This window comes from Narcine bancroftii, chromosome 9 (genome assembly GCF_036971445.1).
Source record: "Narcine bancroftii isolate sNarBan1 chromosome 9, sNarBan1.hap1, whole genome shotgun sequence".
Classification (NCBI taxonomy): domain Eukaryota; kingdom Metazoa; phylum Chordata; class Chondrichthyes; order Torpediniformes; family Narcinidae; genus Narcine; species Narcine bancroftii.
Window position 1 is genome coordinate 98393976 of NC_091477.1, and position 72089 is coordinate 98466064.

General features: G+C 40.7%; 1 long non-coding RNA gene across 1 annotated transcript; it reads right to left on the reverse strand.

Annotated features, from left to right (window-relative positions):
* Positions 1–36148: 36148 nt before the first annotated feature.
* LOC138742507 (uncharacterized) lies at positions 36149–44377 on the reverse strand. Its single transcript, XR_011344224.1, has 2 exons — positions 43751–44377; positions 36149–38692 (listed from the first exon to the last, which is right to left on the reverse strand). It is a non-coding gene; the product is annotated as an uncharacterized lncRNA (long non-coding RNA).
* Positions 44378–72089: the final 27712 nt, after the last annotated feature.

Here is a 72089-nt window from a genome sequence, read left to right on the forward strand (position 1 = left end):
ATTTTCTGTTCCCTTGGTGTGGTACTGAGGTTGGCTGCTCAGGCCAATTTCACAAAGTAATCTGAGTTTCTTCCTTCTGCTTTGGAAATAACTATACACTGCCTGAAGTCTTTGTAAAAAGCAGGGCATGCTTTAATGTGCATGTAGATTTTTGAGGTGTATTTGAATTAATTGCCTATTTTAGAAGCATGTTACCAACTTGCAAGCAGGTATTTGAATAACCACATCTGAGACAAACTTGTTGCCACATCAAGAATCAACATGAACATATCACAAGTGTAGACTGTCAACTATCTGAAAGGAAATAGATTTTATCTGAACTTTCATCTGGACAAAGGTCTTGGCGTGAATTCACAGCCACAGAAGAGGAAAAGCAAACATTTTGGGTAAAATTACACTAACCTGTCATTTTAAAAAAAATTCTTATCTGAAGTCTGAGTCCAACAGGGCTCTGATAAGAAGTGGTTAACATCCAAATAGAATATTGAGCTAAAAAATTTGATTTTATTCATCTGAGATCTAATGTTATGATATTTTACTATCATTCTGTAGAAACTGTTGGGATTGAGATTTTTTCTTGACTGTAAAGTGTGCACAAAACATACCACTTTAATAGTGAGATGTATTTGCATAGAATGGGTGCAATCTAAGTCCTATTGCAAACAAAATTGTTGGCACCGCCAGAGCTGCTGTAAAGACAATGCTACCTCTGCTGTGGACCCTGGAGAGTGGAGAGTGGGGAGTGTAATTTTGCTGACACCTCAGTTCAGGCTTTAAACGGCCTCTGTTAAAGGAGCCAACAGTGTTTTATTTAAAATCCTGCAACCACCGAGTCTGTGCTCAAGATGGTGGTGCCTGTGCTGGGTGGAATACCTGATAGACCATGGCATCAGAGCAATGAGGAGCTCAACGGCTGAAGGACCCAACTAAGCTGCAGGTGGCTGGTGATTTGCAGTCAAAGGACTCCCATGGGCCGCAGGCTGCTAGAGAATGGCTCGTGGGAACAGGGTTTCGGAACTGGGATTTGAGAGGGTGCTGGAGTAAGAAGGGCTCTCAAAAGGCCTCGGGCGCTGAAAGCTTCCTGATTTTTCTGATCAGATGTTTGGATCTGGAGTTTGGGTTACTGATGGTTTTGGACTGGAGTCTGTGTGACTGCAGAGGCGGTGGAAGCACTGGAAGCGAATCCACGGACACTTGGTGCCACTGTGTCCTTTGCTTGTTTTCTCCTATTGTTGGGGGGATCAGGCAATGTTCATGGTGAGTTTTCGTTTGCCTTATGGTGGACAAAGTTGAAGTATATCATGTATATTACATTTTTAATGTATCATTATGTGACAATAGAGGGAACCTTTGAAGATTTGACGGCCTAATTTTAGATGACCTGTCTGAAATGAGATTTAAGCCCCTCAAGTATGTTATTTCCTGAAGGATCACTTCTTAAAATTTGAAACTGATCAGGTAATTGCTGAGCCATTCCCATATACCACTTATACCTTTCCCCTCTGGACTTATCTGAAGGTTACTGCCAATCAAACTACATGACAAGCCACTGGGGCCTGATTTTCATCACTCTTCAACTGAGCTTGTGTATCAATTGTGGGCCTGATAATTGGTCTGGGACAATAGTACTGCATTTATTCCCATTCATTCCTTAAATAAGTGCAATTGTTATTCTTCTGAGTAAATGACGCAGCTCTGAAAATGTGGTTTATGCGTTACAATTGTGGTTATTTTCACTGGACAATGAAGATTTTGCTTCCTGAACACTTTGGTGTGTATTTTATGAATTTTGGGCTGCTGATCATGAAAATCACCTTAAAATGTTCCTATTACATGCCTTGCTTTTAGATATAACCTATTTTGTGATTTCCTATCATATTTTAAGTTTACTGATCTATTGCCCACAAAGCAAACTATTTTGGTCAGTCAAAGCCGGCCTGGGCATGCACTTTGTGCAAATGTTGTCTTAGTCCTGGGAATGCTTAGTCAGGATAGATGCAGCTATAAAAACAGCTCACATAAACGATGTTGTACATTACATTGATGTAGATTAAACACACGTTGATACATGTGTTCTTCAGGCAATAGCATTGTGAGTCTATTTAACGATAGCACTTATTGTCTTCGGGAAGATTCAATATAGCAGAAATGTCTTATCAATGTTGCAAAAGCTGTGATACCATCTGTTAAATTTGTGGCAAATATACGCTTAATGCTAAATTCAATAAAAGTTAATTTAATGTTTCTCCAACTTCCGATGTGATGCAGCAAATCTGGTTATCTTTGTGTTCAGCTTGATGTTGTCTATCATAATTCCCAATTTTCTTTCAGGAAGCAAACCTTTTGGGGGGGAAAAAATGTTTTCCAGAGAAATGTTGTCCACCTAAACATGGTGCCAACAATATGTTTTTAATTGCTGTACTTGAGGTATTGACCATGCTTAGAACTAGACTTGGTGTTAAATGGGAATAAAAACAGGAAGGCAGACAGTCACCATTCGTGTCACCTGGTGCCCATTACAGTATAAGAGAAAGAGAAGCGAAGGAGAGTCACTGAGTGTCCATGGATTCACCTCTCGAGCTCCCACAGCCTCTGCAGCTGCACAAATCTCTGCTTGATTTATTGGCAACCTAAGCTCCAGATCCAACCCTCTGACAGGATCAGGAACCTTCAGCACCCTAGGCCTTTGGGGAGCCTTTTCATGTTGTTGCCCTCAGCACCCTCTCAAATCTTAGCTCTGATACCTGTTTCTCACGAGCCAGCCTTCAGTAGCTCGTAACCTGTCTGGGTCTCCTGATTACAAGTTGCCCGCAGCCTGTATGGGTCCCTCAGCTACTGAGCCCTTTGCTGATCCACCACCATGGTCTCTGTCCTGTAGGATCACCGCCTCAATGAGGGATGTTCTCCCTGTTTCTGGGTCCTGCACCAGTCTGCTGCTCTCTGGAGTCTGCAATCCCTTGTGGCTATTGCTGCCACCTTGCAGGTATTTAGTTTAAAAACTCCACTGGCTCCTCTTTCTTTGGCTTGGCTTCGCGGACGAAGATTTATAGAGGGGGTAAATGTCCACGTCAGCTGCAGGCTCGTTTGTGGCTGACAAGTCCGATGCGGGACAGGCAGACACGGTTGAAGTGGTTGCAAGGGAAAATTGGTTGGTTGGGGTTGGGTGTTGGGTTTTTCCTCCTTTGTCTTTTGACAGTGAGGTGGGCTCTGTGGTCTTCTTCAAAGGAGGTTGCTGCCCGCCGAACTGTGAGGCGCCAAGATGCACGGTTTGAGGCGATATCAGCCCACTGGCGATGGTCAATGTGGCAGGCACCAAGGGCTTTCTTTAGGCAGTCCTTGTACCTCTTCTTCGGTGCACCTCTGTCTCGGTGGCCAGTGGAGAGCTCGCCATATAACACGATCTTGGGAAGGCGATGGTCCTCCATTCTGGAGACGTGACCTACCCAGCGCAGTTGGATCTTCAGCAGCGTGGATTCGATGCTGTCGGCCTCTGCCATCTGTTTAATGCCTGTTCTGAGTCATTGCCTTTAGGACTGGGTGGTTGAACTCTACGGAGCAATGCTATTTCTCCACTCTTCTGGGTCCACATCAGCAGCATTGCTGCTGTTACATCAGCGCTGTTTGAACGAAATGATGTAAAACATACTTTGTTAATGATGCAAAAATTATTCTTGTATTTATCTGCCTGAACACTGAGCCACAACAGACACGGGAGAAGATTCATGTCTGTGCTGCTCTCATGACTGCAAAGAACTCAGTGAGCATAACCAAAATAAAAATAGAGAATATTGGAAATGACAAGTTTGGGTCCATCAGTGGGGAAAGGAATGGTTAAAATTTCAGGCTGATAACTCCTCCATCAGAAGTTGGAAAAATTAAAGAAATAGAAAGATTTTCTTTTTAAAAATAATGAGTCTGTCCATGGGGCAGAGACTCGTACATCTGTAAATTGAACTTTGAACATCCTCAGTGCATTGCGTACAGTATTCAGTGTAAAGGCAAAAGTCCAGAGCATTTGAGATATTCAAGCTTTAAGAAATTAGTACAATGGTTTGCTCCCCTTTAAAAACCATTAAGAGGCAACGTGTATGTGACACAGATGAAGTTGCTTGCTGAACTGCCAGCAGCTACAGAGTTCTGGCATAGAGCCATGCAGAGTACATCTTTGCTTTTAAGGAAACTGTGCAGGATCAATATTGATCCAGGTTCTGAGGTGAGATCCAAATCAGCAATTTACTCTCCTGAGGAATGAAGGACTCAAACCTTTCTTTGGCCAGCAGCCTTTTTTGTTACACAGGCCTGTGGGAGGTCCGTCATCTCCGTAGAGGATCAAGGATTTCCCTGAACATACAAATGCATGAGTTTCAATTCTCAAATGCTATCTGCCATTAACCAGTCTCAAAATAGTAACCTCCTATGCAGCAAGCATCATCCTCTCAATATTAAACAATGCTATGTCCATATTGTGGACCAATCATACAGATGTGCCCCCTTCCTCATGGGTATTTTTACAGTTTTTGATTCCCTTAATTCCTATAAATCACATGACTTGAGAGGGAGAGAAAAATAGGATTGTGGGAAGTTATCAACCAGGATCAGCAACACACATTCCAAAGCCTCTCACGGTCCTTGATCAGGGGTAAAGGAATTTTGGCTTGGCTTGTCATTCCCACGCAACACACATCCTAGGACCCCCGCCCCCCCCTCACTATCTTTAGTTATTTGCGACTGTCCCAGCATAAGCATTAAGAAGTTGTATTTATGTACAGGGTATTAATATTTTGGTAAATTAATTAATGTGTTAATGTATTTGATATATTAATCAACACCAATCTAAACTAGTAAGACTCTTACTGACAGCCAATAGAACAAGGGAGAATGGGTTGGGAATCATGAAAAGCAGAATTAAGCAGGGATCATGCCACATGGATCTAAGGAGAGAGCTTGATGCCACCCCCATGGCTCAGGTGATCCCAACTGCAAATCAAGGCACCTGTACTTAACAGTTCATATATTATCACCTATTTCTGTCATTAGTTAATTAAAGTGAGCCAAGGGTGTTGAAACATGCTCCAAATATCAGGCACCAAAAGGTCTAATTTCTGGATTGTAGAATGGACATGTTCATTTATCCAGCAAAGTAAATCCATTTCTGCTCTTTTGGTTCCTCCTGAGAGTGAGAGATAAAATTGTGCAGCCCAGAAAGAGACTGCTTGAACCTACGACTCCACTGGCAATTGATTTGTGACTTGCTGATGGATTCAGTTTTCTCTATGTACTGCACCATCACCAGACAATCCGGCCCAACGAGCCTGTGGCCCATACAGCTGCAGCGATACTGTATGGGTTCTCACTGTCTTGAATGCATCTCCAAATCCATCATTATGTTATTCCTGCCCCTCACTGCAAGGTACTGATATTTTTGCTTGTTTCAGTGGCAGGACTGATGTCAAATTGTGTATTTGGTGCTCCCCTAGTGCCCAATATTCACTGACCTTTTTCCAGTCAGTGAGAAGAACATACAGAAAGTAAATATCACTGTGATGGACAGGCAACAAAGGCAAATCTAGCATTTTATTTCTGCAGAGTCTGTGATCCAGGCGTCTGATTTTACATAAAGCTCAGAACACTATTAGTTTAGCGACTTGTACTCCATGGGTCCTGCTCTGTCCACAGTGGTGCTCTGTTCAATTAAGTTTTGTATGTTGCTCTAAATATTTGTCAGTTCTCGCTGCCTGTGCCTCAAGATATCTTTTACTTTGCTTACTTAATTCTTCAGTGAAGGCTTCATCCACGAACCCTCGCATCAGTGTTGGAGCAGAATTAGGGTCATTCATCAGTTCTGCAATGACATAAGGCATGCTGCAAAAGTGACATTTTTATTCATATTTTGACAGTCACTATTTTGACAAGCTGACATCTACTTTTCTGCCTGTTACTGTTCACACTAGGGGAAGCTAAATAGGTTCAGAAGCCTTTTTGCTAATCCTTATTGATTGCCAACTGTCAGAGAACTGCCAAAAAAAATCCTGATGTTTATTTCATGTTGTCATTTAATGATTGCACCTATCTGCATTTATATCATTTAATGCACTAGTACAGTAATCAAAACCCATTCTCATGTTCTACAGATCATACAAATGTGTGCAGACATCATTCCAAGTCCGGCAAGTAATCTAAAAACTGATACCATGTCCGTCATCTGCCTCTGTTCTCTTCACTGCATCAACATCTTTGTGACAACACAAAGAATTGCATTGAATCATGACAGAATCCATCAGAGCTTGCATGGGTCTTCTGCCTTCTATGAGAAGCTCGGATACACTGCTGATTTGCACACTTCACAGCTGCACTGATAAACCTTTCACTTTCTAGTAATTTTAATGGGATATTTAGTGATTTGAGAAATGTGAAATATTCAGTGTTGCAGCTGTTTTCCCCCCCCCCCTCCCCATTCTTTGCCATAGCAGTGTGTTTGTCATGTTAAATTCCCATTTTGTAAAGAGGCACACCTACAGCACCTTGTTATCTGAACACCACCCAAAAATCTCAACAGATCTTCCTGACCCTATTTTGCTGAGAAAAGAGAGTTTAAAACAAATGATTGGGGGGACAAAAAGCATTAGCATCCAGGAATGAAGTGAAGAAATTTCCTAGCTTGTTCGTGATGTTTGTTTGAGCACAGAAGGGAGCATTGTGAAGCTGCTGGGTTGCCAAACACTTCTTGGCCTTTACAAAATTTCTAGATAGTAAATGAAAAATGAAACCTAAGGCATGGGTAAAATTCTTATTTGGTTCTGTGTACTCAGTGCATAAATTCTTTCAGTTATGTACAAAATTTTAATTGAGTCATAGTGCTGTAAAGCACAGAAATACTCCCTTCCATCCACTATATCAATGCCAATCGTTTTGCCCATCTACAATAATCCAATTTAATTGTATTAGGGCCATATCATGATGGTTTAAAAGGAAATGAAAACCGCAGTTAAACCATTGTATTGAATGGTCAGTTTCTGAGGAGCATCATATCTCCAACAGGTATATCTTCCCCTCACCTCCCCTCTCCACTTTCCATTGGGATTGCTTCACTTGTGGCCCTTTGGTACCTACCCCAAGACTTGCACTTACACCTCCTCATCACTATTCAAAGGCCCAAACAGTCCTTCCAAGTAAAGCAACACTGGGAGATCACTTTGTTTAGCACCTTGACTTTGTCCACTGCAACAGCAAGGACCTCCTCGTGGCCAATTATTTCAATGCCACACTAACATTTCTATCCATGGCCTCATGTACTGCAAATTGGAGGAACAACACCTTACATTCAGCGGTCTCCAAGCAGACAGTATCACTATAAACATCTTCAATTTGTATTAACCTCCTCCCCAACGATTTCTCTCTTTCCCTATCCTGTCCTGCTTTGTCCAGCTCCCCACTCCCTTCCCTTCCCTTTCTCCTTTCAGGGAGCAATCATTCTCTGCCTCTGCCCTTTATCCTTACCACCTTCTCCAGCTTCTTTTTCTCTCACCCTCCTATATGTATCCACGTTCCTCCTACCAAGATGACTCCCCCTCTCCCCTTCACTCTCTCCCCATTTTTTAAATTCAGACATTTGCCCGATTTTTTTTAATTTTTTTATTTTTTTTAAAATTTTTTATTTTTTTTTATTTTTGGCCTCCTGAACAAGAGCTCAGGCCAAAAAGCTGACTGCCTTTTATTTCCTATCGATGCTGGAAGACCTGCTGAGTTTTTCGTGCTTTTGTATAATGCACTAGGCCCCAGCATCAACAGAGTTTCTTGTTTATCTCCAATATTTTTTCATTGTTTGCATTGAGGCTGTAGATATTTAACTGGAGCAGTTATCAATGACTAGAAAGATTGTTGAGCAAGTATCAATAATGTGTGCATGGCAAAGAATGCTTTAATTGACATAATCACTGCAGGCAACATTAGGAGATAAAATACTTCCAATATCCAGGTAGACTGTATATGCAGTTCCGGTTATCACATTTTAGTAAGCAAGAAATTATACTGGAAAAAAGTGCCAAGAGATGTACCAGGAAGTTAAGAATATAAGAAATAGGAGCAGGAGTAGGCCATTTCGCACATCCTGACTGATTCACCAGTCAGATTTCAGATTTATTGTCAGAGTACATACATGGCATTGCATACAATCCTGAGATTCCATTTTTCTGCGGGCTTGACAGAATTACCACTGATTGGTAGTGCAAAAAATTGTTCAGAGTGTAAACAAATAAAAGAACTGTAAATAGATAATGACTGTAAACAAACTGCAATACCGAGAGAACAAAGAAAATCAATAAAGGGCATAGTAAGAGTCCTTAAAGGACTTTGTCCTTGAGGAGTCTGATGGTGGAGGGGTAGCAGCTGTTCCTGAACCTGGTAGTGTGAGTCTTGTGGCACCTATACCCCTTTTCTGATGGCAACAAGGAGAACAGTGTGTGTGCTGGGTGATGTGGGTCTTTGATGATTGCTGCTACTCTCTGACAGGAGCTTTCCTTGTAAATGTACTCAATAGTGGAGAGGGTTTTGCCTGTGATGTCCTGGGCTGTGTCCACTACTTTTTGGAGGGCCTTATGCTCCGGGGTATTGGTGTTCCCATATCAGACCATGATGCAGCTGGTCAGCACACTTTCCACCACACCTCTGTAGAAATTTGCCAGGGTTTCTGGTGTCATTCCAAATCTCTGCAAACTCCTGAGGCACTGACGTGTCTTCTTCACAATTGCTGCGTTGGATCCAGGAAAGATCCTCCGAGATAGTGACTCTCAGGAACCTAAATTTTCTCACCCTCTCCACCTCTGATCCCCCAATGATCACTGGATTTTATACCTCTGTCTTTCCTTTCCTGAAGTCAACAATCAGCTCCTTAGATTTGGTGACATTATTGTTGCTGCACCATTTAGCCAAATTTTCAATCCCAATCCTGTACGCTGACTCATCTCTTTCCTTCATACAGCCCACTACAGTGGTATTGTTGGCAAATTTGCAGATGGTGTTATTGTTGTACTGAGCTGCACAGTCGTAGGTGTAAAGTGAGAAGAGCAGGGGGCTAAGAACATAACCCTATAGTGCTCTGGTACTGATGGAGATTGTGGAGGAGAAATTCTTGCCAATCTTCACTGATTGTGGTCTGAAGGTGAGGAAATCATGATTCAATTACACAGTGGGGTGTTAACTCCAAGATCTTGGAGTGTGCTGATCAGTTTTGAGGGGATGATGATGTTAAGTGCCGACCTGTAGTCGATAAAGAGCATCCTGATCTATGCATCTTTGGCTGTACACGTGCTCCAGGGCTTTGTGTAGGGCCAGTGAGATGGCATCCACCATAGACCTGTTTCTATGATGGACAAACTGGAATGAATCCATTTCACTTCTCCGACAGGAGCTGATATAGTTCAATACCAACCTTTCAAAACACTTCATCACCGTTGATGTAAGTGCTACTGTTTGATAGTCATTAAAGGTAGGTTACTGCATTCTTTTTGGACACTGGTATGATTGATGTCTGAAACAGGTGGGTGCCTCACCCTGCTGGATAGAGAAATTGAAGATATCTGTGAATACCTTGGTAAGTTGATCAGCACAGATCTTTAATACTTGACCAGGTACTCCATCTGGACGGGATGCTTTCCTTGGATTCACTTTCCTGAAGGCAGCCTGCACGTCATGGACAGGATGGGATCGTCAGGGATCATGGGGGTGCGGATGGGCGGTTCTTCATTGTTCCTGCCATCAAAATGGGTGTAGAAGGCATTGAATTCCTCTGTGTATACTGACATTCTGGGCTAGAGCCCTTCATCATGTCTTGATGAAGGGCTCCAGCCGGGAATGTCGGTTATGTATTTTTACCTTTGCTACGTAAAGGACTCTGCTTGACCTCCTGAGTTTCTCCTGGTTTGTGTTTTAACTTCAGCCACGGTGCCACCAGATTTTTGAGTTTTACTATCTCCAATTATAATTGCTTTGCCATTTGGCAATTGGATTCAGCTGCTTAGATCCTAAGCGATAGAATTCTCTCCCCTCTGTAATATGCACCGAAAGCCCATGGTCATCTCTAATAGTATTGTATTATGTGACTCTACATCCAATTTGATGTTGCGTCATTGCAATATGTACAGCTATATTAAAAGCACTATACAAATGCAATAACAATTTACAGTAAAGATACAAAGGCAGGAATTGTCCAGGGAATTTTAATACCAATTTTATTATATTTTGTTGGATGGGTTTCTCGTAGCAACAAATCTTCAATTCTGAAAAGAAATTGTACACGTTAAGCATATTTTTGTTGTATAAGTATAAAAATTTAAGATATAGAATGAGGGCCCATTTTGTGCATGCTGAGAAAGCTCTATCAGGTATAACCCCACTCTTAGCATTACCTTGTAAGCTGTGGCCTCACACTTATAAAGAAAAGCTTGAAGATAACAATTCAGAAATAAACAAAAAAAATCCATATGTAACTCAAGGAGGAACTAACAATATTGGTAGTGCTAACACCTGCAGCAATATATGTCACTTAATGCAAGAGCATTTACTTCCTCTATATGCTGTTAGATATTGATGAGCAGTCTATTTTTAATCAATTATTTCATGTATATTTGGTTGAGTGCAATTTCATGAAGGATAAAGCGTTGAGGGTGCAGTTGTGTAATATAGTTTCCTAAAATTATTCTTCATGTCATGATAATGCAGAAATTTTTCTTAATGCTTTATTTTTCTTTTACTTACAAAATTGTTAATTATCCTGGGTCAATCTGCAAAAGCACTGGAGAATCTCAGCTGGACACACAGTTTTCTTAGAAAATAAAAGGCAAGCAATGTTTCACACCTGAACCCTTCATCAGGAATGTCAAAATATTGTTTTTTTTTACTTCCTATGGATGCTGCATGTCCTTCTGAGTATCTCCAGCACTTTTGTGTATTGCACTAGACCCCCAGCATCTGTAAATTTTCTGGTTCAACTCCACTTGGTGAAAGTAGATGTTTCATTTAATTAATACATTAAATACACAAAAGTGCTGCAAAATTTTGTGTATTAACTACAATCACATGCCTGCAGACTTTCTTGTTTCACTCTAATTAATGCATTGTTTTTAGGTTTTGTATGAAAACATATCAATTTCACAAAACTGAATTCATCTTCTGCATCATGTGTTGTGCTCACCAGTTCCTGAGGGTAGTTTACTGGCTTCATACTTCGAACCTGAGAAACAATCATTAAAGTAATGAGTAAAAGAATAATTAAACTTGCTCAGACACCAGTTCAGTAATGTCTGGCCAAGCATCTTGCACAAATTTAATCTGTTTGAACTCTGAATTCTGAAAATAAGCTTTGATTATTAAATGGAGGAATTACCACACACACAAAAAAAAACATTTAATCCACAGGATAACAGCATTAAAGCAATTAAACAGCTGGCTTTTTTGTTTAACTTTTTTCTCTCACCCTTTCTGCTAATGCACATTTTCCACTTTATTGCACAAAGGCAGCCTCCTCTCAGTGAACATTTCTATTATTTAAAGTAGAATTTAGTTGTGTGAATGAATGCAAACTTTATAGTAAAGTTTTCTTCATGAATGAAAAATTATTAAATATTTAAAAAATCAGTGTTCTCTTCCTATAATTGCATCACCATGGGAGGCAAGTGCTTAGAAAGCAATGCCAGTTGGTCGTGCAAAATACACCAAATTCTATAGGTGCATCAGCACTTGCTTCTGAAATTCATTCTGGTCTTATTAAGAAATACAATGCATGGCACAATTAGTGAAGATGATTTTAATTCACACCCCATACTTGTTAAGGTCTCTGTTAAGCTAAAAGCTTGAAAAGGATAATATAGAAATATTTGACGTTTGGTTCAATTGCATCTTCATTTTCATCTGACAGGTAGTTTTTTTTTGAAGACTCTGCCTTTTGTGAAGTATTAATTGATTAATCATTGCATTGATGTAAAATGGCATAAAAACGATTGGCAACCAATGGAGAAAAAAATGGGCCCAAATTGATGGAATGCATTGTTTTTTTTAGTATGAGTTGGTTGTCGTTGGGAACTCTGCATGAAAAGAACTGCAGCATCAGACATCTGCAATCAGCTCTCATAAGGAAAGACTTTCTGCATTGAAGTTCAATGCCCCATTGATTTCTTGGATTAAATTTCTGTTGTGTTCCTATGAATTGTGCAGTGATTAATTGAATCATTCAACATTTACTTTTAATTTAATTTGAATCCAACACTTGCTGTTTACACACTACAATGTAGTATATCTCTATAAATGATGGTCACTATGCTGTATTAATAAGATGTTATTTTATGTTAGCTCCCCAACAATGTAGTGATCAAACAAAGAATTTTGTATCTGAATTCATATTTTCAATTTCAAAAATGCTGACACAATTTTACTTTTTGCTAAAGATCTCCTGTTACTTTTCAAAATTCCTTCTTCCAGTATCATATGAGCTTTTCTGACCATTGGAACGCTTTGATTCATACTGCAGCTGTCATTTTTGAAGATATTTATGTTTTGTGCTGAAACCATCCGATATAGTGACATGTGCGAACATTTTCTTTGTTGTACAGAAATGTAAGGTGGAGCTATAAACATGTGTTTGTGGTCATGTTTCACAAGTTCTTTTTACAATGAAAATCAGTGGGGATTTAATTCTGAGAACGTTTTGTAGATCTTCTTGGGTGGTCCTTATTCATTGTGACTGTCATTATAAGTTTATCAGGTTACAAGACTATACTAATACATTTTTATAAGCGTAACGCACCACCTTCAATGTATAGAAAAGCTATAGTCACCAGGCAGCACAGATTTAAAAGCAGACCAACAGGGCATAGGGAGTGGAATGTCTTCGTGCTTTTATTTCAAGTAATTTCTTCCACAGTTGAGAACCATCATTGTCAACGGGGGCCCCTGGGGCCCATAGCAGATTAAAGTAAAAACCTTCTTTTCACCTCATGTAACTTTTAAAAAATTATACTAGTAGAAGAGAAGAAACCAAAACTTTACTGTGTCACAGGAAGGGGACCCATAAATTTTGAGCAGTCCTGGGGAGGGGTTCATAGCTGTAACCTGTTGGAAATGGCTGGTTTAGGGTTTGGAGAAAACAAAACTGACTAGATTAATCAATACAAATTCAATGAAAATCTGGCAAGAACTTTGGTAAAAGAATGATGGTGTACGCTGTTAATATGCCTTTCACTTAAGATATCCACGAGTAGTTAAAAGAACATATAATTATGTTGAAAGTAAACATTTCCTCATAAAAGTATTTCAGATCTTCTGACATTTCCAATAACTAAGGAAGGCACACCTAATGGACAATCCTGCATTGTGAGAAATGGTTTGTAATACGAATCTTTCTTCAACATTCCTGGATGACATCATCAATGTATCTGTCAACAAAATGTTGAAGCATATCCTGACGCTCCTTTTCAATTATGAAAAAAACATTACAACGTAGCTTTAGGAGAGTATATAATGACAACAATTCATGGGAACATAAATTCCAACTTTAACATTTTCTTTTAAATGTTGAAGGACTTTTCTGATTTTTGTTTCTTTCAATAATAGATCGATATACATTTGGAATCAGAGTAAAAAATTGTGTAACATATCTACCAATAAATGAGTTTGGTAACATTCCATTTAGTGGGCCAGGTGTGGAATATTGGCATTTAGATTTGGAAATAGGAGTAGGGTAGCTTGAGCTTTTGTAGACATGTTCAAATTCTTGGTGCCATAGTCTGAAGCCCCCACCTGCTTCAAAAGTACGGTGCCCCTGTGCTCAACAGTTTTACATTTATAATCAAACAATTCACATGTAATTAAAGTGCACATTCTAGATTTTATTCATGATTATTTGTATACCTTTTGGTTTGATCATGTAGAAATTACAGCACTTTTTAATACATAGCACCCTAATTTCAGGGCACCATAATGACATTTAGCTTCACAGGTATTTGTGAGTACTTAAGTATGTATAATTGCTTAATTGGCACAGGTATTAGAGTGCAAGGCTTGCTTCTAAGCTTTTGATCATCGTTGGAGTCTATAGTTGCCATTTTTCTGCATGAGGATCAGAGTTGAGCCAATGAAAGTCAAAGAAGCCATTGTGAGGCTGAAAACTGAGAATAAAACAGTAAGAGACATCACTCAAACTTTAGGATTACCAAAATCAACAGTTTGGAATATCATTGAGAAGGAAGAGCGTTCTGGTGAGCCCAGTATTGCAAACGGACTGGCATTGCAAAAAAAAAAAAGATCTCCACTGCTGATGACCGAAGAATTCTCATCATAATGAAGAAAAGTCCCCAAATATTTGATCGACAAATCAGAAAGACTCTTCAGGAGGTAGGTATGGACGTGTCAATGACTATAGTCCTCAGAAGACGTCATGAGCAGAAATACAGAGGCTACACTGCAAGATGCAAACCATTAGTTAGCAACTGAAAGGATGGCCATATTACACTTTACCAAGAAATATTTAAAAGAGCCTGCAGAATTTTGAAAAAGGGTCTTGTGGACAGATAGGACCAAGATTATCTGTATCGGAGTGATGGCAAGAGCAAAGTGTGGAGGCGTAAAAGAACTGCCCAAGATCCAAGGCATATCACCTCATCCGTACTATTTAAATCACTTTTTTTCTTGTACTTTGGTGAGTGTGAATATCTACTATCTATATTTTAAATGAATTATCTATTTCCATGTGGTAATTTTATTCGTACTGTTGGAGTTTTTTTTTTAAACCAAGTACCTATTTGGCTGCTGTAAGTTAAAATTTCAGTGCATATGTACATTTTACATATGTGTTTAATAATAACCTCATGATCATTACCATTAACCCTTGGGTTCCCTTTTATTCAGAAACATCTGATCTCAACAACTGAGCTTCCAGAATCCTCTTAGCTGAAGACACAAATTTCACTAACCTCCTTATCAAGACATCAGCATTTTTCAGTATATTTTTCCCAACCTTTCAACAGCTATGACCCCCCCCACCCACCCAAGGACTCTGTTCAAAATTTATGGGCTCCCTTCCCTTGGTTCTGTAATTCCCTGCCTCAGTCTCACTACACTCAGCTCTGTATTTTTCTTTCAAGATATTTGCAAGTACCTGCCTCGATGTCCAAAGAATTGAATTATTTTGATAAGAATCCAATGAGATATTGGGATATTTTACCAGATTAAAGTTATGATGGTTGTCAAGGGGGACTTTAACTTCCACGTAGATTGGGAAAATCAAGTTGGTTGAGAGATTCTGGAGGATGACTTCATAGAATGCATCTGTGATAGCTTTCTTGAGCAGCATGTTAAGGAACTGACTAGATCTAGTATTTTTAAGGATATCGGTAAAATTAATGATCTAGTAGTTAGGGACCCTCTTGGAAAGAGTGATCATAGAATGATTGAATTTCTTATACAGATGGAGGGTGCAATAATTAGATCTAAAACTAGTGTACTATGCTTGAACAGGGGAAGCTACAATAGGATGAGGGAGGAATTGGTCAGCATGGACTAGGAGTACAGGTTAGTTGGCAGGACAGTTGAGGAGTAGTGGGAGATTTTCAAAGAGATTTTTCACAGTGGTCAACAAAAATATATACCTTGGTTAACTAAGGAAATAAAGGAAAGTATAAAATTAAAAGCTTGTGTACAAAGTATCCAAGAGTAGTGGAAACTGAAGCATTGGGAAAACTTTAAAAGGTAACAAAGGAGAACTAAATGGGAAATAAGGAAAGAGAAGAAGGATTATGAAGGTAAATTAGCACAAAATATAAAGACAGATAGCAAAAAATTTTTAAAAAAATGGAAGAGGTCGACTAGAGTCAACAAAGGTCCTTTGGAAGATGAGAAAGGGAGATTGATATTGAGTAATGATGAAATGGTCGAGGCATTGAACAGATATTTTGTGCTAGTCTTCACAGCAGAATACGTGTCCAGCATGCCAAAGAGTGGTGATAGGGATGCAAAGGGAAGTGAGGGTCTTGATAAAATAATTGTTATAAAAGAAATGGTGATTAGCAACTTAAAGGGACTGAAAGTGGACAAATCCCCTGGTTCTAATGGGATGCATCCCAGGATACTGAGGGAAATGGCAGGAGTTATAGTCATTTACCAAAATTCTCTGGATTCTGAGAAGGACCTGGCAGATTGGAAGACCGTAAATGTTATGCCACTTTTTAAAAAGGGATGTAGGCAGAAGATGGGTAACTATCAGCCAGTTAGCTTAACATCTGTAGTCGGGTGTAATTAAGGATGAAATAGCAAGACATTTAGAACAAAGGGGTTCCATCAGGCACACACAGCTTGGATTCAGAAAGGGCAGGTCTTGCTTGACAAGCTTGCTGGACTTCTTTGAGGATAATAATGGGTGTGATAGATGGAGGGGAATAGGTCAATGTTGTATATTTGGATTTCCAGAAGATGTTTGATAAGGTGCTGCATAGAGACTTATCAATAAGATACAGATGAATGGATTTGGGGGAAGTATATTGGCATGGATTGAGGATTAGTTAACTGACAAAAGGCAGAGAGTTGGGATAAATGGGTGTTTTTCTGATTGGCAGCCAGTGATAAGTGGGGTTCTGCAGGGGATGGTGCTGGACTCACAGCTGTTCACTCTTTACATTGACAATTTGGAAGAGGGGACGGAGTGTAGTGTAGCCAAGTTTGTGGATGATACTAAATTGAGAGGGAATAAAAATTGTATAGATGATATGGAGAGGCTGCAGAAGGATAGAGTTAAGTTAGGTGAGTGGGCAAAGGTCTGGCAGATTGAGTACAATGTGAGGTCATCCACTTTGGTGGGAAAAATAGAAGAGCAGATTGTTATTTAAATGGTGAAAAACTGCAGCATGCTGTAGTGCAAAAGGACTTAGGAGTGCTTGTGCATCAATCACAAATAATTGGGTTGCAGGTATAACAGGTTATTAAGAAGGCAAATGGAATGTTGGCCATAGCTAGAGGAATTGAATTCAAGAGCAGGACGGTCATACAGCAACTGTACAAGGTACTGGTGAGGCCGCGCCTGGAGTACTGTGTGCTGTTCTGGTCTCCAGACTTGAGGAAGGATATTCTGGCCTTGGAGGCAATCCTGAGGAGGTTCACCAAGTTCATCCTGGAGATGAGGGAGTTGATCTATGAGGAGAGATTAAACGATCTGGGTTAATACTCATTCCAATTTAGAGGAATGAAAGGAGATCTTATAGAAGCATATAAAATTATGAAAGGGATAGATAAGATAGAGGCAGGAAAATTGTTTTCACTGGTAGGTGAGACTTGAACTAGGAGATGCAGCTTCAAGATTGAGGGGAGTAGATTTAAGATGGAGATGAGGAAAAACTGTTTTTCCCAGAGAGTAATGAATCTGTGGAATTCTCTGCCCAGGGAAGCAATCGAGCCTACTTCATTAAACATATTTAAGGTTAATTTAGATATATTTTTACATAAAAAGGAATTAATGGATATGGGGGAAAGGCAGGTAGGTGGAGTTGAGTTAATGATCAGGTCAGCCATGATTTTATTGAATGGTGGAGCAAGGTTGATGGGCTGATTGGCCTACTTCTGATCTTTTTTAAATGTTTTTAAATTCTGTTTGCTGTTTTTATTATTTTGTTTACTGCATTGTTTCCTTCATTCCAACAAGGCATCTTTGCAATTTTTGGAATTTAAATAAAAACAGGTTTAACCTCAGAGGAAATTAATGAAATTATATTTGATCTTGCCAAAGGCATCAGAGTGTGTGGAGTTGTGAGCATTATTTTTCCAAGTCTGTCTTTGTTGATGTTCAGACTGTTTGAAAACTTGTTCGACAGGCATATTACGCAAGGTACTTTCCATTTGTTTGCACAAATATTTTAAAATTCCTTTCCGATAACGTCAAATGGACACTCTGCATCATGACTTTGCCATTGCTGCCAGCAACAATTCAGCCCTGTTCCTACATCCGAGAAGAGAAAGACGTGCCAAGGATTCTCAGATTCGCAGCAGTTGTTATCAAGAAAGGAAATTAACATGATCATGGCAACTCCCGCAGAGATTTTCATTGCCAAATACCTTATCCATCACCTCCCAGAAGATTGAGCTGATCTCCAAATCACAGTGTGGATTCTGTCCATCTTGAGGCATAGTGGGCATGGTCTACTCCACACATCAACCAAGAGAAATGAGGAGGGCAGCATGAAAGGAGTTGCATGGACTTTATCAACCTTTATCGCCCACCACCTTATCTTCAACTAGGTTATCCATTCCACTCCAGAAAAAAAGTTCACACCAACCTCAGTCATCCACAAAAGAGGAGCCTGATAAACTTGTTTACTTACACTCAACATCCAAGAACCAATTTCCTCAGCCAAAATGCCCAACTATATAACTTGTTGCCTGATGATAGAAGTTGAAAGTGAAACACTGGAAAATGTTAAAGTCATTACATACTCAGGAACCACCCATTGGGAAAGGCAATCAATAACAATGGAAAACAATTTTTTTTCCAAAAGGTTTGCTTTCTGAAAAAAAATTGGGGATTATGATTAATAACTTCAGATTTGCTGTATCACGTAGGAAATTGGAGAAACAAAATGAACTTTTACTGAATTTAACATGTTTAATCACATAATGATGGTGACACATTCTGTTAGTTCAATTGACCTAAAAATGTTTCGCTGCTGATTTTTGTTTGTTCACAGCATCTGATGCCTCTCATATCCAAAAATAGTCAACCAGCACTACTGGATTCAAACTACCCTAATATGGCTTTTTCCACAGTTGCAATGTCCCATGAAACCTTTCATCAAATGTGTCACGGACTGCACCAAGATCAGCAGGGAAGAAGCCCAAGTGCAAAGACAGAAAATGAATTTTCAATGACATGTTGCACTTCGTGGTTTTGTATGATTGATAGGAAATCAAAATAATTGGTTGTATCTTAATAAAAAATGACGTAATAGGAAAATTTTAAAGTGATTTTCATGATTCGCATAAAGTACACCCAAAAGTGTTTAGTAAGCATGAAGATTTTCTTCATTGTCCAGTGTAATAAACCTCACTACTGTCTTCAATGCACCAGCAGTTTAAGTGAAAGAATCCTTGATAATCGAGATCTCAAACCTAGCACCATTACCTGTAGGTAAGAAAAAAATCATATTCCCCTGTGTGCTTCAGAAACTACAGCAACTTGTAGCAGGCTCTTCAAGGAATCTGAAAGCTAGCACAAAATCTATGTCTGCAAAATCCTCCACATGTTCTGGCCCGATAAGGAAAACTAGAACTAGTTTCCTTTCCCAAGCATACATCCAAAACATTGCGGTACAAAGCACAAAATTATCTCCATCAGTCAGGCCACATCATTTGCCTACCTCAACCCAGAAATAACAATCTATTCCAAGCTTTGACTGGTGGACAGAAGAAGAAAAAAAATACAATCTAGAGCCTTTGCCCTCTATTGCCTCATAACTCAACCCCAAATCCACAAATTTGGGTGGAAGCAAGCCTTTATAATTTACAGTTTGATCTATTTGTTCTTGAAAACCTTTTAAATGAAACTGTTTATATCATTAGTTCAAAGGTCTTGTAAAATAATTCTGTAGAACATTAAAGAAGATCCTCTGTAAAATTTATGAGGAGTGTTCATTTTAATAGGTTTAACCTAAATAGTTAGCAAATATTTACTGAACTCTTTAAATCTGGTGATCTTCATTGAATTCTTTCACTGAATTTGACTCTCACAAACTTCAGTTGTTGTCTTTTGTGATTTGTTTTAGACAAAATTGATGAAGAAAATGTTCCTCCAGGGCATTAGTTAAACTGTGTAAAATAACAAAAAGTAAGAAATGTACATGATGCTGTGCATTAACTGAACTGGAAAGGAAATTCCAAAATAGTTTTCTGTTTTGAAATGGATCAATTGATAATTAATGTTAAATTCAACAAATGACATATTTTCTTTTCATTGTGTGTTAAATCGACCAAGCATTTGTTCTTTCATGAACTAAAATATTTCTCCCCAGAAACACCAAAGTAATTATAAACACATTTCCCAAAGACATGCAAGAATAGAAGAGATGGAAGAGGTAGGAAGGGTCTGAATCATTTAAAAGTTGGCAAATGTTTTGCACTTGTCAATGGAAATTATCTATCTTTAGTTGGGAAAGGCTCTGCATCTTAAACTCTCCCACACAAATATTGCCGGTGAGTCAAACATCTTAACTGCATTGTGCCAACAGTTAATGGAAACTTTATTTTATTCCAGTTAAAGTGAATGCTTGCTAATTTAGAATTGTAGATATTTAAACTTCAATGGCTATGAACTATTTGAATGAAAGAAAGCATTCAGCAATATAAATATCTTTTCAACTGTGACAAATTTGGCAAATCAAATGTGTTCCTGAAAGCAGTTTAATTTTGTGAATCAGATCAGATACTATGAAATAAAACAGAAATGTAATATTAGACAAATTGCCTTTAGTCTGCCATAAGGCATCTATCACCCCGGGGATGGACTACCTACGTAGGGTATATTTTCTCTTGGGTCATCTAATGCCTGCCCAGCGTGAAAGGGACAAGGACCATCCAGAGACAAAGAAATGATGTGTAAATGACGTTCTTGTGTGAGTGGGGTTAACTGGGCAGGTACAGGGCTATTTGAAAGGGCTGAACCGGACCAAATCCTCCCGGGTTCAAGACTTACCTCAGTAAAACTTGCCTGGATGTTCTCCGCCTATTTGAAAGGGGAAATAGCTCACACAGTTACTCTGGAACTTTAAACAGAAAGGGAACAGAAAGAACACAGGGAACGGGTGAATTTTGTGGCTGCGAGACGCATCACTCACCGTGTCATCGCAGGGGCAGGATCCCCCTTAAATTGCCAGGTTGCCAATTTAACAGGTAGGTTAGGCTGCCATTTGAAAGGTGCAGGAGGCACACATGACCCAGTAATCTCCCCCAAGTCCCAGGAGGGCTACGTGGGTGATGCAATTTGAAAATGCCTATGAGTGTCTGTGGATTCACCTCCGGCATGCAGCCTCAGCAGACGCATAAAATTCCCTTTCAATTAAAACCATCGGCAAACCAAGCCTAGATCCAAACCTCGGACACAATGAGGAAACATTCAGTGTCAAGCACCGTCCTGAATCCTGGTTCTGATGAACCAGTCTCCAGCATCCCACAGCCTATGTGAGTCCTTTGACCTTGTCGCCAGCAATCTGCAGCCTATGGGGGATCCTCACCCACAAGTCATCAATAGCCTGCTGCCTGTGTGTGTCTTTCAGAAGCAGAGACCCTCACTGATCTGCCACTGATTTGTCTTCCTTCTCAATGGTGGGTGCTCTCTTTATTTCTACTGCCCTGCAGCAGTCCGCTGCTCAGCCAGAGTCTGCATCCCCTCGTAGCTGCTGCTGAACACAAGGGGGGGGGGGGGGGGGGGGCACCATTTTGGTCCCAGACTGCGTGGACACAGGATTTTAAATAAAGCATTGTTGGCTCCTTTGACAAGGTGCATAAAGCCTACACCAAGCTATATGCAGTAGGACTGAGCAGTAAGACCCTATGGGAGAGCACTCCTTGCTCACACCAGGTCCATACTAGTGGCAGTGCAGAGATTGCTGCAGCTTCAGCCATTTTTTTAATCCAACCAAATAAAATTTACATATTGACATTTCTATTCCAAATAGGCAAGACATTGAACAACTTACAAAGTATTTGCATTATGTAGTTAATCATTTATTAGGACTTTGAAAAGATGCGGTCAATGTTTACAACATCAAGTTTAACAGTTGACTACTCAAGTAATTGTTAATCTTAAAAAAATACATCTCATTTAGAACAGCTCACATGCCTTTGTAGTTGTTCCAAACTTAATATGTCTGTCCAACAGACTGCAACTGCTAAGGTTCCAAAAGTAAGATTTGGTTTCAGAGATTAGAAGCAACACTAGTGGTAATTGTTTGTGATTTGGGCTATGAAATGTTTAGAAAAGATCATGAATATAATGAACTGTTTAATACTAAGCATATCTAAGGTCAGCAAGACAAGACAAATATTAATCCTAACAGATAAGCAGGCAAGTTAATGTGGTATAAAGAAGCAAAGACAAAAAAATCACAAGGTATGACAAAGGACAGAGTCAGAAGGAGTGGCTGAGGTACTAAAATTGTTAATTGCATCAATAATCTATTCATCAAAAGAGAAGGACATGAAGATCATTGTGGGGTATGCTAATATTCCAGGTCATGTTGATATCAAGAAGGAAGAGATGTCAGAATCAGGATCAGATTTTGTTTAGTTTTGCAGGAGTGTCAGAGTACAAAGCTTCATATTATCTTACAATATTGCTATAAATAAATAAAAAAAGTGCACGAAAAGTAAGACAGTGTCTTTAGTTCATTGATTATTCAGGAATCTGATGGCAGCGGGGAAGAAGTTGTCCTTGTGCCGTTGAGTGGTCGTCTTTAGGCTCCTGTACCTTTTCCCCGATGGTAGCTGAGTGAAGAGGGCATGGCCAGGGTGGTTGGGATTTTGTGGAGAGAGGCTGCTTTTCAAGACACCGCGTCCTGTAGATGTCCTCGATGGAGTGAAGTCTGGTGCCTGTGATGTTGCAGGCCAAGTTAACTACACTGTGGAGTTTATTCTTGTCCTGAGAGTTGGCGCCTTCATGCCAAGCAGTGATGCAATCAGCCAGAATGCTCTCCACGTTCCACCTGTAGAAGTTTACGAGAGTCTTCGGTGACCTACCGAATCTGCTCCGACACCTCACAAGGTATAGCTGCAGGTGAGCCTTCTTTGCGATTGAATTAACATAGAGGCTCCAGGACAGATCCTCGGAGATGTTGACACCATGGAATTTGTAGCAATTTAGGGGCATGGTTCTAATTTGACCTTTAAAAATTAGTGATAAAGTTTCAAAATAAATTTTCAAAATTTTATTTGGTTTTTCTCAAGAGGAGAAAATACTCCATCTCAAGTGAATTTCAGCTTTTACCTCATTGAGAGCTCGATTGGGAATCTCGATGAAATGGAAAGACAGCTCTCCACCTACTCATACTCAATGGTTACAGGAGGCCATGTCCTTCCTAAAATTAGAAAAAGTCAGAGATAATGTTAAAAATGTGAAGATGATTTTTTTTTCGAGATGTGGGGCCCATTCATGGAGTATTACCATAATTTAAAGTATTGGGTTGTTTGCACGCTCTTGAGCAGTGTTGTCTGGTTTCTAAATGTTGTTTTTCATTTCTTATGTATATTAGATACTCAAGTTAACCTTGTTGAGAGGGAGGGGTTTGATTAATGGGGAGGGGTTCAATGGGGAATTATTTAATGGGCGGTTCCTTTTTTTCCTTTTTTTTTCTTTTGAGATATTTTGATAAAATGTGTTTGATTAAGAAGGGTCCACACAATTTATACTACATATGATAAAATGTACTATTTGAGAAGTACAAATTATCTGTCTTTTATTATATTTCAGAATTAATAGGTGTGTGTGATAGTACAGATCTATCACCAATGTACATAGTGTATATAGTTACTGTATCTAGACTGTGCTTACAGCGATTGGCTGAGAGCTAAGCCACGCCTATTGTCTGGGCCTTAAAGGGTTGTGTCCCTAGCCAGGTCGGATCATTCTGGACTGGTCGGCCACCTGTGAAGAGCTCCTGTCTGTTGCTAATAAAAGCCTTGGTTTGGATCAACAAGTCTTTGATTCTTTCGTCGAGCTCTACAGTGTGCATTTTTTTTTAATTGAACTCATTGAAGATACTTTTAAAAAAAAAAGTAACGCAGATGAAAAAATTGCTGGAGTTATCGACAGTGAAGAGAGTTGTCAAAGGAAATAGTGGGATAGGGATCAATTGGAGATATGATGATGGATTTTAACCAAGTGTGTGGTGTTGCACTTTGGAAGGTCAAATGTAAGGGGAAAGTGTATGCACTGAATAGGAAAATTGATAGGCAGAGAGATCTTGGGGTGAAAATCTATTGCTCCTTGAAGGTGACAACACATGTTAATATGATGGTAAAGAAGGCATTTGGAATGATTGGCTTCTTTGGTTGGGGCTTTGAGCATGAAAGTCAGGAAGTCATGTTGTAGCTGTATAATGTTTTGGTTAGGTTGGAGTATTGTGTGCAGTTCTCATCCATATTGCAGGAAGGAAGTGTAGGCTTTAGACAGGTTACAGGAACAGTTTTTACCAGGATATTGCATGGATTTGAGAGTGTAGCTCTAAGGGAAGTTTGAACAAACCTCAACTTTTTTTCTCTGGCTGTCAGATGCTGAGGGGAGATCTGATAGGTTTATCAAATTATGAGAGGTATGGGCAGGGTAGATAGTCAGAAAGGCAGTAGATTCAGATGAGGTATGTGAGGCAAGTCTCTTACAGAATATAATAGACACCTGGAAGGAGCTGCCGGGCGAGTGATGGGAAGTGGATGCCATCATGACTTTTAACCCTTTTAAACTTTCAGAATATGTACTCTGGACTGGGTCCATGGGTAAACTACGTTACGAACACCAGTATGAGCCAGCTGGTGGTTGTTTATAAAACCAGTTCTGGAAAACAGGGGCACGGTGTATATGTTGGTAGCCCCTGAAAACAGGGACATGGAGTCCAAAGGGTTAAAAGGCATTTAGACAGGCACATGGATGTGCAGGGAATGAAATGTAGATCATGAGCAAGCATATCTTCTGAGAAATTAGCCAACAATTAACAGTGCATTCACTTGGTGTGATGATAAATTTCCCAGCAATTGCTTCAGCCCAACCAATGACATAAAAATAATATTTTATATTTTGCTTTCATTTCCAAAGAGAGAAAGCAGCAATCCTTTTCCCGACTCATGACAATGCTAAAGGCTTCCAGAAGTTCATATTCACTTCCCATTTATGTTTTCTTCCTCCTCCTCCTCCTCACACACACCAATATTGTGAAGCATCATCCAAGTTCATCTATTTTTGGTTCTCACTGCAGGAAAAGAAAATGCAGAGGAGATCAAACACTGATATTCAAGGTAAAAGTGGAAACACTATTTTGGTGATGAATTGCTAAATTAATGGGAAAAAGACAAACAGCAAGACTTTCTTGATTCAAACTATTGTGAGGACATGAAGGTCATACCAAGACCTTTAACTTAAATCAAATACAATAGGACTTAAAAGAGAATTTGATAAATACTTGAAGTCTAAAACATAAAAGGGTATGAAGACTGGACATGGAGACAGGACTAAGTGAAAATCTCTTTCAAAAACCTGCCTGACAAATGTTGGACTGACTCTAAATCAGCCAATGGATGGTTGATTGGTGACAGCATCTCTCAGAAAATATGCTGATGTAGTTGAAAGCATAGTTGTGTGATCTTTGTATTTTTAGCACCCAATTAACTTTGCCCTTGAAGTTGTGATGGTAAGCTACACTCTGATTATCAAAACTATCTTTGTTTTCCATGACTTTCCACTCTTTATACCTTTAACTTCCTCCAGTCCTGAAACCTTCTGAAATGTCTTAGCTTCTCCAATTCTGACTTCTTGAACCACTCCAAGTTGGAGGCTGTGTCTTCAGCTGTCAAGGCTTCAAGGTCCCAAGCAATGTTCCCTCCAATTTTGAGTTGTCAAAATCTTATGCTGTGCAATTTTTTTTTCCTGTGACAAAAGGATGTACACACCGAATGCTTGTGCAAATGTAAACTGAAATTGTTTCAAGATCATTTTGGCACAGTTCGTCTCTCATGGCTAATAAAACTGTATTGGCATGTTTTAATATAATACAAGTAGGATTGCATTCTATGAAGCAACATATTTAGTTAAGATTTAATGACTACATTGTTTTAGGTATCCTTTTGTGCGCACATTAATTTCCTTTGTGACTGGCTGCAGTGTGTGTGTGTGTGTGTGTGTGTGTGTGTGTGTGTGTGTGTGTGTGTGTGTGTGTGTGTGTGTGTGTGTGTGTGTGTGTGTGTGTGTGTGTGTGTATATATACAAATACACCCAGCTTAGAGGGAACAGTGCTCCCAAGTACCCTCCTCAAATCTCTTCATCTTCACCTTTTCTAACTTCAAATACTCTTTCAATCGTACCTGTCTCTTCAAAATTCTGTCAACTGCCCCAATACATATTTCAGGCATGAAAAAAAATGCTTTGAAATGCTTTCTGGTACAATAGATATTTTCTAAATGCAAGTTTTTGCTGATAATGTAACTAATAGGCACTTCATCTGTTGGGCTCATCTTCAAGGGTCACAGTGAAAAGAGAATAAATGGAAACAATACCAACAAAATATAATTTATTTATTATTGCTACAAAGCCAAATATCTGAAGGACATAGCATTATTTTTGGAATTTTGAAATCCATCTCTGCTTCTTTTAATTGATGCAATGTTAATTGCGTTTCATTCATTTTGAACCTGTCATTCAATAGCATTGACTTGAAACTCTGACTTCAAGAGGCTCTGACTTATAAAGTTGAAAATCAAAAGTTCACTGCTGGCTCAAAGCTTGAGAAATATTGGAATTTGATACTAACTTTGCACTTAAAGTTACTCAAACGATGAACATTCTTGAATGAATAGTGAACAGTCAACAATAATAATTGACTCACAAATGTTGGCTATTCATTTGTGTTGGAAAGATTTGTCATGATAATAGAAGCATGTATATCAATACGCTATCAATGTTCACATTTACGTGCATAAGCATTATCAAGAAAATGTGTAAGTTTTATTATGTCTAATCAAATTATTGAATTAAAATTATGCTAACATTGTGAGTGAAAGTGACAAGGTTAAGTAGTAATTCCCAGTGGAAAACACTATGTGATACAAGGAAATTGTTGGTGTTTGCAGTCACTTCTTTGGTTTGTCATAAAATGTCCTTGTTTCAACAATCGAACACAAATTTTCCTTGCTCTAAGTCTTCATTTGATGTATTAAATGCTCTTAAAATAACATCTATCTAATATGTCATTATGCACAAAGCATGATAGTTCACATAGCGGTTTGTGCCTCACCATTAAAGCACGAGTGACCCAGGATCGAGTCCGGCGCTGTCTTTAACGAGTTCATACGTTCTCCTCATGAACTGTGTGGGTTTACCCTGGGTGCTCTGGTTTCCTCCCACCCTCCAAAATATATGGGGTTTTAGGTTAATTTAGGTGTAATTGGGCTGTACGAGTTTAAAGGGTCAGAATTGGCTTCTACCATGCTGTAAGTAAAATTTTAATTTAATTTTAAAATGTAGAATTTTCATCCCTTTCAAGTTACGAGAAAAGCAAATAATTTAGCATTTTGCATCTAGGACTTTTAATTTTCTTCTGAAAATGTTTACAGTAAAAATCCTAAAATCTGGACTTCTCGGGGATTGGCTCAGTCTGGATTTTCTGGATTCTTGGGCAGTACTTTTAAAATTCAGATTTATGGAGAATAAACACATAAATGTTGAAAGTTTATTAATGAGGCATTTTTTTCATATAAAGTATAAAGTACGAAAAAGCAAATCAATACTCTTTCTTGTACTTTTGCGACTTCTGTGTTGTCACTGTGCCTCTGTGGTGCTTGCGCGTGCACACACAAAATCGGAGCGTTTTTGAGAAGTCTAGATTCTCGGATAGTCCAGATTTCACCTGAGAGTTTTCAAGAAGACTGGATGGTCTGGATTTTAGCATCCGGATTTTTGGACTTACTGATTAATGCATGTTTCTATTTGGAACAATTTTGCAGCCCCCTTCCCATTATATAAAAAAAATCTTTCTAAAAGCTCCATCTGATGCTCAGTAAAGTTTTGTTGGTGCTGGATGCTCTCAAGCACATTGTTCAAATGGCTATTCTACTGAAACCATGCAGAAATGTGCTGGAGAAACAGCAGGTCACACATCCATGGAAAGTACAGGGTAACTAAGGTTTCAGGCCCTTTGGCAGATATAAGAATAGAACAGACAGATGCTTGAATAAAAAGGTGGAAGGAGAGGAGGGGAAGAGGGAGGAGCAAGGAGGTAAAAGGTGGAAACAGTGAGCCTCCTTCCTCTTCCCAAGTCTACAATGAGCATCTTGGTCTTGCCGACATTGTTGGAAAGATTGGTGTCCTGGCATTACGCCTTTGTCTCCCTTTCATATTTCATTATGTCATTGTCTTAAATCTTGTCTACAATGATGGTGTCATCTGCAAATTTGAAGATGAAGTTGCAGTCATACGTGCACAGGGTCTGAGTACACGGCCCTGCAGGTCATTGAGAAGGAGGTGTTGTCTCCGATCATCACTGTCTGCAGGACTGGAAGTCAAAGATCAATTTGCAGATGGGGGTTCTGACACCAAGGTCCCGATGTTAATGGATGAATTTATTTGGCACTAGAGCGTTGAAGGCAGAGCCATAGACAATACCTAGTAGACTGACATAATAGTAGACTTCAAATGTTCCAGAGCTGAATGCAGAGCCATGGATTGCATAGCATTAGGTGAATTGAAGTGGTTTGATGTTGATGTGAGCCATGACCAGGCCTCTCAAAGCACATGATGATGGTGAATGACATTCAGGTTGATTTTTATATTTTTCTTTTTTGGACATTTTCTGCTATGGGTACAATATTTATGGATGGAACTTTGCCGGTAAAAATTTCTTCTCTGATATAACAGGGTTATATGGGTGGCACGGTGAGTGAAATCCTATTACAATGCCAGCAACTGGGTTTGAATCCAGTGCTGATTGTAAGGAGTTACTAGGTTCTGTGTGGGTTTTGTCCAGATGCTCCAGTATCCTCCCATATTCAAAAAATGTATAGGGGTTGTAGGTTTATTGGTGTACTTGGATTGGCACAAGCTCATGGGCTAAAATAACTTGCACCATGCTGTTTGTCTAAATTTAAATTTAAAACACTGCCCGGCATATTGTTTAATTCTGACATTTTTTTTTAAAAAAAGCAACTTCTCCCATTTTTTTGTCAGCTGCTTGTTTAGAATATCACTTTATTGTCATTGGAGGGGTGTTCAGAGATAGCTCCCTGACTTTATTTAACCTGTACAATGCTATTTCCTCTCGAACATCCTCAGAGCTCAACTGCTTAAAAATGTTGCTTGCCTTGCTTATTTAGGTTTTCTGGGAAGCAGTCATTTACTTAAACAAAAATCTATGAAAATAAAACTCCAAAATAAATTATTCAGTTTATTTCACAACCAGAATAAATTATTTATTAGATTTCACAAGTTTTGGGCAGAAACCACCTCCACGTTTTGTACATCTGCTCTCAAATTTTGCTGTTCATGTACAAGAGTTTAGTGCTTTTATTTTGGCTCACTCACCATATGAAGCTCTTCGAGATACCAATGCATCCATTGTGGAATTTTTTTTTCAGGCACATTGGATCTCATTCCCTCTCTGGGATTATCAGTCATTTGTAGCATCAATCCTTCACATTCTCAGTAATCAAAGATAGCCTATGCTACCAGCCCCGCATTTTCAAGGGTCCCACACTAAATGCTTACAAGCTATCAATTCAAGCACGAGGACATGCTGCACTTTGCCATGGCTCAGTCTGAGGTGGCCCACCAGATGGGAGACCCAGATCGCATCACTGAGGTCTACCTCAGCCTGGCACAGGGCCAAGAGAAGCTGTGCGAGTTTTCCGAGTCCATGGCCTACTGCAGGACATGCCTCGGTGCTGAGGGCAGTCTCAGCAAGGGCAATACCTACCACAGACTCAGCATCTTCCAGAAGACATTCATGGCAACAAGGACAAGATGCTGGAGTGTCGTGCATGCTGCTGCCTAGGTCCCTTCTACATGCAGCTAAAGGACTACAAGAAGGCACTCTCCTTTCCCTGTAAGGGTGCCGAGCTGGTCGCCAACTATGGCAGGGCCTGGAACCTCAAGTACAAGGCCATGAGCTGCTACCACATTTTGACCCTGGGTCAGTGGGGTGAGGGTGACACTGGCATAGGGTGGCCATTTCAAAATGGACAACATGCAGGGTCAGCCTCAGAAACTCTCGATGGGAAGGGGGGGTGTGCGCTGCTGTCACACTTCCCCCTCATGGCATATGTACCATTGTCATCATCATGCTTCCCCCTCAATGCGAAGGAGCAAATTGGCACTCACGCATGCATGTGTGAAGAAACATGGCCGTGCCCTTTCTGCCACTTATTTTTTCCTCCATTTGGGGATGTAGGGCATACACCCCTAGATGGAGAGTAAATTAACATATGGCTTGAGGTTTATGTGTTTTAATATTTATGTGTATTTTTTTAAATTTAGGGCCCCTTTAAAACATATGCTACAAGCCCCACTCTAGCTTAATCCAGCCCTGGTAATCAAGTATTATTGGAAATTCAGACAATAAACAATAAAATAAAATGCTTTGACCATTGATCTTTTAACTGTGAGACTTCAGTCAGAATAGTATTTCTTTGTTCCTTTTTCTACCAACTCTTAGATGTAAAGGATGTGTAACAGGTGATCCTTGAATACATCATTTCTGGCCCCCACCAGCCATCAGTCATCATTCAACTGCCACACCATAGACTGACAATTCTGAACCACCTTTAAATTGGTGACAGTGAAGGACGGTGTTCTTCAAATCTTCACCTGTGAGGTTTTCTCAAAGACAACGAATGACTGAGTAAGTAGAATTCATGGTTTGTGTTGCTGAGATTTGTTTGTTAATGAAACAACTGGTTACCAATGGAGTTTGTATGTTATGGTGGCTGTTATTATCTGTAGAATCAACAGAAAAGAATAATTTAAAAAATATGTTTGAAGTACCATCTTTTGAAAGAGTGATGTCAAATGTTGCCAGACTGTTTTTGTTTTGTAAATACCATTTAATGGTTTTCCTTTTACTGCAATGTTCTTGACCAACCTCTTTTCCAAGTAATTTCAGTGAGATTAAAGTACCAAAATCTTTGCTTCAGTACATCAATTTTCAGATTTACAGATAAAGAATGCATAGAGTTGAAACTCATTTTCAAGCTTAAGTTGCAATGTTATTGTGAAAGGCACAGGCTTGGAAAACCAAGCACAGTTCTTTAAATAATTGGAAGTAGTAAAGCCTCTTTAATCCTGAATGTCACGACTGGTATTGTGTTGTGGAAATCATCTATAACAGCACAGATACTATTAGAGTGGAAGAACCTAAATTTGCAGAAGATGAAGGTCCTAATTATCCTTTAACTGCTGCCCAGAAAGTTACAATGTTCATTAGCATGCAAATTTCTTGTATGAGTTAATTTGCACATGAAATAATATAAATCTTGTGCAGTTGTGTGGTAAATGCACAGTGAGCCTCACTCCTTAACCTTTCCACCCTATTTAATAGGAAATTTCCTGGAGTCGGCTGATATGCCTCTTGCCAAAACCATGGCAATTAATGGTTCGGTGTTTGTAGCACTCTTTACAAAGCAATATTTTCCCATGAGTTGGAAAATGTTCAAAGGAAGCACCAATGCATCAATCTTCCAATTATCTGGGAATATAAAATAAAAATGGAAAATGGTGGATTTACTCAGCAGACCAAGCTGTGTCTGAAGGAAGAAAAAGATTAATGTTAAATAAACACAAAAAGATGCTGGAACCTTGAACAGACAAAGAAGTGCTGGAAGAACTTAGCAGGTCTTACAGAATCAATGGGTAGAAATGATCAGTTAACGTTTTGGTTTTGAGCCCTTTATCAAGATTAAGATTAAAATGAGAAATTGCATATATATAAGGGGAAAGAATCAAGGGGAGGGCCCAAATTTGATATCAGAAGGAAGATAGTATTTACTTTTTACACAGCTGCTGCGTCCCAGGAAATTATCCCCAATTTCCCGGAACACAGTCTGTATAAAAAAAGTTTGGAATGGGAATAAGGACAAATTCCCCTTCCAACATTTTACCTCTTGAAATCCCTAGTTATTTTCATGGATCGCCTGCAGTCTGAACTGCAAGAGATCCATGAATAATGGGCTAATGAATAGATTATCTGGCCTCCTTAAATACCATACTTCAGGTATCTGTGTAAACTTGCCGTGTGATATGGATATTTGGAGTTTTGGGCGATTCTGTGTGAATGGCAACTCCCAGAAGATAGGGAGACACTTCGGAACAGAAAAGTCATGCAAGTTCTATGTTAAAATAAACATAGTTACTCCCTCTACCAATCACTCTACTATCAAGAAGAGGGGAGTGGGGGAAGAGAGAAATTAAAAGAGAAAAATATTAAAGTGGGAGCATGGTGTGGGGGGGCTTTCCTAAAATTAGAAAACTCATTGTTCATGTTCTGTTGAAAGTTGTCCAGGGTTAGGGTGATGTTTATGTTTGGCTTTATCCAAACAATGATGCTGAGGATCAACATTTGACTGTAGCCATGTTCAAATTACCGAAATGGTTTGTCTACAGGAGTTAAAATGGTTATCCAGAGGAAGCTAATTTTGACCCACAGAGAATAAGTATTCGACAAAGTTAACTTGATTATCACCTCCAATATGCCATCTAACCTGCGGGATATTTCTAAAATTTTGTTTTTTGATATGCAGCATCTACAGTATTCTTTTTAATTTTTATCATGGAATATCTCAGTAAGTGGCCTTGATACTGAGAATCAGAATCGGATTGTGTTACAAAATTCTTTCTATTTGTCCTCTGTTTCCTTATTTCTTTTGTTTCTACTTCATTTTTTGCACAAATGACATGGAGAAGTATGAGAGAAATAGATCAGAAAAGAGGCTGTACTAGGGAATGTGAATTAGGGAAATGAAAGGCCTGAGAGGAGATGGGCAAGTGCTAATCACAGGGCTAAACACCAAATGAACATCAACTGAAAACTCATCAATAGTGATCTTCCAAAGTTCTCAGTTTCTCGCTTCTGCCCGAGCTTGGGAAAGAAATCAACTGTGCTGAATTTTCATTGATCCAACTTAGAGTGGGAAAAACATTTCTGGACCAGGTTCTGGACTGAGAAACTATGCAGTCCAAGGAACTATGCAGCAAAATGTAAGCTTTCTCCAGTGGTTTGGAATTTTGTTTGAAGAAATAGTGTGCTCCACTAAAAAAAAGAACCTGACTGAATAGCCTTAAATATTGAAGACAATTCCATAAAAGATCAGCTGGATGTGCAATGGAACATTTCCATCATCTATGATTTTTACACAGAAATAGAGGAAAAATTCTGTAAAAATAAAATTGCCCACTTACCTTCGGGAGTGGCCGTTTACACAGGAAGCACTTTTACACTGCCTTCCTGTGTTGCGGAGTTTGTCGGGGAGGGGGGCGGGGGTGAACATGGGTGGATGCCCTATTCATTAGCCCAGTTTCTTATGGAGTGCCTGTGGTCAATTTGGACTGTAGTTGTACCGTAAAGGTGTGTAGGGGTCTTGGTGTAAAAATTATAGGATGGAATTTAGTAAATAAATTTTGTCACGATATTTTTCCACTGCCAGTGGAGCAGAAAATTAGCTGAAGTTCTCAGGAAAAGCAGGCTGTTGCTAAAGATCAGACTTTCTTGTTAAAGTTGAGAATTTAAGCACATAATTAGCAAAAGAATTGATTGATCATGCCTTGCAGTGATTTGTGATTCAACTGATTCATTTCATTGGTAAATTTTAGACACATTGTCAATAAATGTTCGAAGCAATTACATACTTGGCTTTTAAACATGTTAACTACAATCTGCATATGAAATCCCCATCAATGTCAATCAAAACACTGAAAAAAGTGAGAGACTCTCAAAATTTTGAGCTTCGCGTAAATTAAACTTTTCCATCACTGCACATTTTTGATGAAGATTGAACTCTCAGCAAGAAAAAAGGAATCAATGCAGTGAATAGTTCAAGTCCTGGAGGAAATTCTAGCCTTTGAACATGTATTGTTTTTAAGTATTTCCATTTTTGGCCATGTTTCAAATTGTTAACACCATGGTTTTGGATCCCAACAATTCCTTGCACTGCAGAGGGAATTTAAGGCATCAATCAAACAATATTTCTGTTACAAATAGCATTCTTACCTCTGATTCCAGAGATTCCAAGAACTTGAACACTTAATCTTGGCTGACAACAAAGGTAATGCTGAAAGAATGCTATACAACTCCATTAGGTCTATGAAGGGCTCAGGCCTGAAATGTGGGTTACCCTTCACTTCCTATGGATGCTGGGTGACCTGCTGAGTTTCTCCAGCACTCAAATATGTTGCATTCAACTTCAGGATCTGCTGCTGTCCTTCTTAACTTTATGTTGCTCAAAATGGAGAGGGGACAAGGGGAATGGAAACCGTGAGAAAATGAATGACCTAAATGGTGTTGGTGCACGAGGAAAGATGTTGAAGGTTTGGGAGTTGCAGGTGATCAATAAATGGAGTGAGCTGAATTGAAGAGGAGAAAGGAGGGAGGGGAAGCAGTGTTGGAACTGTAAGGGGGCAGAAATAGAAGATGCTGGAAATCTGAATTTAAATGAGAATACTGAAAAGATTCAGCAGAACAGGCTGAATATTTGATAAACCCAAAAGTAATGGTCATGTTCAAATTTACTGTCACATATATTTAAAAAATGCAGTGACAGAGTTTGTTTTGCAAGCAGACCAGTCGCCATTTCATACATAGTAGAACAAGTATGACACAGTTACAGGGAGAGATGAAGTTCAAGTTTATTATCATCTGATTGTACATATATAGCCAGATAAAGCAGCATTTCTCTTGACCATGGTGCACACACATTATACATTTCTCAATGAGCCCATAATAATCACATATCAACTTATAACATAAAAATGTGTATAAATATTCTGGAATAATTTATTCAATTTCAATTACAAGAAACCCAAGGTTTATCAATCTCACTGTCTGTGGGAAGAAGCTATTTCCCAGCCAGCAGTCCATTTTTTTTGATTCTCCTATACCTCTCTCTAGATGGTAATGGGTCAAATATATTCTATAATGGATGGCGGGAACCATCACGCTCTATTTACACAATGCATCTGGTGAATGTCGTCAATAGAGGAAAGGGTGAATCCAGAGATCTTCTAGGGCATTTTAATGATCCTCTGCATGGTTTGATGCTTTGCAGCTACCATACCACACAATTTTCAAAAATCAAAAATCGACTTTATTAATGATAAATTATTTATAAATAGAGAACTGTTTGAAGTGTCTACACCCTTAGTTTCATATCCATGCATTTTTTTCATTGTATATTGTTACATTCGTCTCTATTTAGCAGCGTTGATTTCACCATGGCTCCTTGTCATTACTCCCCCTCTGTTGTTTGAGGTGTTTTCCCTTGGTCTCAGCCCCTCAGTGCCCAGTAAGTGAGGGATTCCAAACTGTGATTCTTCCCCAAGCCTCCATGCATCCCCCAGCATGTACTCCTGCAGCATTCCTGCACTGACATTTTCATGTTCTGAAAGACCAGCAGGTTTTGGGCCGACCAAAGTGCGTCTTGCACTTTGATGGTCTTCCAGCAGTTCTGGATGTCTAATTCTGTGTGCCCCCCTGGGAATAGCTTAGGATGAACTGTGGCAAGGACCCTTGCATCCTTCTCCAAACACTCCCAGAAAATCTGCATTCACTCCACTCCACTGTAGTCATCTCGGGCACAACATGCATTTGGGTGATGTTCTGATTGCACAGGAAGGGTGTGACCGCAAGGATCCATCTTACCACTAGCCAGGCCAAGTCCTGGTGCTTGTTTATAATACCTGGTGAGGCATTTTGACAGATGACCTGGATGGTTTGCTTTGGGAGCCACTCCACCATGTCCATTGAGTCTTCATTTCTAGGTATCTGCAGGATGTTCTGTGCTGACCACTGCCTGATAAGAACATAAGAAATAAGAGCAGGAGTCAGCCATCTGGCCCATCGATCCTACTTGGCCAGTCAGTAAGATCATGGATGATCTGATCATTAACTCAACTCCACTTACCTGCCTTTTCCTCATATCCCTTAATTTCTATTTTATTTAAAAAAATAACTATCTAACTGAATCTTAAATATGTTTAATGAAGTAGCCTCAATTGCTTCCCTGGGCAGAGAATTCCACAGATTCACTACTCTCTTGCAAAAACAGTTTTTCATCATTTCCATCTTAAATCTACTCCCTTCAATCTTGAAGCTGTGTCTCCTAGTTCAAGTCTCACCTACCAGTGAAAACAATTTTCCTGTCAGAAATAAAACTTCTCACACATGAGTCTCTTTAAAACTGATGACACGACAAGCTTTATTTACAAGTCTGCAGAGTTGGACTCAACTGGCTTCTCACCAGTTAAGCCCCGATACATACAGTGCATTCATTTTTATACCCTTGTTGTTTGCCCTTCCCCTTCTTATTAATACTGTTTTAATTGGTTAGTATTGCAAAAGCATTCTAAGTACAACTGCATTTTTAATTATCACGTTCGTTACGTACGCTGCGAACTCTACATACACTAAATTCTGTTTCTCACCCTTCTTATCAATCCTTTGTCTCCTGCATGTCTCTCACTATGACCATGAAAAGATAGGTTTAAAAAAAAACATATCCAGCTGAACCTTTTGTCCTTGGCTGCTAGTAAGCTCCCTGTCCGTTCTGGCTTCCCTTTTTATGATTAATCATCACATTTTAACTTAAGTCATTTTAACCTAAATTCTCTATATAACAATCCACCCCTTTCTCTCTTTAAAATGTGTGTATTATATATAGATATGAATGGGGATTTTAACCTGGGGAAGAGAAACGTTTCATGATACATTAATCTCGTGCTGAAGTAAAATTCTAACGGGGTCTCCCAGTCCCCCTGGTTGCATAGCTTGTTGGACCATGGAAATCACCAGGCTGCGTAGACAGGGAATAATACAGGGCAAAATAAGTAGGAGGAATAAAATACCTCCGATGACCCACAATAAGGTACGCCACCAGGTTCCTCCAAACCATTTGTCCATCCAATTTAATTTTGCAAAAGGATGCCAGGTTTGAACCGGTACATGGGACAAAGTACGAATATTATCAGCGATTTTTCGAATGGCTTGGCCATTATCATCAATCTGTAAGCAGCAATTAGTCAAATTAAGCTTTCCACATACACCTCCTTCTGTGGCTAGGAGATAGTCTAGGGCCAGACGGTTCTGATATATAGCAGAGCACATTTGACCTTGCTGGGATGCAAGTAATTGCAGGGCTAAAGCTGTTTGATTTGTAACAATTTCAAGGACTGCTTGCAAGCGAATAATGCGATTTAACATATAAATAGGAGTACGATAACCCCAGGATCCATCTTGAGCCCATGTAGCGGGACCATAATATTGAATTATGCGTTCTGGAGACCAATCATCTCCCCATTGTCCCAAATGTACCGTGCTAGAGCGGGGCTGACGGTGTAATGTATCAAAAATCTTCACTCCTAATTTATGACCGTGATCGTGGGGTAGGAGGAAAAATTCTGGGCGGATTATTCCTAGGAAACAAGTTCCACTCCACTGTAAGGGGAGACGAGTATAAGCTTTATTATCACATACCCAGAATAATCCATTTGGGGATACTCCATATCCCCGTTCCCAAACTCTTTTAAGAGTGGGGTTTGATTGGTATGGTCCTGTGATGGTGGAACTGGTACAATTCCAAAGCTGAATACTGCTATTAGACAGGGGTAGGCAATTAGTTTTAAAAACAGTGGATAAGAACCAAGTCAGGGGTTTAGGAAACCAAATGAAATTACCAGGCGAAATGCGAATCCATACAGCCTTGCAGGGACTTTTTCCTACTGGGTATTTGCCGATTCGTGAGAGACAATAAAAACCAGAGGGGACGTTAGAGAGAGACCAAGTTTCTCTTCATCTCGTTCGGTTAGTTGTCCAAATTCGGGAAATCATGGTCAATGAATTGAGGGACTCCCCCCACCAAGGCCATTGCTCTGACATCCGTGGACCCCCGCAGACCCAACAATTGGTTACATTAAAAGTTCCTGCAATTTTAGTTGCAAGATCTACAAAAAGGTTATCTCCCCCAACTGCATTACCGAAACTTTCATGGTTATTTGGATGGACTCGAACTAAGTCCGGCTGTCTTAAAGGGGCAGGCATTTTCGAGTGTGGAGTGGAACTTTTCATTGGAACAGTACGCTGGTGTATGCAAAACCAGAGTCCATCAGGGCATGGTGGGCCTGAGTCACCCTTCCAACCGTTAAGAGGGAAAGGAGTGCTATTAGGAATCTGTATATAATGACCCATATTATTTCCTTATTTTTCCACACAAGGGGTATATGGATGTTGGGTGGTATTTTCTGCCCAGCATTTCTCAGGAACTGAGGTATGGGAAATAAAATTACCCTCCTTTCTTCCCCAAATGTGGTCCTGAAACAGGACCACTGTGTCTCTGCATTTCTTACATTTCACACCTGATAAAGACATAGGCAAACTGAGAAAAATCAAAGAACATAACAATAACATTGTGAATCAAGTCTTTCTGCGAAATCGCAAAGTAAGAGGTTTTTCTCCAGGAACACAAGTCCAGTCTGAGTTCGTATCAGGGTCCTGAGGCGCCTCTACAGGTCCCTTAAATCTGGATGCGTGCGTCCACCCCTTCTCTCTTGTTTGTGCTGCAGCCTCTGTAGTTAAGAGAACTTGGTATGGACCTTCCCACTGGGGCTGGAGTTTTTCAGTTTTCCAGGTCTTGATGAGAATCCAATCTCCTGGTTCCACTTTATGTAAAGAAAAGTCTAGAGGCGGTGTTTGTGCCAATAGTCCTCTCTTTCGTAAATCTGCAAGAGAGCGTGACAGTGCCTGTAAATAGTTCCTAACAAATATATCCCCTTCCCCCAAGGTGGGACACCCCTCAACTGTACTCCAGAAGGGAAGCCCAAACATCATTTCATAAGGGGACAACCCTACATCTTTTCGTGGGGCAGTACGAATTCACAATAAAGCCAGAGGCAGACACTTTATCCAAGGCATTTTAGTTTCCACCATTAATTTTGTCAATTGCATTTTTAGGGTTCCATTCATACGTTCAACCCTCCCTGAGCTTTGTGGATGCCAAGGGGTATGCAATTTCCAAGAGACCTGTAATGTATTACAAATCAATTGCTGGATTTTTGAAGAAAAATGTGGACCCCTGTCTGAGTCTATAGAATCCATTATACCATATCTGGGGATTATCTACTCTAGGAGGAGGCGAGCTACTGTAGAGGCTGTAGCATTTACTGTTGGGAAGGCTTCCACCCATCGGGTAAAGTGATCTATTACCACCAACAGATATTTCCATCTTTGGACTTGAGGTAACTCTGTGAAGTCGATCTGGATACGTTGAAAAGGGCGTATGGCTAATGGTTGACCTCCCATGGTCCTTGTCCTCATTACTTTCTTATTAATTTTCGTGCATAGGTGACAATTCTGCACCTCCTGTTGGGCCAAGGTGTAGATTCCTTTACACACATATTCTCGAAGCACTGTGTCACATAAGGCTTGGGTGCCCCAGTGGCTCTGATGATGCAGGTGTTTTAAAATATTGCGAGTTATTTCTTTATTTAGAACCATTCTTCCATCTGGTGTCTTCCATGTTCCATCAGGCAGCTGGTTTGCGCCCAGCTGAGCCATGTCCTTTTCTTCCTTAGCAGTGAAAATGGGAGCCTTCTTTATGCCTTGTCTTATTGGGATTAAGGTCAGCAAACGGACTTCTTGTTGCATGGTTGCCCTTTTGGCTTCTTCATCAGCCAGTCTGTTTCCAATTGCTGTCGGGGTATCTCCCCTCTGATGGCCTGGTATGTAGACCACTGCTATTTCCTGGGGTAATGTCAAGGCTTCTAAAGTCAGAGTAATCATCTGTTCGTGTGCCAATTCCTTTCCTCTTGATGTAATTAGACCACGCTCCTTCCAGATCTTACCAAAGGTATGCACTACCCCGTATGCGTATTTGGAATCAGTGTAAATCGTTCCAATTTTCTTTGCCAGTATTCTGAGGGCTCTCTGCAAGGCATATAGTTCACAGGATTGTGCTGACCAGCTTCCGGGTAGTCTCGTGGATTCTACTACTTTCCAAGTATTTCCTTCTATTATAGCATACCCACTTCTTCTCATTCCGTTAACACATCTGGCGGAGCCGTCAATGTAGAATTCATATCCTTCTCCCAGCGGAGTATCGCAAAGGTCTTCTCGGGTCTTGGTCTGAAGATCCGTCAACTCGACACAGTCGTGCTCCACCTCTCTCTCTGTTTCACTGCCGTATAAAAACTGAGCTGGGTTGCAGCTATTAATCTTTGCAAACTGTAGATCTTCTCCGACCATTAAAATGGTTTCATACTTTAATATGCGAGAATCAGTCAGCCATTAATGGGCAGTTTGTGTTAATAAAACACTCACAGAATGGGAGGTGTACACAGTCATCTTTCCTCCAAAAGTAAGTTTACGTGCTTCCTCTACCAACAGAGCAGCAGCCGCTACTCCCTGGATACACGTCGGCCATCCGCGAGACACTGGGTCCATCATTTTGGAAAGGAAAGCCACTGGGTGTCGCTGACCGCCTTTTTCCTGTGTTAAAACTCCCACAGCTGTTCCTTGGTTATGAGTGACAAATAGCTGGAAGGGCTGTTTTAAAGAGGGCAGAGTGAGTACTGGGGCTCGTGTCAGGCGATGCTTCAAGTCCTCAAACCATCCCTCCTCCTCCTGGGTCCATTTCAATGGATATTCATTTTCATTTGTCAGCTTTTCATACATAAACTTCACCAAAGCTGAGTAGTCCTCTATCCATAACCTACAGTAACCTAAGAGTCCCAGGAATTGTCTTATTTCCTTCTTATTACGGGGTAACGGCATTCTAGTGATTCCCACAATCCGTTCAGGGGTAATCCGTTTCTGTCCTTTACTTATCTGGTGTCCCAGATATACCACAGTTCTTTCAACGAACTGTAACTTGTTCCTGGACACCCGTAGACCCTTTTTCCCCAGATAATTCAAGAGTCTAATTGTATCTCCCCTCATTTCTTGTTCCTTGGGTCCTGATAATAGTAAATCGTCCACATACTGCATTAGTTGGGAATCATCAGATTGTGGATAGTCCACCAGGATTTGTTCTAGCATTTGTCCAAACAGGTTCGGAGATTCAGTGAACCCTTGGGGCAATACAGTCCACCGAAGCTGTCTCCGTCTACCTGTCCATGGATTTTCCCATTCAAACGCAAACATATCTCTACTTTCCTCTTCTAATGGACACGTCCAGAAGGCATCCTTCAAGTCGATAACACTAAACCACTCATGGTCTGGGGGAATCCGACTCATAATAGTATAGGGATTAGGCACCACTGGGTGGCGGGTCTGAACAATAGCATTCAAACTTCTTAGATCCTGAACTAGGCGATAGGATCCATCTGACTTTTTCACTGGGAGTATAGGGGTGTTATAAGGTGACATACATTCTTCTAATAGTCCGTCTCATATTAGAGTCTCAATTACCGGCTGTAGCCCTTTTCTCCCTTCCAAAGAAATAGGATACTGACGTTTCCTTACCGGCTGATGACCTGGTATTAATGTGACATGTAAAGGTGGGATGTCCAGACCTCCTCGATTTCCCTCCTTATACCAGACTCTCTCGTCAATCTGCCGTTCATCCTCTTCCTTTAAAGCACAGAGGTGGACTCTCACTTCTCCGTCTACAGGGAGAGCACCCAAACCTAGGAGAGCCTGTAAGTCCCTTCCTAGGAGGTTAAATCCAGCCGACGGTAACAACAAGAGGTCTTGTACCCCTTCTCTTTCTTCCAGTTTCACTGTTACTTGGGGAATTATTGATACCATTCTGGGAGCCCCTTCTATCCCAGAAATTGTCAAATTACTTTTTACAGGTTCAGTTCCGATTGGCACAGTTATTACACTACTTCGTTCCGCTCCTGTGTCCACCATAAACACCACCTCTTCTCCCTTGGGACCAATTTTTAATTTTACCAGGGGTTCCCTCTTATACTTGGTCCCTAACATTTGGAACCCCTAACCCCCCTAATCTTCTTCCATAAGTTCGAGGGCACGCAATTCCCTCTTGTATCGGGGGCATTCCCTCTTAAAGTGTCCTTCCTCATTGCAGTAATAGCACTTAACGAACCTCCGGGGTCTTCCCTCTCTTGGATATCTTGGATTGTTTAGAGGAAGGTTTTGTTTTCTTTCCCCTCTGGATTCGGCATTCATCTGTCGGATAGTCTGTACCATAACCTTTGTCGCCCTCTTTTGATCTTCTTCTTCTCTCTGCACATATACTTTTTGCGCCTTTTTTAACAGGTCGCTTAGGGGTTTTTCGCTCCAGTCCTCCTCCTTTTCTAGTTTTTTTCTATTGTCCTGCCATGATTTGGAAACAAATTCAATTCGAATAAGCTGTTCACCCATTGGTGTACTAGGGTCCACGCCTGCATACTGTTGGACATTCTTTCTCACCCTCTCCAAGAAATCAGTAGGGGACTCGTCTTTCCCCTGGTGGTTCCCAAATGCCTTGGTGAAATTGTGACCCTTTGGCACAGCCTCCCGTATCCCGTTAATTGTCCACTCTCTATATTGTCTCATACTTGCCAATCCCTCGGGTGTTCGTTTGTCCCACCTGGGTTCATTTAAGGGATATTTTTGTTCATGGGGTCTGGGGTCCCCAGGTTGTTCATATTCCCACATGAGGAGGGCAGCCCGTCGAATCATCTGCCTCTCCTGGGGTGAGAATAATATTCCCATTATTGCCTGCATCTCTTCCCACGTATATGTGTTGGGTCCCAGGAATTGGTCGAGCTGTTCGGCCAGTCCTATAGGATCTTCCAATAACTTTTTCATTTCTTTCTTAAATCCCCGCACCTCTGTACTAGTTAGGGGAACATTCACATATCCCGTTCCCCCTCCCGGTCCTCCCATAGGAACTTCCCTGAGGGGATTTAAGCTTACTGAAAACTTTGATGGTCCTGGACCAGTCTGGGATCTTGTCCAGGGTCGGTTTACCGGTGGAAGTTTAGGGTCCGACTCCCTTAATTCATTCTTTTTTTCCCGGCCCCTTTCGGGGCAATCAGATTCATCACCTTTCCCCTCCGGTAATGAGCTTTCCTCGGGCGCAGTAGGCACCGGGGGAATATAAGGAGGGGGAAGGTTGTCCAGAGGTTCCCACTTCTTTTCTCCCGCTACCCTCAATTTAAAACATTTTGTTAAGGATCCTGGCCAGGGAACCCAACAAAATGCATATGCTGACTCTTCTTGATTCACCTTTGGTCTCGAATTTACATATATGTTTAATGCTTGTCTAACCCAATCCTCATCAGATCCAAATTTCGGCCACCAGACCGAGGAACCTTTAATAGGTTGTTTCGACCAAAGGAGACAATATTGAACCATCTTTTTCTTGTTTTTGTCTCGATATCTTTTACTATCCCAATTTTCAAACATTCTCCCCAAAGGGCTGTCAAGGGGAACTCCCAGGAATTGTTCTGAATTTTCAGACGAGCCCTTAGATTTTGATCCTCCCATTTTCCCACCTAGATCCGTTTATCGTTGCTGAGGACCCTCTCGTTCTGGACCCTACTCCCTTCTTCTCAGACGCCTCGTCGGAGGTACTGTCCCTCCTTCGGTTACCGCTGAGGTTTCCCTGGGGTCGACCCCTCTCTTCTCGGCACTTCGTCGGAGGTGCTGTCCCTCCTTCGGTTACCGCCGAGGTTTCCCTGGGGTCTATCCTAGAGTCCCACGACAGGGTCCTCACGCCACGACAAAAGCTCTATACCTGATCTATTACGTTAGGTTTTTTTATCCAAACAGGTGTATCCCGTTACACCTGTTACCCAATCCCCACACCTCAATCGTAAGTCGTCACTTACCGGTGTCTTCTCGGGGATTGAACCGTCACCCTTCTCCTCTCCGTCTTGTCGTGTCACCTTGTCCGGATACCACTCGCTCAAGCCGCCCGAAGCGACGAGCAAGGGACTAGGAGCCGCTGAACTCAGCGGGGTGCACCACCTCCGATGTCCCTCTTCTCGCTTCCCCTCACGGCCGGAGTGTAGATCCCGGACGAGCCCCCATTTGTCAGAAATAAAACTTCTCACACATGAGTCTCTTTAAAACTGATGACACGACAAGCTTTATTTACAAGTCTGCAGAGTTGGACTCAACTGGCTTCTCACCAGTTAAGCCCCGATACATACAGTGCATTCATTTTTATACCCTTGTTGTTTGCCCTTCCCCTTCTTATTAATACTGTTTTAATTGGTTAGTATTGCAAAAGCATTCTAAGTACAACTGCATTTTTAATTATCACGTTCGTTACGTACGCTGCGAACTCTACATACACTAAATTCTGTTTCTCACCCTTCTTATCAATCTTTTGTCTCCTGCATGTCTCTCACTATGACCATGAAAAGATAGGTTTAAAAAAAAACATATCCAGCTGAACCTTTTGTCCTTGGCTGCTAGTAAGCTCCCTGTCCGTTCTGGCTTCCCTTTTTATGATTAACCATCACATTTTAACTTAAGTCATTTTAACCTAAATTCTCTATATAACAATTTCCATCTTAAATCTACTCCCTTCAATCTTGAAGCTGTGTCTCCTAGTTCAAGTCTCACCTACCAGTGAAAACAATTTTCCTGCGTCTCTCTTATACCTTTCATAAATTTGTATATTTCTATAAGATCTCCTCTCATTCTTCTGAATTAAAGTGAGCATAATCTCAGGTGATTTAGTCTCTCCTTGTAGATCAACTCACTCATCTCCAGGATGAACCTGGTGAACCTCCTCAGGACCGCCTCCAAGGCCAGTATATCCCTCCTCATCTGGATACCAGAACTGCACGCAGTACTCCAGGTATGGCATCACTAGTACCTGTTGCAGTATGACCTTCTTGCTTTTGAATTCAATTCCTCTAGTGATGAAGGCCAACATTCCATTTTCCTTCTTAATAACCTGTTATAACTGCAACTCAACTTTTTAATGATTCATGCACAAGCACTCCCATGTCCTTTTGCACTACAGCATGCTGCAGTTTTTCACCATTTAAATAATAATCTGCTCTTCTATTTATCCTACCAAATTGGATGACCTCACATTTACTAACATTGCACTCCATCTGCCAAACCTTTGCCCACACATCTAACTTAACTATATCCTTCTGCAGTCTTCCCACACCCTCGGTACAATTTGCTTTTCCTCTCAATTTAGTATCATTTGCAAACTTGGCTACACTACACTCTGTCCCCTCTTCCAAACCATCAATGTAAATGGTGAACAGCTAAGCTATTATTCTGGAAAAACCTTTTCTTGGAAAGTTAGGTGGTGTGGCCAAGTCCAGCTGCCTGGGATATTCTACAGCAGTGGAGCCAAGTCCATCCTTCACAATACCTGGTACAGGTAGAACCTCGCCAAATTGTGGCACTTGGTGGCCTTGTACTTTGGTTTATGGTTCTGTGCAGAGCTTGTTGCAGCCACAAATTAAGGTGGTATTCAGGGTGAAGGTATGCCCTTGCCTCCATTATCAGATGACTTGTACATGGAAACTCTTTGGATCTTTTCCATCTTGGATCCCCATATGAAGCAGAAGTCTGCTCTGGTGACTGCCAGGCCAGAGGTGCATGGGATGGGCTTCACCTGCGCCACATACAGCAGTACCAAGTGCACCTCACACTTGATCAATACACTTTTCACTGTTATTAAGAGGAAGCATAAGGCCCACAGTTCCAATTTCTGGTAGACCTTTGCGATCCAATCCAATCAATTCTCGTTGTACATCTCCGCCCCTTCACACCTGATCCCCAACATCTTCAGGTATTCAGATCTAGCTGTGAAGGTGATGGTGAACTATTCAGACAAGTTACTGAAGAGCATTGGCTTGCTCTTCTTCTGTTTTAATCTGGTGCCCAATGCAGACTCAAACTGTTGATTAGTCTGCGGATGCTGATCAGTCTGCAGACCAATTGTGTGTCTGAACAGAAGACAGCAATGTTGTCCATGTACAGGGAGGCTTGGATATGAGTTGCTTCCTGAAAATAAATTAGGGATTGTGATAGACAACTTCAAGCTGGACACAAAGATAAGTTCAGCTAATTTCACGGAGGAAATTGTAGAAACATTAAATTAACATTATGCATGTTCGATTGCATAATGACGCTGCCATATTGTGTTAGTTCAACTGACCTAAAAAATGTTTAGCTGCTGATTTTCATTTGTACTCAGCATCTGATGCCTCTCTTGTCAGTGTCCAACAATAGTCAGCCTGCACTGATGGATTCCAGTTACCCTGATACTGCATTTCCATGGTCGAAGATTCTGGTGAAACTTTTCACCATTTTCGTCGCTGACTGCACCAAGGTCAGCAGGGAAGAAATCCAAGTGCAAATGCAGAAAATTAATTTTCAATCACATGTTGCATTTTGTGCTTTTATTGGCTTGAGGTAGACTTAAAATATGACAAGTAATCACAAGAATAAGTGAGATCTAAAAAAAAGCGATACATGATAGGAAAATTTAAGGTGATTTTCACGATTAGCAGCCCAAAATTCATAAAATACAACCAAAAGTGTTCGGGAAGCAAAATTTTTGTTGTCCAGTGATATTAATCCAAATGTACCTTACCTTTTAATGTAAATTTAATCAGTGTGGAATCTAAAATAACATAAAATCATTAGGCACAATGCAAATTCTGTGGATTGAGTTCACGCCTGGTTTTCAATAATTATGTGATGAGTCCCACTCTCCTGTTCTTTACTCACTATGTCAAAAAATAAATACTTTTCAAATTCCCTTTCTGTTACTTTGATTGTTAGTCAATTGTTAGGCAGCTCCGTGAATACTCCATTTACCACCTTTTCCGCATGTTTTCATGTTGTAGTTTAATTGAAATATTTCATTCTCAGATTAAAAACTACAGTATTACTTGACTAATCTTTAACTGGCATTTGAGGGAAAGATTTTCAAACTTTTATCAGCTCTAAATCATTGTGGTATTTCCTAACTTCAACAGAATTTTTAGACTATGGATCTATGTCCTAGATTCCTCCTCCTGAAGGAATATTTATCTTCTTCTACCTTATCTGTTCCTCAGATTTTTAAAATCAAAATTAGCAGTTTTAATTTTGGGATATGCGAACATCATTGGTTGCAGTATTACAAGCTTCTACAGCTCCACAGACCTCTATCTGTTGGCAACCTGATCTCCAGATCCATATCTCAGATATGATCAGGAAGCCTTCAGCACTTGAGGCCCTTCAGGAGCCATTTTTACCCTCAACACCCTCTCAAATCACAGGGCTCTGGCACCTGGCTCCTGCAGCCTGTGCGAGTCTTTCGACCGCATCACCAACAGCCTTCAGCCACTGAGCCCCTCGCTTGTCTACTGCCATGGTCACCGTCCTATAAGATCATATCCTATTCTTTTCCCCTCCCTTATCAAAGTAAATCACAAATCCTTTTGTACTCTTATATCATCAGTGAATCTTGCTGCAGTTCAGTTAGGCAGCACGGTTAGTGAAGTGGTTAACGCAATGCTATTACAGCCCCATGAACCTGGGTTCATATCCAACGATGTCTGTAAGAAGTTTGTACATTCTCCTCATGTCTGCATGGGATTTCCCTGGGTGCTCCGGTTTCCTCCCATCCTCCAAAACGTATGTTAATTTGGGTGTAATTGGGCAGCACTTCCACCATACTGTAAATAAAATTTTAAATTTTAAATCATGAACGTGGATCCTAAACAGCTAGAGAGCTAGCACTAACCCTGTGGTGCCAGAATTACTGATTGGTCATTTGAAAATTTCTTGGAGATGGCAGGACCTAAATATCTGAAATATTCAATAATATTTTTGTTTCCACAAGAGCCAAAAATTGTGGCATTTTTCCTGTTAGAACAGTAAGTTCATCTGATCCTTGAGCCTGCAAAAGCTCTTGTCATACAGACATTCTGCAGATGGTAAACAGAACAAAAAGAATGTCATAAAGTGTTTCCAGAGTGCATCTCTTCAATTCAAATGGCAGGGAATGGAAGACTTATTGCATGCTGATGTTTGATAATATAGCAGTTATCATGAGTGAAAACTGAGATCTTCCTCCAAAATGTAAATGTATGGTAAATAGGTGGCAAGAGGCTGGTTAGGGCCTATTAATGACAAAGAAAATGACATTCTTGGAGGCATGAGATGAGATTAGTTTATTTAATGAGTACCTTCAAATGGAATTTGCTAAGACCAAGGAGTTTATTGTTGATTTCAGAAAGGTGAGCCTGAGTACCACACATCTGTCAGGATTGATGGGATGAGATGTTGAGGGTTACTACCTTCAGGTTCCTGGGCATTAGTGCCGGATAAATGCAACTGGAGGCCTTGGGCTATGAGACCCTGGGAGGCCCAAACATAATAACATCTGATCATGAGAAGCAAAACCTTGTTCTCTTCATTATCTACTCTATAAAAGTAGAAGATTGCTGAACTTTTAGCATTGATAAAACAATTGTTTATAACTTTTAGTAAGTTTACAAAAGTATGGAATTGATGAAGAATTTCACAAAGAACATTCATAGCTATGTTTTAACATTACATTATATACAAAGTCAGAAGTTGCAAGCTTTTTTTGGATGCAAACATCAATTATGTATCAATTATCAATCAGTAAGTCGCAGATTATCATTTTCTATGCAGAGAATGCTCAGATCAGAAACCGATCTTGGGACATGTTGACTGAAAGTTGAATATTATTGTGATTCACAAGGATATAAAAGAATTCTCACTTGTTCTCAAAACCCTTGCTATAACGATAGACAGTAATCTCAGTGCTCTCGCCAACATGTGTGATTTCAGTAATCCTGCAAAGAATTCAGAATTCCCGTAAGTTGAGAATCGGCCATGCGGAAAAATCCCGCAAGAAAACTTGTGCAACTGTTATACATACGTGTTTAATGTTACTAAGCAACTGGACCTAGATAGTCAAATCAAAGGCGAATGTGTTCGGCATTCCCTTCAATGTCCTCCTGAATTTTGGACTTGTGTTTACACATTATTTTGGACTAGGTACATTCCTGACTTTTATTATTACAAATGAAATAAAATTAATGGTAATTAAAAATTTTTTGGGGGGAAGCTGAGCCCCCCCCCCCCTCCCCCCTAGATTATGAGGCTTTGGGTCAGTTCATATTTGAATCTGGCACTGGTGGGAGTCCATATTTCAGAAGCTGTCTCCTGAAGCCTGCACGTTGAGACATCCACGAAGAAGGCACACTAAGGACTCTGAGGAGGTGTGACATGTCATCAAATATCAGTGCTAGAATAATTATTTTTATTGATATATTTACATATAAATTTCTTAAATATTGGATTATCGAGTCAGTTTAAATTTTTTTAAAATTTGTCTGTTGAATCAATTCCAGAACAGCAACTTTCTGATCACTCACAGGAGTAGTAATGGCAGATGCTTTCCCACATCACTGGGTGTGGGGAACTTCCAGCAGTTGTGCCTGTGGGCAATAGCCATCGGCAGCAATCTCCGCTCGTCAAGGTTTTCCAATGCACTCGGAGAGCCGAGTTATTTCCTGACAAGGTTAAATCTACGACTCAATCTGGGACTTGAAGTTTGGAGGAGAGAAGCATTTCATCAGAACAGAAACAAATCTCTTTCTAAGTTTTAAGGTTTTCAGCAAGGTCAATATGCTAGTACAGTTAATCAGAAAGGGTTGGTGGGAATCAAAAGATTGCACAGCAATGAAAATTTAACTCACCATAGTAACTCTATCAGCTCTCTGTATATAACCAGCAATCATAAATTCTAAATTAATGTACTACCAATTATCACTGATTCTTTCACTTGAATAACACTAATTAGACAAGACCCAATTAGAGGGTTATGGTTCTAACTATCGTGTTGACCATTTAGTCAGATTTCTACCTCCAGGTCAAGCCTAAACTACTGGTTCAATCTATATGATAAAATTATAAATCTATAAGTATGGATTATATTAAAGTTATACGAATATTGTATTTAATTCACGTAATAACACTACTGCTGTTACCATTTTTTCCAAATGTTTTTCCACTTCTGAATACTGTTACAATTTTCACTTATTTTATTGACAATTGACATGAAATTAAAAAAGGCAAATTATCAAATTATCTAATGCCGATGATAATGTGAAACCGTGAATATTGTCAAAGGATCAGTTTTCATGACATGATGTGGAACTGGCAAGCAATTTAAAATGTTCTACACTAAATAAAAATATTATCAAACGGTTCAAGTAAATGGGAGGCACACAGGAGTCTGTAGATAATGGAATCTGCAACTTAACACACTCTTCTGCAGGAACTCAGCAGGTCAAGCAACATCAGTGGGAGAAAAAGGATGGTCAATGGATTGGGCCGAAACCCAAGTGGATGGAGGGTTTCAACCCGAATGTAGACCATGATTTTTTTCTCTCTCTCTCTCACAGATGCTCATTGAGGTCCTCCAGCAGATTGGGTTAATTTCAAGTTCATGTTCCCCCCTATCCAATTGCATCTAGTTTGATAAGATAATTAAAGGGCATTTAAAGAGAAATTAGCACAAGGAGTAGTCAACCAAAAGGGGGGGGGGGGGTAAATCTCAATGAATTTCCGGAGAAACAGGTCTAACAGAAATGTTATCCTGTTTCTTATTCCACCATTGCTTACCTGACATGATGTGTTGTTTCCAGCATTATCTGTGTCTATTTCACATCTACAGCACCTTGAGATTTTTTTTTTGTTGCATTCCATGAGTTGGTTACTGATTTAACTTGATGGATTTAGAAATACTATTTTTCTTTAAGATTATTCATAATAAATGGTAATAATTATGTCTATATTCTATTGAGAGGGTTCTGGGAGGTTGCATCACAATTTGGTATGATTGCTGCAGAGAAATGAATCAGAGGTCAATCCATAGGACCATAAGAGTGGGAGAGAAGATCACTGCAGTCTCCCTCCCCCCTTCCTATTGATGTAATCCTCTGGGATTGATGGCTGAAGAGGGCGCACAAAATCACTGAGGACCCCTTCCACCCTGCACAGAGTATCTTTTGGCTACTTCCATTGAGAAATGGATACATGACTACTAGAGCAAGCACCACCAAGCTGAGGAATAGCTTCTTCTCACTGGCAGTGAGAATGCTGAATGACCAAAGCAGCTGCTCACACTAACCATCTGAGATTCTCATAGTTACGAAACAATATTCATATATTTATTTGTATATTTGAATACTTGTCCTGCATATGTTTCATTTGTTTGTATGTGTGTTATGTCTGGTTATGTGTCTGCATGTTTTGTGTAGACAAAGAATTTATTCAATTGATCTTCCATTTTCCTTTTTCTTCATTATTTATTTGTTTTCCTGATTCTGTATGCAAGGAACCCACATTTGCTTTAACTGGTCTCTTTCTCTTTGGATACCTACAAAAATGTTGCAGTTAGTTTCTATATCCCCTGCAAGTTTAATCTTGGACTCTATTTTGCCATTAGGAAAGAGGTCTAGGTGCCACAAGATTCATACCACCAGGTTCAGGAACAGATGCTACCCCTCCACCACCAGACTCCTCAATGACAAATTTAGTCTGAGACTCATTTAAGGACTCTTACTTGTGCACTTTATTGATTTTATTTTTTATTCTCTCTGTATTGCACCATCAGTTGGTTTACATTTGTTATCTGCTTGCAGGTCTGTAGTGATGTAATGTATTATGCTGACTGATTGCTATTGGTTATGACTGCACATTGGCTCCATCCTACTGGTATAACAGATGATCCAACTTATCCCGCTGGTCAGTAGAGGTGGCTTCTTCTGTTAATAAAAGCCTATAGAATGATATGAGTCTGGTCCTTGCTTATGGCATATCAAGGTCTTTATTTGTTTATATGTATATGCTGTGTAACAGTTTTTGCACTACCATTCAGTGGTAATTCTGCCATGCTCACAGGGTTGTATGTGATGCCATTCATGTATTCTGATAATTAAATAATTCTGAAATCTAAAATTAGACTCTCTGCTGAATTCTAAATGTCTCACCATCCTCAGGTCAAAGATTGATCAATTTCTGATACCCTGACAATCAAAGATTCCATTTTAGCCTGGACAGATCCTTTCTTTTCCCATTGTATTTGGCCGCCTTCTAGTTTAGAAGTTGCATTTTACCTTTGTTCTTATTCTTCCCTCTGATTAATCTGTACCTCATAATGCATTGATCATTCTTACTCAAGTATGTTCTCACTGAGGCTTGATCAACTTGATCCACTTCATTCTCCAGCACAGATTCTGCAAACATATTCATTGTTTGGCGAAGCAATTTCTAAATTTAAATTTAGATATACAGTATGGTAACAGTCTCTTTTGGCCCATGAGTCTGTGCCACCCAATTTACACCCCATTCATCTGCACCCCTTATACATTTTGAATGGTGGGAGGAAACCAGAGCCCCCAGAGAAGATCCACGCAGACACGGTATACCCCTAGGAATCTTTTTCCACAATGCTACACCATTTTTGTGTGAGTCCTCCTCTGGTTTGATTTTCCAAAATACATCACCTCATATTTATTCTATCTTCCATTCTTAAGCCCACTTCCCCAGTTAATGTAAATTCCTCTATAAATGAAGACGACCTTCCTCATTGCCTGCAATACCATCTATCTTGACGTCATCTGCAAACTTGCTAATGACACTGTCTTTAGTTAATATAGATGACAAACAACAGTGGTCCCAGCGCAGACCACATGGCACATCCAATCATGCAAACAACTACCACCTTCTGTCTCCCACCACCAAGCCAATTCTGAATCCAATTGATTAGTTCACCCTGGATTGAAAGTGATCTAACTTGGATCAACATCTCAAGTGGGGCCTTATCAATTTATAAATTCCACTAGATAACTTCCACCACACTATACTTCCCAATCCTCTTAGTTATCTCTCAAAAAGAATGATCAGATTGGTAGGGGATCAATCCTTAACTATACAAATACTGTTAGATCTTTTCCCTTGGAATTCTCTCCAGCAGCTTACTCACCATAGATGTCAGGCTCACAGGCTTGCAGTTCCTTGGCTTGCCCTTGCAGTACTTCTTAAATAAAGGCACAATTTTTGCTACCCTCCAGTCTCCTTGCCTTGCTCCTGCATCTTGTGTTCTTATGTAATCAGACACATCAACTTCTTATTGGATATAGTGAACACCAACACCTCTTGGTTATATTATATTGCTATTCAAATTTTCAGATGTATTGTCAGAGGCAGAATTACCACTTATTGCCAGCGCAAATAAAAAGTGACTCAATGTACGCATATAAATTAATAAAGAAATGTAAAAAAAATTGACCGTGCAGCACAGAGAGCGTAAAAAAATATATATACAAGTAAGAGTCCTTACATAAGTCCCTGATTGAATTTGTTGTTGAGGAGTCTGATGGTGGAGGGGTAGCAGCTGTTCTGAACCTGATGGTGCAAGTCTTTTAGCACCTATGCCTCTTACCTGATGGTAGTAGCGAGAATAGAGCCTCTGCTGGGTGGCATGGATAATTGATGATTGCTGCTTCTCTCCAACGGCAGCACTCCCCATATATGATGGGGAGGGTTTTTACCAGTGATGTCCTACGCATATCCACCACCGTTTGCAGGCTTTACACTTGGGGGTATTGGTGTCGCCAAACCACTCCATCCTGAAAAATAAGCTATTATAAATTTTATATTTAATTAATTTTGCTTTCTTAAGTTGTAACCTTTCCACATTTCCATTTTTTCTTTCTCAATTTAAACAATCACTTTATAATCCTCTTTGAACACCTGCTTTGATATTGAATTTTTCCAACCCTTTTAAAAGTGAAAAATAGTAGGTCTGGTTCAAATGTCCTTTGAATTTGTTGTTTGGGGCATGTGTTGGGACAATGGCTGATCATATCCCCCAAATTTGCTCTGCTGTCCATGTCCTCCGCCACTACTAATGCTGATAAATTTTTCCCTTGGATGTATTTAGTGATTGAGAATCTCTAGCCTGCTGAGGTAAGGAATTCTAAAGATGTAGAACTCTCAGCATCAAGAAATTTCTCCTCATCAGCTGCAGGAAACAATCCCTTGTCATCTCTGCTGTCAAACTCTCTCAAAATCTTACACATCTGAGGGAGAGCACATCTCACTCCTTTAAACTTCGGCAAACCTAAGTCAATTTCTTCTCAAAGGGCAGTATCCTTGGGATTTTTTTTACATTGTTATTTAGTGCGATAAGTATCAAGGATAGTGTTGCTAACCAAACACCATTTATTGAGGACAAACAACAGCAGTCATCATTGTTACAAATATGTACTTGGTCATACTGTCAGGTTCGCATATTTCTTAAAAGAATATTCACATCTTGGCGCCTCACAGTTTGGCGGGCAGCAGCCTCCTTTGAAGAAGACCGCAGAGCCCACCTCACTGACAAAAGGCAAAGGAGGAAAAACCCAACACCCAACCCCAACCAACCAATTTTCCCTTGCAACCGCTGCAATCGTGTCTGCCTGTCCCGCATCGGACTGGTCAGCCACAAACGAGCCTGCAGCTGACGTGGACTTTTTACCCCCTCCATAAATCTTCGTCCGCGAAGCCAAGCCAAAGAAAGAAGAAAAAAAGAGAAAGAAGAAAGATTCACATCCAATAAAGTACACCTCGCCTTCCCCCCACCCCCACCCCCACTTCAAATCCAGTAACTAGGAGTGAGCAACACTCACTCCTAGTTAGTTAAATCAACTTTTACTTCCAGCTGTTTAACATACAAAATAGAGCTTTAAAAAAAAAGGACAAATTAAACTAATTGTGGGTCTTGTTAGGTGCCCTACCTTAGTTAAATCGACACCAACATAACTGCAGTTTATAAAATCTAAGTTCACCACAATCACCTATTTTCAAATCTGGCCCACTGTTGGATAATTGCTAATTGGACTTGGAAACTATTGCAATCCATTTGCTACAATGTGTGTTTTCTGTTCTAAGCACATTTATTAAAACAATGTATTAAATGCTTTGCTGAAAGAGCAACCTGCTACTTAATACATTTTCAAGAAAACTCAGTAACCTCAAAGCCCAGTAAATTAAGAGCAGACCAAAGGAGTGTGGAAGTACTTCCTATTCAGTGAACGTTTGCTGAAGCCTAAATACAGTGTATGTGAAGAATTTGATAACTAGTATTTACTACAGCCATTGAGTCTGGGCTACCTATAAAATGTATCAGTCGTTGACAACCAATATTTATCGTAATGACCTGAAGGCTAACGCATTCATTAAAGTTTTCAATATTTCTTTTCCTTCGTACCACTTCAAATCTAAACACAATAGACACTAGGGTGCATTTATATTTTATTTACTATGACAATTATTTTTCTGACAGGACAGTACCTCATCTATTGTGTTAAATATTTGATTGGATCATCCTGATTTATTTGAGTACCAACGGCAAGTATTTGAAGTGGCCGAAGGAGGAGACATTCTGTCTGTGAGTTAAATTTATCGGCCTCAAGGTTTAAGCCGTATTCTCTGATCTTTTTGGCAGCAAGTTCAACGCGCCATGATCTACGAGCAGAAAAATGTTCACAGTTCAGGAAACTATGAACTAATGGGCAGAATCCTGCTCAACCTACTCCACTGCCTATGGTCACTAACTATTCTTTTCCTGCAGCTCTTGTTTTTTCATGTATTTCTGGGGATCCAATTATCATTGAGTTCTGGCTGCCATGACTATCTCATGAAGTTGAGCATTACAAGTAGCAATGAGGCATCTAACAGCAGATCCTGAAGCCCTGCTCTAATGGCCTTTCGAGAGCTCACAGCTTTTAAAGTCAGATCAAAATGATTTGAATAATTAAAAATAAATATGATTGAAAATTTAAAATTGTATTTCGGCAAGGAATCTCTGAATGGCTTGATTTTGTTCAAATGCAAGGAATAATATATTCTAAGTATGCTACCCTGCAAGTTCTTTGTTCATAATTGGCAGTAGTTAAGCTTGATTTTAGAACCTGCTGTCAAGTATGCTGTCCCTTAGCCAAGCTGCCGGTATGCCCTGATTTCACTTAGATTTTGAATTAACTTATTTGAACAAACAGTCCTGCATGCCTTGAAGGACTTTCACATTTTAGCTGTAGGTAGAACACTAAAACAGGCACTAAAATATCACAGATGCAAGATAAACTGATGCAGAGGATTATGGTGATCCATTAATCACCCTTATATTTAATGTATTAATTACCTACCTGGTCATTTTACAGGAGGAAGTCAAAGGGAGGGTGACACCTGTTCAAAATTAAGAGTTTTGAAAGGATATAGTTTTCCTAATCAAGTCAAGCTTAGTTTATTGTCATCAATTGTACAACATGACAAAACAGAATTCTCCAGTCCTCGATGCATGGTGTCGGACTATATTTCACCCTAGGCTGGGCTGAGTGGGAATTGGGGGTGGGGGGGGGGGGGTTGGGGGTGCTGGACTGGGCTGAGCGGTGGGTGTAATACCTTTTGTGACATTTGATCTGTGCCGTGCCTCTTCCTCCCTCCATCTTACCATACTGATGTGTGTGCTTATAGAGGGGCTGGAGCTGATGGAATCTCTCTTCCACAGCACCCCTCTGAAGTCAGTGCCCTAGGTGGCTGCCTAGTTGGCGAAATGGTTGCGCTGGCCCTGCTTAGTGAAAAACACGAAGACATACAACAGACACATACGGACAAACAATACATATGCAGGACAAATATTTCCTCTATACAATAAATAATTGTTTCATGGTCATGAGAGTCTTGGATAGTTAGTATGAGCAGTTCCTTTGGTCAATCAGCATTCTCACTTCTCATGGAAAGAAACTGTTCCTCAGTGATGAGGATCTTCATGCCGAGATGATCACTGGAGTCTCCCTCTCCCCCACTGATGTGGTCAACCGGGCTCATTGTTTGAAGAGGGTGCACAAAATCATTGAGGAACATTTCCACCCTGCACACAGCATCTTTCAGTTGCTCCCATCAGGAAAGAGATACAGGGATATCAGAGCCAGCCACCAGGCTGAGGAACAGCTTCTTCCCATGGGCAGTGAGACTGCTGAACGACCAAAAGTACTGCTCACACTGACCATCCAAGACTCTCATAGTCATGAAACACAAGTTATTTATTTGTATAGATGAATACTTGTCCTGCTTATGTACTGTTTGTATTTATATTGTCTATTTCTGCTGTGTTGTCTGCTTTCCTTAGTCTTCATTCCTTAGGAGAGTAAACTTCTGATTCGTATCTCACCTCAGAACATGGACTGAAACTGATCTATCACATGTCTTGCCTATGACAGTGATATCAACAAGCTCCTTGGAGTCCATTTAACAAGTGACCTATCATGGCCACACAACATCTCCTCTCTGGTCAGGAAGGCACTTCCTGAGAAGATTGAAATGGGAGCTCTGTTGAGAGCATTCTGGGTGGTTGCATTACCTTGTGGTATGGCTGCTATAGAGCCGTGGTTGTCAACCTTTTTCTTTTCATTCACGTACCACTTTAAGTAATCCCTATGCCATTGGTACTCTGTGATCAGTAAGGGATTGCTTAAGGTGGTATGTGAGTGGGAAGGGAAGGCTGAGAATCACTGCTCTAGACCCAATTGTTTCTGAAATATTTCGCTTGAGAAAAATTGTCATTGGCCCATTTCCTTTTGGGGTAACAGTTTGCCGCCTCACAGTTTGGCGGGCAGCAACCTCCTTTGAAGAAGACCGCAGAGCCCACCTCACTGACAAAAGGCAAAGGAGGAAAAACCCAACACCCAACCCCAACCAACCAATTTTCCCCTGCAGCCGCTGCAACCGTGTCTGCCTGTCCCGCATCGGACTTGTCAGCCACAAATGAGCCTGCAGCTGACGTGGACTTTTACCCCCTCCATAAATCTTCGTCCGCGAAGCCAAGCCAAAGAATGAAACAATGCACATAACGAGTCAATTAGGTAAGGAATATTTCATGTGGGAGGGAAAAAAAAGGTTGAGAACCACTGCTATAGAGAAATGGATCAGAAGTCAATCTACAGGACAAGAAGGGTGGAGTCTCCCTCCCCACCCCCACTCCAGCCACGTGATCTAACTGGATATTTGTCTGAAGAGGGCACAGAAAATAATTGAGGACCCCTCCACCCCACATAAGGCATCTTTCAACTGCTCCTGTCAGGAAAGAGATACAGGAGTATCAGAGCCAGCACCAACAGGCCAGTGAGACTGCTGAATGACCAAAGGAGCTGCCTACACCAACCATTCAAAACCTTCATATTCACAAAGCAATATTTATTTATTTATTTGCATTGATGAATACTTGTTCTGCAAATGTATTGTTTGTCTGTATGTGTGTTATCTCTGGTTGTGTATCTGCGAGTTTTGCACTGAGGACCAGAGAAAGCTGTTTCATTGTTTGTACATATTAAATGCAGAAAAAATAAACTTGACGACCTGAGGTGCCACCATCCTGTTACTGGGCCAGTAATTCCAATCATTTGAATAGAGCAAAATAATTATTTGATGAGTGTCATCTATTTCATATTGTTTCATTTTGGCTTTCTTTATGTTTATTAATTCTTTAAAAGTATTTCCAGTATTTTAATATTGTAATGAAAAAGTTTTCCACAAGAGTTCACTATCTAAAATCCCTTTCTCAGTCCAGATCTGTGTCCATTTCCTCTCCAGTAACTCAAACTTCATCCCACAAAACCAAGACATGGCACCTGGAGTGGAATGTAAACCAATTGCTCATGAGCCTGCCAATGACCAGTCTGGTGGAAGGTCCACCCTTTGTAAGGTTCAGGACATCAAGCATTATTGAATGAGCTTTATACAAGGAAAGACCTTTGTCTTGGAACCCTGTGGCATTGTCACTGGATGTGAAAGGAGGGTTTTGGGCAGTGAGACCGGGCAAAGAGTTGAGTGGGGAAAAAGGAAGAGGTAAAATGCAACAGGGATCACACACGCACGTGCACACACACACACACACAAGACACACACACACAAACAAGACACATGCAATACATTTGCATTGGATGCCACAACAGTACCTGCCTCTCCTCAATCTGATACAGGTGCAGCACCTCAATAAAAGAAAGAAGTTACAATGTACAATTTGCACATGTACACCACAATAAGCCCTCTAACCCACTACTGGCACACATCTTGTGATTAACTCTCTAGCATTGTTTGGCTTGTGACCTGGAATGGAGCTTGGGTTGTCTCTTAGGGAAAAGAGACCTAGATGCTCCACATGTTGGGTTTTAAACTCCCAACTGGCTAAAAGAGCCAGTAGCAAGCTTGTATTCCTTCAAAGGGGCCAATGGTAAGGTGTGTGCTCATTGTGGATGGTCTTGACCTTGATTGACAGATCTGGTGGCTTCTGACCAGATTCCTGCCAGAGGGGTCACAGGATCCTCCATACTACAGATGGACACTCTCAATTGCTAGTCCAGTGTGATATGGGGAGGTGTTTCATGCATCTTCTTGTAAAGTGTGGATCAACATTGCATTGTGACGACGTTATTAGTTGCATGACAGAAACCGCGTGGATGAATTTTCCAAGTGATGCAATTCGACTTATTTCCAAGTCTAATTGTGAGCTATCAGTGAGAATCTGGAGGGATTCTGTAGGTCAGGCAGCATCCATGGAGAGAAATTGACAATCTTTTTCGGGTTAGGGCAGTTTATTGAGATATTTGTTTAATTCTGAACTCCACTGGGGCATACCACTTCTCATGTGCATGGTGGTGGAATAAGCAATGATACTGTGTGGCTACATTTCCAGGCTTGCCTTCACCTCACCCATTCAGCCTTTTCCTGCCATGCCTATGCCAGAAGAAGAAACTACAGTACCTGCTTTGGTGCAGTCATTTGAAGCAGCTTCTTCCTGACAGGAATTCAAGCTTCCAGTCAGGAATACTTAAAAAATACCCAAGAAATTTGTGGAATAAAACAACACTTTCTCTATCTCTACCTGATCACCTCGCACCGTTTATATGTTCCACCCATTAAGATGGTTACATGCATGAAGTATGTTTCCATGTTTCCCCATACTTCCCACGGGCAGTGAGAATGCTGAAAGGTCAAAGGAAACACTCACACTAACCATCGGAGACTCTCATATTTCCAAAATAATATTTTTAAAATTTATATGAATATTTGTCCTGCATATGTAATGTTTGTCTGTATGTGGCTAAGTTTTGCACAGAGGACAAGAGTGCGCTGTTTTGTCGGGTTGTACTTGTACAATCAGATGACAATAAATTTGACTTAACTCTTTCTTTCCATAGATTGGATGTGTCAGTTTTGCATCTGAAATTTCCAATTGTGCCCATCTCCTAGAAACTAATGGAAAGTACATTTTGTGACCAAAGTATTTCTAAGCTTCTTGTCATTATTGTCTGTTCTGTGCTGATAGCACCCCTTCCCACTCCAAATGCCCCATCCCACTTGCTCCTCTCCTCCCTCCATCATCCTCTCCAAGTCGTCAGTAGTTGCATGGATAAATCTAACAGTTATGCAATCAATAAGGGTGATCTACCCTTCTTCAGCAAGATGTGGCTCAAGGAAGGGGCCTATTTTGCACCTGTTCTGTGAGCTAAAAGCTGTCAAATGACAGAATCTACATTCTGCATGTGATGATTCAATGAATTTTGGCTGATTTTGAGAAATGGATTAAGTGACTTCTTGTGTCTCTGATCATTTAAAATGTTCCATTCCATGCCAACTATCTCAAAATGTTTATTGTGATGAAGTGCCTGAAGAAGTTTGATTTGCTTGGAAACAGATGTTTTGAATGCATTTTACACATTTATAGATTTATAAATTCAGAGTTAATCAGCATGAAAATTGGCTCATCAGCTCAACTCATCCATGCCAACCAAGATGCCAACAAGATAATCCCATTTTTCCTGCATTTGGCTCATGTCCCTCGAAGCCTTTCCTATACATATATTTGTACAAATAATTTTAATCATTTTAATGTATCTGCTTCTATCACCTCTTCTTGACTGCTCATTCCATAAACTACCCATGACTTTTGTCCCCTCAGATCCCCTTAAAATCTTTCTCCTCTTACCTTCAACCTATGCCCTTTAATTTTAGACTCTGGATACCCTTTTTTATTGTCCTTGATAAGGGAAGCCTTCAACCTTTTTTGACCCAGCCTGCCCAATCTCTCTTTGGAATTGAAGCCATCCATTCCAGCCAACATCCTTCTGAATCTTTTCTGTACGCTCTCTAGCTTTTATAACATCTATATAAATATCTAGAGTGATTTGCAAGCAATAGAACTTAATAATACTTATGAAACAATGCTAAGTATTTTCAAACAGAATTATTACTTTGGAAAATTGTCAAAGCTAACCTCCATCCTGCGAGCAGTATCATTCTATCTCATCTGTATGTCAGTGCTCTGTTAAATATGTGGTCATCAATTAGAAATCAAGAAGGAAGTTGAGTGAAGACGAAGGTTCTAAAGGGTCCAGAGAAAGCACAATATTCTATTCATTTTGCTGTCAGAAGGATTTGGCTGGATGGGTACAGGATAATTAATTGTCATGGTTACAGATCAGTGGCAAGGATTTAAATCAGTTATTGGGGATTATGATTGATTTATGAAGCTAGACCAAGACAAAGGTGACCCTGCTTGCTGAAAGGTAGCTAGTTCTTTGATGAGAAAGATGAAAAAAAAAGTTCGATTAACTTTAGAAGAAAGTCTGACTGTTTCAAGGATATGTTTAAGCAATAATGCTCTCTGCGTTTGTTCAAGAGAAACTTGTCAAAAAGATAAAGAGCAGCCTTGCAAGGAAAACAGCTCTTCAGTTATGAGAACACTTGTACCTCCAGGGCCCATAATCACATTTAAACAAGGAATTGCTACAGGTTGCTATTTTCTACAGACTTACTGAGAGCGAAAACGTCTCCGGTAGAATCTTGTCACAAGTAAATGAGAGCTATTAATTGTTTCTTCAAACAAGTGCAGTGAAAAGTGCAATTTATTTTTCATCATTCCATTTCAAAGTAGCATTTGTGTTTTTCATTGTTAGTTTGCTACTGCTTCATTCCACTCTGAGCTAAATGGGTTGCTTGACTAAAATTAGGATGTTTCAAATCTAGCAGATTAAAATACAATTTAAAGCACATTTCTGATATTAGCAGTGAATGTTCACTACCAATTAGTGTTTGAGTCACCGTGAAACATTAAGGACAGGCATGACCAAGCAGGATAAAAAGCAAACAGAATATTAAAAAGGTACCGAACATCAAATCCTAAATCTTTTCATTTATAATTCAGAGACACCTTTAATCTTTTATTTTTGGAATGCTATTGCTATTCTGCAGAGCAGTGAAGAAATAGACTCTTTTTTTTTGCCCAAGCTCTGTATCTTTCTCTTTCATGGTGCTTTCTATACCCACCAGTAATATTTCTTATCCACTCCTCAACTCAAAAGCATTTGAATGAAATCAACAACTTTATTTTGTACAACAGAATTCAAGTAACATAAAAAATTAGTCTGTATTCTTGCATACCTTATTGCAGTTGAGTAATGAGAAACCAGTTTACATGTATGATGTCAACTTACATGTATGATGGAGCAAATATGGTTTCCAATATCAAGGGATTTGAAGGGTTCCATCAACCTTTCATGTACAATGTACATCAGTATCTGTACTTCAAGAAGAAATACCTATGATAGCAAAAAGGAATTTTAAAAAAATATTTTATTTATAATTTTAAATCACATAACATTCATATAACATATTCATACAATATTATATCATTGAGTAACACACCCCACCCCACCCCACCCCACCCCACCTCCCTCATCCACCCTACTAACATCCTCCCTCAGCTAAAGGAACCTTAAATAGAATTGATTTCCTATACCTATTAACAAAGCAAGATTGCTTCTCTGGGCCAGAAAGGATGATGAATTGTTTCTGTAAATCTATTTATTGATTGAAAGGATAAATGGCATTCCTAATCACTAGGCTGCTATTAAAAGTGCCCATGCTTCGGGCAAATTGGTACAGGGAGGGAAAAGGACCGCAGGGAAGTCAATATAAATCCCAACTATTTTAATTTCCTAATCTCAACTGGTCTAAATTTGACTCCATAATTTCTGGAGAAAGATCTCATGATTGTGGATTATCTATTAGATATATTGCAAAATGTTGCTTTTTTTATGGTGCAAAAAACAATTAATCGACAGATGTGAGTCAATTAATTTTCTATCATTTACTCAGACACATACTAATTGAAATTCAATTTCTTATAAACAATATCATTGCTTTGTGCTGATAAAGCAGGGGACATTTTGCTGTCTCATTGATAAATGCAGAGCTTTCCACTTTGAATTAGGATAGTGGCTTCTTAATATTATGTCTCCAAACATTTATCTGACGGGATGAACAGCTCGGTGGAATCATTTGGGGTTGGTATTGATAAGTGCACAGCAGCAGTGGTGGGGTCGGGAGGGATAGGGGATTTGGGAAAGGGGCGAAGTGGCCATAATGAAATCAAGCAAAAAATATCATGATTACATGCAGGGAGATCAAACTCAGAAAGACATTTGGAGATGACTGCACAGTAGTATATTTGGAGAACAGGGATTGTTGAAATGGAATAAAATCACAGAGGATGAATAGTTGTTCAGAGCAGAACCTAAGGTTCAAACTAAAAGCAAGATATCTTCACAAAAAAAGCTGGAATTACAGCTTGAAAGAGTGGTAGTTCTATACAAGATGGGATTTTTTTTCAGAAAATTGAGACTTTTAGAAGCAAAAACAGGAGAAGGCCATTTGGCCCCTTGTGCTGGCTCAGCCATTTCTTTCAGGATCTGAAAAGATGTTACTGAATCATATGATCAAAATAATTTCCCCCTCATATTTTTAAATAATCATTATCATAAGGCAAAGGTGAATATCGCCTAGAATCAGCAAGATATTTTGGAATATATTTCTTAAGGACTAAATTTGATGTAATACATGCAGTATGGATCTGGGAGATCTCTAACAGTAAAGACATTTCTTTTCTTCATCCATTTGCACACATTAAGCAAATCCCTTTCAGTTTGCTTTGTCTTTGTTCAAGTTCCAGACTGGACCAACAATGCATGCTTCATGTGTGTTGATAAATAGGATTATCGGTTGAGAGATTCCTGTCTCTAGACATTCTTAACAGCGTGCCGCTTTCACAGAAGAAGCATGCATAGAATATTTTCACTTTATGTTGTGGGTAAAAGATCTTACTTTGTAGATCAATGTGAAATAATGTTTGATTTCAGACTGAAGCTGCCTTTTCACTGCCATTTTTTAGTTTAATAGGCAATATCTAGTGTGAAAGGAATGTTATTCTGTGGTAAACTAGTAGTATGATTCACTAAGAAAAAAAGTGAGAATGTACTTGAAGATGTACAGCTGATCAAAGTTGTAATCAGACATTTCTTCGTTTAGCATACTTTTATTACAGTTGTTTTGCGAAAAGGATGCTATAAACTGCAATAATTTACAAAATAAATGTTGAAAGCAAGAGACTGATGGATAATTCTCAGAAGTGTAACAATTCTCATTTGCTCCATCTTCTGAATGCATATTTTCCCACCCTCATGTTTCTCTTTAATATTGACAGTTAAATGTTACAGCACTGCAATGATATCAGAGTATGGTAATGTTGAAGGTGTTAAAGTAATAGACTGGTGAAACTGAGGTATGAACTAAAAATCCAGAGTTCTGAATTCAATACCACCATGACAGCCATGGTAATTAAGTTGAGTTAATCATCTTGAATTCAAGAATAAAATAGCCACTTGTAGTGATGGTCTTTATAAAAGACCTAGATGAAGAAGCGGAAAGGTGGGTCAGTAAGTTTACAGATGATATGAAGGTTGGAGGAGATATGGATGGAGCTGAAGGTTGTCGTAGGTCACAAAAGGAGAAAGACAGGATGCAGATTTGGGCTGAAAAGTGGCAGATGGAGTTCAATCCTGATAAATGTGAGGTGATGCATTTTGGAAGGACAAACCAGAAGGCTGAGTAAAGGGTTAATGGTCAGTTATTTGGGAATGTGGATTGACAGAGGGATTTGGTGTCCAGATCCATATATCCCTCAAGGTCACTGTGCAGGTTGATAGGATACTTAAGAAGGCCTCTGGGATGTTGGGCTTCATTCATAGGGGGATTGAGTTCAAGAGTTGAGAAGTCTTGATGCAGCTGTACAAATCTCCAGTGAGACCACACTTGTAGTATTGTGTTCAGTTCTGGTCACCTCATTATAGGAAGGATGTGGAAGCTGTGGAGAGGGTACAGAGAATATTCACCAAGATATTGCTTGGATTGGAAAATAAGTTTTATGAGGCAAGGTTAGCAGAGCTGGGACTTTTCTCTTTGGAGTATTAGAGGATGAGAGAAGACTTAATAGAGGTCTACAAGATTATGAGAGGCATAGATATCCTATCTATGCAGGAATAGCAAACACCAGAGGACATATGTACAAAGTGAAGGAAGGGAAGTTTAGGGGAGACATCAGGGGTAAGTTTTTTTAAACAGAGTTGTGGGTGCCTGGATTGCCTTGCCAGGGGTGGTGGAGGAGGCTGAAACATTTGGGGCATTTAAGAGAGTCTTAGGCAGGCATATAGATGGAAGTCCATTGCCGGCTGCAGTGCCTGTAGAATTCTATGTTCTATGACTGTCATAAAACCCTATCTAGTCCACAGGGTAAGGAGAGGGGATGAAATTTGCTCTCCACACAGGTTGGTTTTGATAAAAATCTAGACTCTAGTATGTATTTGACTATTAAATATAGCCTGAAATGAAAAAATAGTTGCAAATATGCTGGAGTAACTTGGCAGGTCATGCAAGCATCCATAGGAAGTAAAAAGGCTATCAACATTTCGGGAAGGAGCCCTTCCTTAGTCATGCAGAAAATCAGGCTGACACCTGAATGAAAAGGTGGGAGGAGGGACAGGGAACTTGTGGGGGTGGGGTGGGTGGTGGGGGAAGTGCAGGCTAACGGGTAGAGGCTATAGGAGGAAACACGATAAAGCAGGAAGAAACTGAGAAGTGATGGGGGATAGGACAGAGGGCTAAGAGGTTTAGTTATCTGATAGGAGAAAGAAGAGAATGGGGTAGGAATTGGAGAAAGAGGAGTAAGGAAAGAAAGACACCTGGGGAGAGGTTCATGGAAAATGGAGAAGTACATTTGGAAATGAAGGGGCTTATTAGAGAGTCCCAGCAAAGATTTGTGTAGGAGAAGATTCACCTCACTAATTTGAATGAGACTTGATTTTAAGGAAAGATGACAAAGTCAGATCATTAAATGCTGTCTATTCAGACTTCAATAAGGCACATAACAAAGTTCCACATCACAGACTGGTTCAGAAGGATAAGGCATATCAGATCTAAGGCAAGCTGACAAATTGGCCTGGGAGAAGAGGCAGCAGGTAGTGGGGAAGAATCCCTCTGAGCAGGGATCAATGCTCGGCCTTTCATTTGAGAATGATTAGCAAATTGTGAATAATGTGAAAATGGTATCATTTTAGATGTTGAGGAAGGTTTCCAAGGTTACATGAGAAAATAGATAAGAGAATTTAATTCCAATTTATTGATGTGATGCATTTTGGGGAATCATATAGGGATAGAACATGTCCAGTAAATGGGAAGGACCTAAGAAATGTTGATGAGTGACCTGTGGTTCAAGTCCGTAGTTCCCTGAAAGTGGGAACACAAGTAGTTAGGGCAGTGAAGAATACATATAAAGTTGTTTGCCTTCATTGGCTGGGGAAGAGAATGTAAGAGTTGGAACTTTATAATGGAACTTTATAAAACACTGGTTAGAGTGCTCTTAAATTTCTGTTTAGTTTTATTTGCCACACTAAAAGATGAATTTGTGGTATTGGAGAGAATGTAGAGAAGATTTACCTTGAGTCAAGAACTGAATTAGTTTTCCCTGAAATGAAGGAGGCTGAGAGGTAACTTGAGGTAAGGGACTGGAATAATGGAATAGATTTTCAGAATCTTTTGCCCATGGTAGGTGCATCAAAGCATAACAGAGCATGGGTTTAGGAAGAGAAATGAGTCTTTGCCAGAGGAATGATAGAGTCAGATATCAATGCCATGGAGACATTTTCATATCTGTCCTACACCTTTTTTTTTTGCATTATGTTCATATCCTTCAACGCCTTGTAGGAATATAGGATTAGCGTCGATAAATTAAAAGGTCAGCTTGGATATAATGAGCTGAAGGGGACAATTATCTTCTCTAGAATTCTGTGAAAGCCTTGAGACAAAATGTTTACATAATAAACTGAAAATCAGCTCAAAAGAAATGCACTGCACAAATGTCATTTAATAACAAGATTTTCAGGTTGAGTTCTTTGAACCAATTATTTAACAATTCAGAATATATTTTAGTTTTTATTTATAACAACTTTCAAACATCATTTCGTACCTACAGTGACTCTCATAAACTCTCCTTCTGTGAAGGGTTTGGTGAGTTTTTTTTAACCTCTAAGAGTGAGATTAAGTTCATTACTAGACAAATAGTTTCTGACCTGCTCTTATAGGACTTGTATTTATGGGCCTGGTTCAGTTATGTTCTGATCACTGATGACCCCATATTCTTGATGATATTGGATTCGGTGATGGTAATGCATTTGTATCTTAAGGGTTGGTGGTCGGATGCATCCATTTTGGAGCTCGTCATTGCATGACACTTTGTTGTTTGTATGTTACTTGTTTTGATCTTTGTTGTAGACATGGGCTGTTTCATTTGCTTAGAAAATGGAAATTAAAATAATTTTTAGTTAGTTTAAGTTTTTATTTTTTAATTTTGTTTCTATATATTTTCAGCATTTGTTAACATTGTATTATGGTTACTTATCATTATTAGTTATTATATTTTGATTAAATAAAATATTCAAAAGAAGTAAATTAAAGAGTATCCTGTGGTGGCTCACCACAAGGCAGGTGAACCGGCCTTGCTTGTAAGCTACACGGCGGGGCAGCCGGCCAAAATGGTGCCGTCGGGGAGGGGGGGTTTCCCTTTCTTCCAGCTTGGGGCTCAGAAACCCGCGCTTGGGGACCACGGAATGCCCAGATGACATCAGCGCCCTCCAGCGTGGTTCTCAGCCAGGTCCGGGCTGGGAGTATAAGTGCAGCCCAGCAGCCTGCAATAAACTAATCTGCTCGCTGAGCTCAACCCATCTGGTTGCGTGTGTTATTACAGGAGCAGTGTAGCCGCCACTACAATTGGTGAGCCCGACTTGTTCAAACATCTTTGAACCCATCATGAGCGAGCCTGGGATCAGCGCTATAGCCATGAAACTGCCTGAATTCTGGGTTCAGGAGCCGGAGACCTGGTTCATCCGGTTTCACCTCCGCCAGATTTCGTCCGACACAACCAAATTCTACCTTGTGGTCGCTGCCCTGGACCAGGCCACCGCCAGACGCGTGCTGCACCTTGTTCAGCACCCACCCGTCGAGGACAAGTACAAAACCATCAAACGAGTGCTTACTGGGTCCCTCGGACTATCCAGACACCAGTGGGTTGCTCGGGTGCTGCACCGACTCCTTCGGGGACAGGTCCCTGATGGAGCTGATGGATGAGATGCTCGCAATTATGGGTGAGCACACCAACTGCCCACTTTTCGAGCTCATCTTCCTCAAACATATGTCCGGGGACATCCGCCTACTGCAGGGACATCCAGGTCCCTGCCCACAGAGTTCATTTAGCAGTCCCGACAGCCCATCGGCCTCACCGCTCCACTAGGTCCCAAAAGCCTCCGGCAGCTGGTGTCCCTGCGGAAACTATCGACAGCTCGATGAGACAACTGTTCCTGACCGCTACCCCATCCCTCACATCGAGGACTTTACGGCCAACATGCATGGTGTGAAGATCTTCTCCAAGGTTGACCTTTTGCGTGGATATCACCAGATCCTGGTGCACCCTGAGGAGATACCCAAGACGGCCATCATCACCCCCTTTGGCCTGTTTGAATTCCTCCACATGCCATTCGAGCTCAAGAATGCTGCTCAGACCTTCCAGCGCCTCATGGACTCTTGTGGGCAGGGACTTATTTGGATGACATCCTTGTTGCCAGCAAGGACCAGGTGCAAATCAAGGCCCACCTACGTGCCATTTTCTTCCAGCTGGCAATTTCAGCCTTACCATCAACCTGGCCAAGTGCCAGTTCGGGAAAAAGCCCATGTATTTCCTGGGCCATAACATCATGGCCGAAGGAGCCACGCCCGCCACTGTGAAGGTTGCTGCCATAAGGGAGTTCCCATGCCCGAACAGCTTCAAGTGGCTGCAGGAGTTCACAAGTATGGTCAACATTTACAACCGCTTCATCCCAGGAGCTGCGCCCATCATGCAGCCATTGTCCATCTTCATCGCAGCCAAGCACAAGACGCTCTCTTAGAACCCAGAAGCCTGCACCACATTCGAGGCCACCAAGGACGCCCTTGTGAAGGCAGCCATGCTCGCCCACCCACACACCAACCTGCATATGGCACTCTCTGTCGATGCCTCTGCCATAGCCGTCAGTGCTGTCCTGGAGCAGCAGGTGAATGGGCATTGGAAGCCGCTGGCATTCTTCAGCCACCTGCTCCACCCACCAGAACGCAAGTATAGTGCCTTCGACCGTGAGTTACTGGGCATGTACCTGGCGGTATGGCATTTCTGCTATATTTTGGAGGGGAGGACTTTTACCATCTTCACCGACCACAAACCCCTTACCCAGGCGCTCGCGATGGCAAAAGATCCCTGGTCAGCCCGCCAGCAGCGTCACCTTTCCTTTGTGTCAGAATTTACCACTGCCATTCGACACAAGGCAAGGAAGGACATCTGATGCTCGGCCTCGACTTCGACCAGCTCGCCTGGGACCAGGAAGCTGATGAGGAGACGAGGACCTTCAAGACCACCATCACCGGCCTGCGGTTCCGAGACCTCCCGACTCCAAGCGGCGAAGGCAGCATCCTGTGCAATATCTCCTTGGGCACCCCACGGCCAATGGTTCTGCAGCATGGTGCAGGCATGTCTTCCGTCACATCCACAAACTTTCACATCTGTCCATCAGGTCCACGGTCTGGATGGTGGCAGAACGGTTCGTATGGGCTGCGGAAGTAGATCGTGGGCTGGGCCAGAACATGCACCCATTGCTAGACGTCCAAGGTGCACAGGCACACCAGGGCACCCATGCAGGAGTTCGAGCACGTCCGGCAACGGCTCAGCCACATTCACGTGGACATCATCAGGCCCTTACCCGTTTTCCAGGACAACCATTACCTGTTTACGGTGGTGGACCGCACTACTCACTGGCCCGAGGTGATCCCGATGCCAGACGACTCCACTGACTCCTGCTTCGGAGCCCTGTTGCATGGTTGGGACACCCTGTTCGGCGTCCTGGCTCACCTCACCAGCGATCGGGGCATCCAGTTTACATCTACGCACTGGGCACAGCTCGCCAACAGGTTGGGGATACAGCTACACCTCACCACAGCCTACCACCCGCAGGCCAATGGACTGGTCGAACGTCTGCCACCTTAAGTCGGCGCTCATGGCCTGCCTCACTATTCCCGGCTGGATGGACGAACTGGCTTGGGTGCTCCTGAGCATTCGCTCCACTCCCAAGGAAGATCTGCAGGCGTTAACAGCTGAGGTGGTTGCCGCTGGCACTACCTGGTGAGTTCGTCAACGCACCTCACAATCCCCAACGGTCGCCGCCTGAACTACTTCCTTCCCTCAGGGCATGCTTGGACTCTTCTGAACCCCCACCGCCACCCAGGCATGGCACCCGTCCGACTCACATTCCTGGCGAGCTGCTTTCCGCAGAGTTCATTTTCGTTCGGTGGGGCCTGACCGCGGCATCTCTGCAGCGACTGTACTAGGGGCCGTACAGGGTTATACAGCGTTCCGGCTCGAATTTCACCTGGACTTGGGTGGCAGGCATGAGCTGTTTACCATGGACAGGCTGAAGCTGAAGCCAGCGCACCTCGATCCCACTGAGCTCGTGGTCGTTGCCCAGCTCAAGAAGCGAGGCCACCCGGCATAAAAGGACATTAGCGCCGATTCTGGTGGGGTGGGGGGGCGCTGTGTGGCAGCTCACCACAAGGCAGGTGAACCGGCCTCGCTTGTAAGCCTTGTGGCAGGGCAGCTGGCCAAAATGGTGCCGTCGGGGGTTTCCCATCCTTCCAGCTCGTGGCACAGAAACCCGCGCTTGGGGACCACGTAACGCCCGGGTGACATCAGCGCCCTCCAGCGTGGTTCTCAGCCAGGTCCGGGCTGGTAGTATAAGTGCAGCCCAGCAGACTGCAATAAAGTAGTCTGCTCAATGAGCTCAACCCATCTGGTTGCGTGTGTTATTGCAGGAGCCGTGTCGCCGCCGCTACAATGCAATCCTTAGCAAATATCTCAGCTTCTGACCTCATAAAGGAAGCAAGGTGTTTAATGAAATAGTTGCCTGAGGACACTGTTTGAGGAACTCTTGCAGTGACAACTGGGGTCAGAATTATTATCTAACAATCACATCCATCTTCCTTTGTGCAAGACATATAAAAGGAAATTGCATTCTGGAAGGCATAGATACATTAGAATCAATGGTTTTCAACCTTTTTCTTTCCACTCACATACCACTTTAAGTATTCCCTAAGCCATAGGTGTTCTGTGATTAGTAAGGGATTGCTTAAGGTGGTATGTGAGTGGGAAGGGAAGGTTGAGAACCACTGCTCTAGACCCAATTGTTACTGAAATATTTTGCTTGTAAAAAATTGTTGTGAAACCATGCACATAACGAGTCAATTAGTTATGATTAAAAGAGTGGTTTTCAAATTTTTTTCTTTTCACCCACATACCACCTTAAGCACTCCCTTATTAATCACAGAGCACCTATGGCATAGGGAATGCTTAAAGTGGTATGTGAGTGGAAAGAAAAAGGTTGAGAACAATTGCATTAGATAGAGTCTTCAAGACTAGAAAGTTCAAATTCTGAAGATTTAAGGTGAGAGGAGGAAAATTTAAAGGACATGTGCAAGGCAACTTTTTTTACACAGAATGCTAATCCCTGGAATGTGGTGGGCTCAGATATTATTGTGATGTTTAAGTGGCATTCAGGCAGGCACAGAGCAGTAGGCTGTGAACCATCTTCAAGCAGATAACATTAGTTTCAACTGACATATGGATACCTCTGATATGGTGGGAGTAAG